General features: G+C 47.2%; 1 protein-coding gene across 2 annotated transcripts; it reads left to right on the top strand.

Moving 5' to 3' along the window:
* The first annotated feature begins 24,320 nt into the window (after positions 1-24,320).
* Positions 24,321-56,883, top strand: LOC146045182 (cadherin-1-like). Of its 2 annotated transcripts, XM_083163890.1 has the most exons (5): positions 24,321-24,456; positions 25,143-25,188; positions 35,746-35,860; positions 45,421-45,626; positions 56,752-56,883. In XM_083163890.1, the coding sequence occupies exons 2-5, from the start codon at positions 25,162-25,164 to the stop codon at positions 56,761-56,763; spliced, it is 360 nt and encodes a 119-aa protein (XP_083020016.1). In that variant the 5' UTR covers positions 24,321-24,456; positions 25,143-25,161; the 3' UTR covers positions 56,764-56,883. The 2 variants fall into 2 exon arrangements, with proteins under 2 accessions (XP_083020016.1, XP_083020015.1); XM_083163889.1 differs by lacking the exons at positions 24,321-24,456; positions 25,143-25,188 and adding an exon at positions 35,085-35,451.
* The last annotated feature ends 11,386 nt before the right edge of the window (positions 56,884-68,269 follow it).

Here is a 68,269-nt window from a genome sequence, read left to right as displayed (position 1 = left end):
ATAAAAACAGGCACATTTATCTCACTCCATAGAATGTCACCCTTTGTGTTGGTAACAAACATCGGTGGGACACAATGGGACAATAAACATTCTCTCTCTCTCTCCATTTGGGGATTAGTTGCCACAATTAAACTAGCCCAATATCTGTGCTATGTAAAAGAGGGACACTGGGTTCTCATTATCATTAATTAGATATACAATGCGATATGTAAGTGATAGTAGCACCCCAAATCACCAAGCAGTATGCAAATATACCGGCACCAAGTATTACTGAGCAATCGCAGAGATTCCGGCAATGTGCTCTGAGTGGAAGCACTACTCCCAATGACCATACTTGTGTGATGTCCTGCGAAATCACAGCTGTGCGATCAGGTCTGAATACCCCCATGTTTTATTTAGCAGCATAGCACTTAATCCGGAACCTCTGTTATGGGTTTTCAGCCTCAAACTTACCCGACCTAACAGGTCATGTTTTCAGGATTTCTGTCAGGCGCAGGTGCGATCAGGTCTGAATAACCCCCTTTATCGAAGAGGGTTCTTAGGGGAGCCCTCTCTGGGCTAAGTTTGCAAGTGTTGCCCATAGGCTACAACATACTTTATCTCCCAATTCTCTCCCCAAGCTTTGATAATTACCCCTGTAACACGGTTTTCTCGTCTCCTATATGCGCCCATTCCCTTTATATATGCGGCTTCTCCCCTAACACTGTATCCCATATGTATGCACCCCAGGAATGTATTATTGTGTATGTATGTAATATGAAATCCTCAGACTGGTCAACGTACAAGATGCAGAATACGCTCCATGTGCCCGTAGTAACGTAACTATAGCGTTGGTGGGGGGTAGCTGGCACAGGCTGGGTGGGGGGCAGTGGGTGCACAGGATCTGGTCATCTGCATGGAATCTGCTGAATACAGCCCTCCAAAAATGGCCACTGCCTTCTAGGAGACAGATGTTAGAGGTTGTACTGGATTTCTAGCATCTGTCAGCGGAGTGCATTGCATACAGTGCTACCTGGAAGTTCCAGATTCCAGGAGCGCTGGCACTTTGTGAGCACTAATCCCCTCACAACGAGCATGTTACTCCTGGCAAAGAGCATGTAACCCCTGGCAAGAGCATGAAACCCTTGGCAATGAGCATGTAACCCTTGGCAATGAGCAAGTAACCCATGGCAAGGAGCATGTAACTCCGGCAAGGAGCATGTAAGCCCTGGCAATGAGCATGTAACCCCTGGCAATGAGCGTGTAACCCCTGACAATGAGCAAGTAACTCCTGGAAATGAGCTATTAAACCATAGTACAGCAAATAACCCCTGGCAATGAGCATATTGGTAAACAAATATATAATTAATGTATGTGGGGAGGTGCTGGGAACATTTTTGGTAGGGTGCAATCTTGTTCTATTATTGTTTTGTTCCCATTGATAAGGTGCAGGGAAATCTGCTGGCGCAGTAATATGAATAAGTAATGATAATATACCCAGCTCTTGGCAGCGAGTACACTTCCAGTAATGTGAATAAGTGATGATAATATACCCAGCTCCTTGGCAGTGAGTACACTACCAGTAATGTGAATAAGGGATGATAATATACCTAGCTCCTGGCAGTGAGTACACTTCCAGTAATGTAACATAGTAGGTAAGGCTGAAAAAAGACTTGCGTCCATCTAGTTCAACCTGGTATAGATATCCATTGCTGATTTGGTAGGTTCTGGTATTTTACAGACAAATTATATTTCTTATTTGTACCCAGGGGTTAAAGTGAGGGGGAACGGGGTGGAACTGAGTTCCACCACCTCTAATGGTGAGGTGGAACATTTTAACCTCGACATTGGCCCTGCACAGTAATTCTCACAGAAAAGCATTCTAGTTTGCAGGGGTGATGCCAAAAACCATACCACTGGCCCTGTCTCTGCCTAATGGGGGGAGGGGAGGGGTGTAATTAGGTGGCATAGAGAAATGAGTTCCCCCACCTCTGCTTGACCACTTTATGCCCTGTTTGTACCCATGGATGTTTTTCTCCAGTAAATGTTTGTCCAACTTTGCCTTGAACGCATTTAATGAGCGAGCCGTTACCACCTCTCTGGGAAGAGAGTTCCAGAGTTTGACTGTTCTGACCGTAAAGAAATTCTTTCTACTAGCTGAATGAAATCTTTTTTCTTCTAATCTATACTCATGCCCTCGCGTCCTAGATTCCTTTCTAGTAGAAAAGAGGGTGTGTGACAGTTCCTTATATTGGCCCTTGATATACTTGTACATGTTGAGCATGTCCCCCCTTAAACGTCTCTTTTCTAATGTAAATAGTCCCAAATTGCTTAATCTCTCCCCGTAGCTTAAATTCTCCATTCCCCTAATAAGCTTTGTTGCTCGCCTTTGGACTTTTTCTAATTCTATGATGTCCTTTTTATAGTGTGGGGCCCAGAACTGCACTCCGTACTCTAGGTGAGGTCTCACCAATGCTTTATATAGTAGCATAATTACCCTTGAGTCCCTAGTTTCCATTCCCCTCTTAATACATGCCAGAATTTTGTTGGCCTTTTTTGTAGCTACATTGTGAATAAGTGATGATAATATACCCAGCTCCTGGCAGCGAGTACACTACCAGTAATGTGAATAAGTGATGATAATACAGTATACCCAACTCCTGGCAGCGAGTACACTACCAGTAATGTGAATAAGTGATGATAATATACCCAGCTCCTGGCAGCGAGTACACTACCAATAATGTGAATAAGTGATGATAATATACCCAGCTCCTGGCAGCGAGTACACTACCAGTAATGTGTATAAGTGATGATAATATACCCAGCTCCTGGCATCGAGTACACTACCAGTAATGTGAATAAGTAATGGTAATATACCCAGCTCCTGGCAGCGAGTACACTACCATTGCTAATATACATTATATACATTTATATAGTGTGCAGTGTACCATATGGGATGTGGGAAAGCAGATCAATAAGCCACCAATGATGTCACTGTATAACACTGACCCATCTCCTGCTGCAATAGTAGAACAGCTGAGTGAAATGTTTGTAGCTCACTTGTAGCAGGACAATGCTTTCACTCTGGTCTAGTCCCTGCATTTTCTGGTGTGAGGGGGGCAGCGGGTGACGGGGTGCGGGGTCCAGACTCCAGGGATCGCCAGGCTGGGCGCTTGTATGGCTATTTGCCGGGCAGCAGGGCGGGAGAATTTGAAAACATTTTAAATAGACTGGCCGGACGCTGATTGGCTGAGAACATCTGGTCAGTATTTTCAAATCCAACAGCGCTTCCCACACGGTACCTGGCAAATAGCTCTACAAGCGCCCAGCCATCGCTGCCCGGATCCCTGCAGTCTGGACACCGGACCTTGCCACACGCTGCCTGGATTGGACTCCGCTGCCCAGATCGGACGCCGCCACCAACCGCTGGATGCCGGATAAGTACCTTTCACACCTGCCTGTATCCCAGGGTGGTCCAGGAAGCAACTCTTGAATTGCCGGTAAATTTTCCCAGAAACAATGGCCCGGGAAACTTTCACACCAGCGCTAGTTACGGGTTGTTCCTGGGGCCAACCCGGGAATTCAGGCTGGGGGTATGAGAGAGTCACAGGAGGCTGGGAACACAGACCCCAACCACTGGAGACCAGGGATCCAAGGACATGGCTGGAGAGGCAACATTGTTCTGGCTGGGAGTGACTGCACGAGTTGTTCCTTATTTCCCCATAGCTGTTCTGGGACACTTGGTGGGAACACCACTGGGTAACCTAAATCCCTAAATCAGGAAGACACTGGGAACATGATGCAAAATCCAGGAGGCCAAATCACCTTGAAGACAATGCAGCAGAGCATGATGGGAAGTGGCGCAGACCTGCAGTGGCAAACGCAGGATTTTTAGAGAGGGGTTTCCAAATGTAGTCCAAAATCTCCCACTCTGCAAGGCATCAGAGTAAGTACAGGAGTCTGGGGGAGCGGTAACAGCCCTGAAAATTGGTCTTTCATACACTGGATACTGTATTGATATTTAACAGTACAGATGGTCTATAGCAGTGGTGGCCAACCTGTGGCTCTTGAGCCTCATGCGGCTCTCCCCCTTGTAAAGTGCGGCTCCTGCTCCCACTGCTGCCCGCCGCCCACCGTCCGTCCCAGTCCCCCCTGCTGCCGGTTCCCTGAATCCCTTCTCCTTCTGAGGGGAGGAGAGCGTGCATCGCGCATCTCTCCTACCCCTTACTGTGCATCCTTGTGACTGGGCCGTCCGCCAAGCAGAGCTCGTGGGCCAGCAGCCAATCAGGAGCCGGCCAGCGAGCTTTGATTGGTGGGCGGCCCAAGCACAGGGCAATGAGGGGGAAGGAGACGCGCTGTGTGCTGTGCTCTCCTCCCATCGGTGACATGACAGGAGGACTGCAGGGGGACACCAGACTGTCCTCTCCCCACCTGGCAGCAGCAGCAACAACGGAGAGTGCTGCTGCTGGGAAATTTGCACTGTGGGGGCATAGCAGTTTGTGGCACTGTGGGGGCATAGCAGCTTTTTGGCACTGTGGGGGCATACCCGGCACCGTGTGGTGCATACCTGGCACCGTGGGGGGCATATGTGTATCTGGCACTATTGGGGGCATATGTATATATGGCACTGCACTATTGGAGGCATATTTGTATCACACCCACCCAAGGGGTCAAAATAGACTACGCCTCTGTTTTTGGCGCATGCGCCTTCGGCGCACGCATGATGTCGGCTCTTTAGCTTGACTACCGATATTTTTCGGCTCTTTACCTCTGACCGGTTGGCCACCCTTGGTCTATAGTATAGGCTCTTTCAAACAGAGTAGTCAGGAAAAGGTTAAACATATAATAATAAATAAATACACAAACATAATAGAACCAGTACTGCACTTTCTAAGTTCACAATCTCACACTTCATGGTACGGCTCCTGTCTCTTCCTCCTGGCAGCTACTCTCTGGTCCATTGTGATGTTTGAGGGCTCAGGTCCACACATACAGTAAATGTGGTAGAAGAAGCTGGTACACTAGGCATATGCAGCAGCTCTGCTCTGTCCCTTACACTGCACGATGTGGTGGCAGCTATACTGATCATATTATATACCAACTATTGTTGTCACAGGTTAAGGCAGTGATGGGGGAACATTCAGCCCTCCAGCTGTTGTTGAACTACACATCCCAGAATGCTTTTGCTACAGTTTTAACATGGCCAAATTGCAAAACTGTAGCAGTGCATGCTGGGATGTGTAGTTCAGCAACAGGTGGAGGGACAAAGTTCCCCATCCCTGATTTAATGCACTTGCCAAGAGGAGGGGGGTTTCCGGGCAACCAAACACCCCCCTCCTGCATTTGCATAATCATTCATCAACACCTCCTTCATTAAAAAATGTAATAAGCTTTGAAAAGTGTCTGTAACATGGCATTTAAAAACTGATTGGCTGTTACATTATCACTCTTCACGTTATCAAGCTTAGTACATCTGGCAAGGTGAAAATGTCGGCTACTGTATATGACAAAAGAAATAAGCAAATGATTCATGTATCAGGAAATGTCTTCTGCAGTTGCTTGATACATTTTTCTCGCAGCATTTGTTGCTAATAGAGATCTCAGTGCATTTGTGCATTCACTGTAGAAATATCAGTCAATATCCCCATTAACATTCCAATGATGGCACCTATACAAATGTGTCAGTAACAAAATAAAATAAAAGCTAAGGTTGCATTGCTAATATATTTCACCTCAGAATACCTATTGCACCTATATATTATACACAGACATCATTGTCTATCATACATGGCACACAGACATAAACCTCATTGACAGCCATATATTGAACAGAAATCAGAGCCCCCTCCCCCCCCCCACACTATTGTCGCCAAACATTGTCATTCACCACATTCTCCAGAGACAGAAGATTCTTAAGGACAGAAATGTTGGTACTTCCTCATCTTTGCAGCCACAGCTAACGCCAGTTACATGAGCCGCTTTCAGACTAGCATCATCGTTCGCTCGCCACGCTTCAGGCTCAGTGTCTCGCTCTGCTCCGCTTCGCTCACCACAACTTTACTAAAGGTAATAGATGGTGGCATGGACACAGGAGGGTGGCGTCGACCCAGGGTGGTGCAGAATGTTTTTTTTTTTTAAACCCTTAGGAAGAGAGAGTGGAGAAATTCCCCATAGCAATTCTTTATTGAATGAAACGATGATACCTGAATCTTGCTTTTTAATTTGTCACGAGTTCCACGCAATGCTTGCGCTGCTGTGTGTATATAGTGTATGTGTGTAAATATATATACTCTCTCTATATATATATATATATAGATAAATAGATATCTATCTATCTATCTATATATATAGATATATATATATATCTATCTATACATATAGATAGATATATATATATATATATATCTATATAGATTCCAACAAAGAGCAGCACTCCGACCATACAATTACTGAAAGTGAGTTTTTAATAGAAACGACAGTAACGTTTCGATGCTACCGCATCATCATATATATGTGTGTAAGCATATATATATATAAATATTAATTTTATTTATATACATATATATATATCAATACATTCATATACAGATATATATATATATATATATATATATATATATATGTGTGTGTGTGTGTGTGTGTGTGTGTAGAAATATAGATAGATATTTTTGCTCCTCAGGAATGGTAGCTGTCACAACAGTGAAGAGATGGCAGAGGCAATGACAGATTAAAAAAACTGGGTCCACATGCCCAAAAACCACCCTGCCCTTGGTGTGGTGATCCCTGAGCACTAATCTGTAATTTTTCACTGATTTCCCAAATGTGTTTCTGTGTAATATCGGTGGAAAGATGATGTAGGGCATGGGACAGAGAGACTGTCACAAATGTAGTTGGTCTACCTGCCTACCAGCTCGGGAATTGGCTTGACGTAACACAGAGGCGTGGAGTCTAACCGTGCCGAGGGTCTTCTGCCAGTGACCCCTCCAATTGGGATTTGGGCTTCTGCGGCACTCGACACGTCAGTTGCGGTCCTCTGGTTAGGTTTCCCTTTTTGAGCTGGGGACAGGGGTAAGGAATATGGAGGAGCGGTCGTCTAGCCGGGTCGGTATCTGTGCGGTCAGTTAGGTACCCAGGGGAGAGGCAAAGAGAATTCAAAATCAGACCGGGTCATACACGGGAGACACAGTTGCGGTACACTGGTATGAGACGGAGGGATGGTCGGGAACAAGCTGAGGTCATACACGGAGAGATCAATGAAGTACCAAAGGGTCAAGCGGGAGAGTCGTCAGGAACTAGCCGGTCAAACAATAACAGAGAGTGATTCAGTACTGGGAGCACAAGAACGCAGGAGTAGGTGTGAGCCTATACTCTGGCAGGGATTGCCTGCCAGAGACTTCCTTTTAAGCTGCAGGCTGACTACGTCAGATCCTGCCTTTCTCTTTAAATCTCTGAGCATGCGGCGCGCGCGCCCCTAGTGAGCGCGCGCCCGCTCATTGGGGGGCTTTAAATTGGGGGGCTTCTCTCCTTTTATAATTGGCGAAGCCTCTATAACGATCAGAGGATTTACTAAGGTTTCTTCGCACCTCAGACCAAATGCTCAAAAATTTCTTAACTGTATGCTGGACGGCTGGCAATGTACTAGAAGATGTGGCAAAAAATTCAGGAAGATTGGGATGGAATCCATTTTGAATGAAGAATAGAGAATGCCCGGTGGACTCATGGTACAAATTGTTGTGGGCAAACTCTGCCCAGGGGAGCAGGGATACCCAATCATCCTGATTGGCTGACACGTAAACCCTTAAGATCTTCTCGAGGTCCTGGTTAACCCTTTCGGTCTGTCCATTGCTCTGGGGGTGGTAAGCCGAAGAGAAGTTGAGTTTGATGTTAAAAGAAGAGCATAAAGCTCGCCAGAACTTGGAAGGGAATTGGACTCCTCTATCTAACACAATACTTTGGGGAAAACCTAAAGATATTTTTGATAAAGCTCTCGGCTAGCTTAGAAGCAGATGGAAGACCCTTGAGGGGAATGAAGTGAGCCGCCTTGGAAAAACGATCCACCACCACCCAGATAGTATTAAAACCCTGGCTCACAGGAAGCTCGGTGATGAAATCCATCGAAATGTCAACCCAAGGGTGACTTGGAACTGGAAGAGGCTGAAGTAACCCAACTGGAGCTTGTGGCACCGACTCAAGCAGCTACAAAGTTCTTGACGTCTGTTTTAACTGAGGGCCACCAGTAGTTACGACAGATGATCTCTGTAGTTTTCTTAGTACCAACGTATCCGGTGAAATTAGAGAAGTGGAACCAACGTAAGAGTTTAGTTCGAGACTTTAACGGCACAAACGTCTTCCCTACAGGAACCTTAATCTTCTTGGAAGATGCAATAAAACAAGATGACTTTAAGATGGGCTTCTGGTCATTTAACTCCTCTGAGGCCGCTGGCCCAAAGACTCGAGAAAGTGCATCTGCTTTAATATTTTTATCTCCTGGACGATAAGTTAAAACTAGATTGAATCGCTTAAAAGAATAAAGACCATCTAGCCTGCCTGTAATTTAAGCAATGGGCAGTTTTAAGGTACATCAGGTTAATGTGGTCAGTATAAACCGTTACTGGGAATCTTGCGCCCTCTAATATATGACGCCATTCTTGTAAGGCCAATTTGATGGCTAACAACTCCTTTTCTCCCACTGCGTAATTTCTCTCTGCAGGTTGAAATTTTTTGGAGAAGAAACCACAGGCATACCATTTGTTAGCATCATCTTTTTGGGAAAGAACTGCTCCCACCCCTACTGAAGATGCGTCAACTTCCACAAAGAAAGGTTTGTCAGGATCAGGCCGCCTTAGAATGGGTGCAGACACAAAGAGTTGCTTGAGTAACGAAAAGGCTTGCTTAGCCTCCGAAGACCACTCTTTAGTATTCTCTCCTTTGCGAGTAAGCTTGGTTATAGGAGCTACCACAGAAGAGTAATTTTTTATAAACTGTCTGTAGAAGTTGCAAAAACCTAAAAAACGTTGAATGGATTTCAACCCTACTGGTTGCGGCCAGTCAGAGATTGCAGATAATTTTTTTGGGTCCATCCGTAACTCTGAACCTGTAACAATGAACCCCAAGAAAGGCATCTCTTGCTGTTCGAATGAGCATTTCTCCAGTTTACAATATAACCGGTGCTTACAAAGGCGAGCTAGGACTTCTTGAACATGCTGCTGATGTGCATGAAGGTTTCCCGAAAAAAATTAAAATGTGGTCTAGGTAGACAATTACAAATTTGTTCAACAGATCTTGGAAGATATGGTTCATGTATCTCTGGAAAACTGCCGGAGCGTTGCTCAGGCCGAACGGCATCACTAGGTACTCAAAATATCCATCTCGCATGTTGAAGGCCGTCTTCCACCTTCCACTCATCTCCTGACCTAATTCGGATCAAATTATATGCCCCGCGGAGATCCAGCTTCGTGAAGAAACGTGCCCCTTTGATTTTGTCAAAGAGTTCAGAAATTAGAGGAAGAGGGAAACGATCCTTTATAGTGATGGCGTTGAGACCCCTATAGTCAATGCAGGGCCTGAGACCCCCGTTTTTCTTTTTGACGAAAAACAGACCTGCTCCTGCCGGTGACTTAGATTCTCTGATAAAACCTCGCTCCAAATTATCCTTGATATAATCTGAAACTGCTTGAGATTCCGCCATAGACAACGGAAACACCCGGCCACGAGGAGGACATTTCCCAGGAATTTATCGATGGCACAGTCCCAAATCCTATGGGCTGGCAGCTTCTCTGCTTCTTTCTTGCTGAAAATGTCCGCAAAGGCTTGATAAGGAGTCGGAAGCTTGCCCCCAGAACCCAGCTTGGTGGAAGATACAGTACAGTAACATCGTTTGACTTGTACAAGACAGCGCCCCTGACACTCCTGCCCCCATGCCAGTACTTGAGGACGCCTCCACTCTAACACAGGCGAATGTAACTGTAGCCATGGCAATCCCAAAATGACTGGATTCTCTGCTGAAAGAAGCACAAAGAAGGAGATGGACTCTTGATGAAGAATCCCCACTTTCATCCGTACCGCTGAAGAATTAGAACGAATGCTTGAGAATGGCAACCTATTGCCACCCACCCCTATAATGTGTAGAGGGTTAGTCAGTCCTTGACAAGGGACTCCCAAGCGCTTAGCTGTGTCCAAGGAAGTCGGTGGTTCACGGGCTGCCAATTCATCTTTAATTTTCTCAGATAGCCCCTGTGTGAATGTGGCCATCAGAGCCTCTTCGTTCCACCCTAGCTCGGAAGCGAGGGTCCTGAACTGGACTGTGTATTGTCCTACAGTCTGGGCTCCTTGTTTCAACTGGAGAATGGCTGAGGCGGCGGATGTCACTCTGCCCGGTTCGTCAAAGACTTTACGGAATTCGGTGATAAATTCAGTGATACTATTAATCACCGCGTGATCCTTCTCCCAGAGTGGAGAGGCCCAGGACAGAGCTTGACCCGTGAGTAGGGAAATCATGTAGGCCACCTTCGCCCTATCTGACGGGAAGGATGCAGCCTGTATTTCTAAATTGGATGAGACACTGATTTAGGAATCCTCTGCACTCCCTTGGGTTTCCATCGAACTTAGTGGGGTTCGGGATACGAAGAGGAGCAGCACTCGCCGCTGCCACTGGGGGTAGTGGTGCCGAAGGCGGTGGAGCCGGAGGTGCCTCTATACGTTGCATCAAGGTTTGCAGGCATTGCATAATCTGGGCCTGATCCTGTTCCTGTTTATTCACCCTGGTCAGTAAATGTTCCAGGAGCTCTTTCGGAGACGGACCAGCCGCTGGATCCATATTTATGGGCCAGAGTATTCTGTCACAAATGTAGTTGGTCTACCTGCCTACCAGCTCGGGAATTGGCTTGACCTAACACAGAGCCGCGGAGTCTAACCGTGCCGAGTGTCTTCTGCCAGTGACCCCTCCAATTGGGATTTGGGCTTCTGCGGCACTCAACACGTCGGTCGCGGTCCTCTGGTTAGGTTTCCCTTTTTGAGCTGGGGACAGGGGTAAGGAATATGGAGGAGCGGTCGTCTAGCCGGGTCGGTATCTGTGCGGTCAGTTAGGTACCCAGGGGAGAGGCAAAGAGAATCCAAAATCAGACCGGGTCATACACGGGAGACACAGTTGCGGTACACTGGGATGGTCAGGAACAAGCTGAGGTCATACCGGGAGAGATCAATGAAGTACCAAAGGGTCAAGCGGGAGAGTCGTCAGGAACTAGCCGGGTCAAACAATAACAGAGAGTGATTCAGTACTGGGAGCACAAGAACGCAGGAGTAGGTGTGAGCCTATACTCTGGCAGGGATTGCCTGCCAGAGACTTCCTTTTAAGCTGCAGGCTGACTACGTTAGATCCTGCCTTTGTCTTTAAATTTCTGAGCGCGCGGCACGTGCGCCCCTAGTGAGCGCGCACCCGCGTACCCGGAAGCCGCGCACCACGCTGTCGGAGCTCCGACAGGAGAACCCGCCGCCAGCCTGCCGTTGCCCAAGCTGCCGCCCGCACCAGCCTGCCGTCGCCCAGCCGGTGGCCCGCACCAGCCATGCCGTCGCCCAGCCTGCCGCCCGCACCAGCCATGTCCCCGGACCCGGTAAGAGACTCCCGTGGTCCGGGAGACTGTGACAGAGACCAACTGCCATCTCCAACTGCCGCCCGCATGCCACATGGGCCAGGTGTAAAACCTCAGTGTGCTGGCCTCTCACTGGCATTTCTTGAGCAGGAGCAGAGGTGAGCGCAAGAAAAAAATACCCCCCTAGAGAGAACCAGCTTTTACAGCGAGTTTACTCCAGGTATTATCAGTGATCAGCGGACATTAACATCTGTGTTTTCTTTTTTTTTGTGCACCTTTGGTGCAATTTACCATCAACAATGAGCCGGAGGGAACTGGCCCAGTTATTTGGAACTGGGCCATATCCGAACACCTCCTGGCTACGATCTGGACGCCGCAGACCATCTTCAGGCGTACCATCTGCAGCAGACCAACCAGCAGCGGCACCTTCCTCAGGAGCACCAGCAGCTGCAGTACCATCCTTGGGAGCAAGGAGACCAGCAGTCATCCTTGCCTGCCTTCCATCCTACAGGAGATGCACCTTTACAGAAGGAGGCGCTGTAGAGTCCTGCACCATCTCAGATGTGGAAGGTTATGGGCACCATACATTTCCTAATTGATTTAGTTCTAATAAATAAACAAATAAATAACCAATGAATGGCAATCACTGTGTCTGAGTCTTTCTGTTATATAATTTTATTAATGGTATGTTACGGTTATATTATTATTTTGTGGCTGCGTGGGGGCAGGGGCGGATTTAGGGGTGAGCGTGCCCGTAGGCACAACAATAATGGCTGCCCCCCTGCCTAATTGTATTGTTTTTATTGATTATTTATAAGCCCTCATTTGATAGAATAGAATAATAAAAAGCCACCAACTAACATTTTTTATTTGTTACTAGCTGACCCGCCCGGTGTTGCCCGGGAAAGCCTTGGGGTTTCTTTATTTTCAAAATTGCTGAAAAATGTCATCTTACAATATGCTGTGCCAAAGACCTAAGATTGTAATTTGTTATAGATTCCACTATAATGTTAGAATATGTTTGCATTGATACTCAATGATGGCAATGAAATCAGGTGTGTTGTTGTTGTTTGAAACACAACGCTCCTGAGTTGATAACTTGTATGTGTTGATGAATTCCACATCCACTCCTGAGATTTAGCACCTACTGTATGACATATCCTCCAACATCTGAGGGTCAGAAATCAGTACAAAATCAGAAAGGGACGTGGCCACACCTCCATTTCTATACTTTCTAATTGTACAGTTTCTAGGGTGTGTAATTACAGGCGCTGAGTGTGAAGGGACCGGGGTGGGCATTACTTACCCCGCCATAATTAATAAAAAATTCACTGCTCCCTGCCACTCCCCTCACCGAACCTGCAGCAGTCTCTGAGGTCTGGGGATCTGTAAAGCACATGCACCGGGCATCTCTACCAAACAGTGGGGCAGCCCCTGAGTGTGGGAGCAGGTCCACGGGCCTGGCCACATGATGTCATGACATGGGTGCATTGATAAGGTTTGAGTGTAAGAAGTTGAAGAATAAGACAGAAAAAGAATTGCCATGTTACAAAGTGTACAATTTACTCAATAAATCGTGAAAAAAATGTAAGTGTACATAGAAGTACAATCAAGAAATGAAAGTAGGATTAAAAAATAAGTTCTGATTCAAACTGATAATTGTTTGGATGGGGTGGGTTGTGAAACAAATCTATAGGTGGGGGTATGGATATTGTGGGCATAATTGGTGATTGTCTCACGTGCCTAATGGGAAATTCTGTACTGCGTGGGGGTCAGTTAGAAGATGTTAATCCTATGTCGCATAATGCATGTGCAAGGGTGATTAGCGTCAGAAAATGCACATGGATCATAAACCCAAACTGTCCAGACTCTCTAAGATGCACTAAGCTTCAAAAGTGATAAAATGGAGAGTGATAAACAACCAACCAATAGGCACTTGCCTGACATTTTTCAAACACAGTCTGTGACATGTCAGGTAGGAGCTGATTGGCTGGCTGTTTATGACTCTCCCTTTTATCACTTTTGAAGCTTAGTGCATCTGGTCCTGTGACTGACAGGAAGCCGGCGTTTGGGGGGTGAAATTCTGCCATATTCCAGGTGTTTCTGAAAAATGCAGCCGTGCCCAGGTATTTAAGGAGGGTCTGTGATGTCAGCAATGACCGTTTCCACCCTGTCAAAGTGCAAGATTAATGGACGGGTCACAGTTACTCACATTTGCACAGACAGCAAAAACCTCTTGAGGGTTGGGGAATTGCATATAGATTTGCGATAGAATAGCAAAGAATAGCAATTTGCGATAGAATAGCAATTAGCGATTCATACACAATTCTCTTACAATTTAGCAAAGGGTGCATTCTCTTTCTGCCTGGACGGTCAGGTAAGGGCCTGCGTCCTTTGTAAATATACCATGAAAATGGGTGTGGCAAAGGCCGATTTACCACAAGTAACCACTGGACCTGCCTAGGGCCCAGCACATCCAAAGGGGCCCCATAAAGATATCATGGCCATCCAAAACATTCCCAGAGGAGCATTGCATGACTCCCAAAGTCCCTTTGATTAAGCGAGGGCTGCATAGGCATGAGGGCATACAGTATAAGAGCCTTGCAATTTTGTGATTGGTATAATAAAGTTAGTTGAAATGTTTCTTACCCCATAGAATCCAGTGTTGTAGGTGTAGCCAATCAGGTGTAGAATAGGTGGTAGCTTATGCAGGGGTATTTTGGGGGTAGTCAGGTGATCCTTCTTCCTCTGTGGCAGGTATTCAATGCCGGTGCGAGCGGCTGGCGAGGGGGTTAAACTGCGAGGATCGCAGAAAACCAGTGATCCTCGCAGTTTAACCCCCGCGCCGGCCGCTCGCACTATGCAACGTTCCAGGGGAATCCTCGCCGTCACAGAACGGCGAGGATTCCCCTAAACTGCGAGAGCCGCGGCTAGTGCAGCAAACTCGCTGTAATTAGCCTCGATTCTCGCAGCTTTTGGAGGTACATACACCAATTCTCCCTCGCTTAAAAAACGGAGCGAGGGGGAATTTGCGTATGAGGGGGGTCAGTTGAATACTGACAGGGTGAGCGGTGACTGCGAGCAAAAAGTCCTGCTCGCAGTCACCGCTCGCCCACGGCATTGAATATATGCCTTTGAGTCTGGATTTGTGTCAGCAAAAGCAGAGATAAGTGCTAATTTCTTTTTACATCCCTCTCACATTCTCTCTCTTTTTTTCTTATCTGTCTGTGCACCCCCTGCTTTTGCAACATGTCCAGGCAGCCAAAGATATCCTTATTTATATGGTGACATGCTGCTGCTGTATAATGTATGTATATGGTGACATGCTGCTGCTGTATAATGTATGTATATGGTGACATGCTGCTGCTGTATAATGTATGTGGATGGTGATATGCTGCTGCTGTATAGTGTATGTGTATGGTGACATGCTGCTTCTGCTGTATAATGAATGTGGATGGTGACATGCTGCTGTATAATGTATGTATATGGTGACATGCTGCTGCTGTATAATGTATGTGTATGGTGGCATGCTGCTGCTGTATAATGTATGTGGATGGTGACATGCTGCTGCTGTATAATGTATGTATATGGTGACATGCTGCTGCTGTATAATGTATGTGGATGGTGACATGCTGCTGTATAATGTATGTATATGGTGACATGCTGCTGCTGTATAATGCATGTGGATGGTGGTCAGGGTGCCACTTTCCCTTATTTCCCGCTGTCATCCGGGCCGGGGCCTTGCCTTACGGTCAGGCCTGGCCTGGGTATCCTCCACGGCAGTACAGCCCTTGGACTCCCGCACAACCTTAAGTCTAGTGGGCCACTTCCTGTAGGGGACGGGGGTGTTTCCTTATGATGTCCGCTCAGTGGGTCATAATCTGCCTTTTTTCCTCAGAGCCTGCTACACGGGCATGATCAGAAGCGGGTTCCAGGCGATTATCTCAGCGGAGTCCAGGAGGACACGGGCACCTCCTACAACCACATCCACGAGGGATGAAGTATCGTCGCCAGTGGTTCAGAGTGATGTGGTTGCCCAGACGCCATCTGCGGTTGAGCAGGGAGCTGCGTCCACGGATGCTCTCTTCGGGTGCTGATTCGGGCACGGTGGCCGGAAGATCGTCCAGGGGTGCTGAACGAGGGGCCTCTTGTGGGACATCGGTGTCGGATATGCCGCAGATGTCACGGGGAACCGGGACTCAGGAGGCGGTTGACCCGTCCGGTACTGGTCTCATCGAACGCTTAGCGGGATGGCACGAGGGTGACCCAGCACCAAGGGAGATCACCTCGACTGGGGCACAGGACGCTGATGCAACACCTCAACCCTCCACTACTCGGCCGTGTCTCCACTATTGCAGATCCAGCCGCAGCAGTAACATCACGGGGAACTGGGACTCAGGAGGCAGTTGACCCGTCCGGTACTGGTGAGTATGATGACGATACCTCTACTGATTCTGCCTCATGCCATTTTCTCTGCTAGCAGCAACGAATCAGGAGCGACTAGGCGCCCCCGCAAGTTTGTTAAGCTAGTGGCGCGAGCTGTAGTGAGGCAGGTGGGGGGCACTCACTCTAGGCAGGAGAAGTCTAGCGCAGGGCCCCCAGCATTGTCAGACATGGTTCACTGCATTAATACCGCGATCGCCAGGGGTCTACGCAAGGGTATTAAGGGCAGTATAGCGAAGGGGGAGTTTGTTGACTGGTTTACGTTGACCAGCGATATGAAAAGCGAGTTCTATTAGGCCAATAAGGCTGCCTGAAATGGGGAGAACTCTTACAGGAGCTTCCTCAACTGGCTAAAAGGTTTCCTCATATTCGCTTTGTCCTATGGGACACCAGGCCCCGGGAACACGCCAATGTGCTTTGTTACGTTTTCCTTGTGGACGTGACTCCTCGCTTACAAGGGCATGGCGCGCGGGACTATGGCAAAAAATTTAATGTTGGAATTGCGGAGTCGGACGCACTGCCAAAACCTGCAAGTCTGTGTCCCCCGTCCCCTCCGGCACTGGCTCCACGTAAAGCGTAGTGGGTTTCCGAGTTAGGGTGTCGTTGCGCTTTTACACTAATAGGGAGCCAGTTTTTTGTTACAAGGTTTTAGTTGGGGTTTTTAGTTTACCCATTTCCCCAAGCAGTCGGGGTGGTTTTCTATCAGGAATTGGAAATCAGTGGTGGGTTCCACCTAGGTGGTGAGACAGAAGGTGCAGCCCGAAGTGGCTCTGGGCAGGATGGTTGGCCCCGGTTCTTTGGAGTCATTGCCCAATATGTGTTTTTCACCCTTGGGGGTAGTGCCCAAGAAGGCCCCAGGTAAATACTGGTTTATCCAGCACCTGTCTTACCCTCACGGGGCATTCCATCGATGATGGTATTCCTGACAAAGTTTGTAGCATACGTTTTTGGCTGTTTGAGGAAGTACTCTGTTCAGTCCGCAGTTTTGGGCAAGGCGCGCTCATGCTAAGCTGTGGCCGCAATTTGAGCTGGATACGGCCGGAGTCAGGGACCCCCATCACATAGTTAGGCTGTCCCGGGGGGTACGCGACGACCTGGTCGTCTGGTCCACCTTTCTGGTGCACTTTAACCAGGAGGTCCTGTGGCCATCTGAGCCATCCCCTAAGGTTCGGCTTCAGTTGTTTATGGAGCTGCGGTGCCCATGGGTTTTGGGTCAGGCTTCCAAGGCAAATGGTGGGTGGCCTCATGGCCTCGACCTTGAGTGGAGAGAGGTTTCACTGTCAGTTTGCTGTTATTGGAGCTTGTCCCCTTCATCGTGGCGGTTGAGTCGAGGTTAGCGAGCCAGACGTTGGTGTTCTGGTGCGATAACCTGGGAGTGTGCACACCATTAATAATCAGCGCACCTCTTCACCCCCGGCCTTGCGTAGCTTAGGCACTTGGTCTTGCATTCCTTTCAGCACAGCATGCATTCCAGGGCATGGCATGTTCCGGGGATAGACAACAGCATAGCTGATGCCCTGTCCCGGGTCAATGGTGCAAAATTTTGTGAGTTGGTACCGGGTACATACCACCTGGTGTTTAATTGTCCATGTTCTGTAGGGCAGATCGTGGAACAGGCATGATGGAGTTAGCCTGGCGATCCTTGGCCACTTTCCTCCCGTAGGGCATATGCAGCCACGCAGGGGGACTGGGCGGCCTTTCCGGAGTCCCCGGAGAGCAGCGTTAAGTCGGTCGAGGACCGTTTGCTGGCTTTCATGTGGGGTCACTATAGCGATGGCTGGTTTAAACCGGCCATGGCGGCTGCCTTGGCGGGATTCCCTTTCATGCTAAGTTGCACGGTGAACAGGACCCTGCCAAATCCTTTGTGCTATCAAAGGCTTTGTGTGGATGGGTGAGAGAACGGTGTAGTTGGATGGGTGAGATCACGATGTAGTTGAGAACGCGGGCGAGGCGTCACTCTTTCGGGTGGCGACCTCTGTTGTGTCCTTTGGGGCTTTGAGGGTCAGCGAGCTGGTAGCCGCCAGCGAGAGTGCCACTGATTCAGGTGCGGTTCGAAGACATGGTCTTCCAGGACGTGCTCATCCTTTGTAGGCTCCGCCGGTCTAAGACCGATCAGTTGGGCAGAGTCCGCTGGGTAACCTCAAAGTCCCAGCCGGAAGGGGATATATGCCGCGTGCGATGGGCCGGGGCGTATCTGCCTCAGAGGCCTGCAGCGCCGGCATAGTTCCTGGCGTATGCTGATGCATCGCCATTGACGCTTTTCAGTTACTGATGTATTCAAACGTTGTGTGGCTGCGTTGGTTTTGGAGGTCGCCGATTGCAGGACGCATTCGTCCTGTATTGGTGCGACCACCAGCGCAGCTGCGGCGGGACTTCCAGTGAATGCCATACAAGAGCTCGGCCGCTGGAAGTCCTCCGCGTATAAATCTTACATATGTTTAGATAAGGTTTAGCATGCGCCTTCGGCGCAGATCCAAAAACGTTGTTTACACTCAGTTTTGGAACGGCAGCGTTCCGAAATCGAGGGTGTGAAGGGAATTTTTTACTTTTTCCTCCGATAGTGGGCCAATTACAACTGGCTTCCCCCTCAGGTCCACCGGAGGTTTTTTAAGGTTTTCACCTTCACTTGGGTCCTAGCTGTACTAATTCATGTTGTGCATCATACATTTCCTAACCTTAAGTTGTGTCATTTTACAGTTTAAGTTTTTGATACTAACTGGTTAGGTTTTCTCTTTTCAGCCCCTTCCCCTCCCTCAATGACTCATGCCACTGTCTGGTTCGTCGGGCATTCTTTAATTTTCTGGCATCCAAACACGGGTTAGCTGCCAGGGCTCGCTTAGCACTATGGGCAAGGGCAGTTCATTGGTTTGTGTCAGGGGCCTCCGGTGGGACAGTTTGTTAGCATTGCTGTTCTAAGAGGAACGCAGGTGGTGCCGCCCTGAGGTGTTAGTGATCCACCTAGATGGTAACAACTTAAGCCAGAGCACCAGCATTGTCCTTATATTGAGGATAAAGGTGGATCTCAGGTCGCTAGTCGGCCGTTGGCCGGAGTTGCGGATTGTTTGGTCCAACATAGTGCCTCGTGTTAACTGGAGAGACTACTGGGACCCTAAGTCGTTGGAAAACATCTGGCGCAAGGTTAATTTTGCGGTCCCTAAAGTGGTCTCGTCTTTGGGGCGGCATAGCAGTCAGGCACCCCTCTTTAGTCCGGGAGTCCCCATCTTTCTACAGAAATGATGGCGTTCATTGGTCAGACCGGGCATGACGGTCCTTCTCCAGGACCTGTTTAGTTGTTTTGGTTAGGGGTTTATCCCTTTTATGGTTTAGCTCAGGGCTATTGTTAGGGTTGGCGGGCAGCGGTTCTGCAGTAATTACCTTTAGTGGTAATTTTTGAACCTTGCTGTGGCGGGAGGGCGCTATCGATCAGCGGTCAAGTTTGAGGTACAGGAGGTCACTGTGTGGTATTGCCACCCTCTGCCAGGACGGCTGGTGAGTCCCGCCCCCGAGGGGGGACGATGGCCACTTCCTTGAACTGTCCTCACCATGCAATAGGAGGGGCATTGTTAACGTTTGTGACTTAGCTGGTCTCCAAGTGCTCTCCTGGCCATCCCTTTCAATAGGGTCATACCAACAATAAATACTGTTGACCTTTTAAACTTATGCAGTGGTTGTCCGTGTGGTTATTTCAGGTCATGTGTCCGAGTGAGTTATTTCTAGGGGTAACAAATGTTAATGTTAAGGCAAAGGTCAATCACAATAATTCAATAGGCGCCTTAAATGTTCTTTGATAGGATATAAAAAATATTTAGACACAGAAAATGGTGTCATCCACTGTATGTGGGAAATCAGTTTACTTTACATGTGACACAGGTAGTCAGCTACTTCCATAAGACCTAGAGCCTGATTAAGATTTGCACTCAATGCCGATGTTCATGCAGCTGAGCATTTATAGGTAAACTTGGTATGGGGAAAAGGAAAAGTGGGGTTTTGTCCACGCACAAGTGTCACTGTTATTACTCTGAGAAATGTATATAGATTAATATAGATTTATAGGTAAACCCTGCATGCGCCAAGGTACTTTATCTATGGCGCCTGCAATCAGCAGCAAAATTATAGTGCTATGGATTGTTTGAGGATTGCCTCAAACTGGTATAATGGATTCAGTATGAAATCCCGTTTGTCGGGATCCTGGCGTTCAAAATCCCGACCGCCGAAATCCCGACAAGGGGGGGGCGTGGATCGCCCCCCCCTTGCGGGCTCGCTGCGCTCGCCACGCAGAGGGCCCGGTGCCTCGCTACGTTCGGCACGCTAATTTATTCTCCCTCCAGGGGTGTCGTGGACACCCACGGAGGGAGAAAGTGTTGGGATTTCGGCGGTCGGGATTCCAGCGTCGGGATTCTGAACACCGGGATCCCGACCGCCGGGATTTAAACTGCATCCCGGTATCTTGCCTTGGGCACCGTGAGGTTTGTGTGACCACACATCTTGACAAAGGGGCGTAGCCCTGAAACGTTGGATGTTTTTCCTGTGAATACACTGCTTTTTTACAAAGACCCTCGAGTGCCAGTCTCTTCTTTCCTGTATCCCATTGTTTGTATGGGCACCGGGGCAGCTGACCATTCGGAGCGAGTGCCGGACCGCATTGCCCTATATATATAGGTAGACTGTAATCGGCTGAAATAATGAATAACACCATTGTGAGTATTGGTATGCATTTATACACATTTGAAGAAATATATTGATGTGAAGGCATCACAGACAGCACCTGTATATTGAAAAGATACCTAGATGCGATAGGCTTTAATCGTTCTTACGTAAGTAAGGTACGAATCCACGGGGACTCACGATTCGTTGAGTATAAAGAAACCCAGATAGGCTTACCCTCACTACATTGATGTGTAAGTGAGGTAGGAATACCTACAAACTGGGACAAAATCTTTCTTGATAAAAAATGTTTTTTTGAGACAAGCATCTAACAATATTCTTATGCTAAAAATACGTCCTCTTATCTTTTACCCCCTCTATATCAATCCGTGAGACCGGAAAATAAAAGAGGAGAGAAGAGAGACAACCCCACATCACCAAAAAAGATAAGTATTAAGAAATCTATGATTAACCTGAAGTAGCGCCACGCAATTACCAAAATCCCCCCTTTTTTATCTATATTACTTAATCTATATCTATAAACATATTTCGTCCAGCCGACAAAGGAGCCCTGGTTATTATGAATCTAACTGACTATAAAGAGTAAATTTCTACCCATCTAGCAGACTCTTCAGTCTACAGCCTACTGAGGAATGATCCAACATCTGAGTACAAGCAACAACTTACACAGATTCTTAATGAGGCGGCTACTTCTTCAATCATATCTGCACAGCTCAAGGATGCCTTGATCCCTCACTATCCAGTGGTACCCATCTTATATACAACTCCTAAAATACACAAATCCATGGACAAACCACCAGGGCGCCCAGTAATTTCAGCCAAGAATTCATTATTTCAGCCGATTACAGTCTACCTGGACACTCTGTTACAGCCCTGTATACAGGCACATCCAAGATATCTCCTGGACACTAACACATTGTTAACCAAACTGCTTACATTAACAGAACTTCCAGATAACTTGCTGCTTTGTAGTGTAGATGTGCAGAGCCTCTACACAGTAATCCCACACTCATTGGGTGAGACCATGCGCAAGTTCCTAACTGACAATCCCTTGTATAAGGGTCCTGATGTGCAGTTTTTCCTGAAATTGTTACAGTTGACGCTAACCAAAAATTACTTCTTATATGATGGTAACTTTTACTTGCAGGAACAGGGGGGTGCGATGGGGTCCTGTGTGGCCCCATCGTACTCTAATGTGTTCATGTTTGAAATTGAAAACCAGATATTTTTTTAAACTGATGAGATTGCACAGAATATATATTTTTATTGTAGATATATTGATGATCTGCTGATTATGTGGTGCGGTAGCCATGAAGCCCTTGTTAATGTCATTGAACGCCACAACCAGCTTGATCACCCCATCAAGCTAACGTATAACATCAGTAGGGAAGCGCTACCATACTTAGATGTCAACATCAGTATTGTGGAAGGGCAGATTGCCACTTCTATTTTCAACAAGCCCACTGATCGAAACAATCTCCTGCACTTTAAGAGTTTCCACCCCAAGCCTCTCAAAAGAGGATTGCCCTACTCGCAATTTTTGCGGGTAGTACGTATCTCCTCCAATCGCCAGAACGCCATATTAGAAGTTGATAAAATGGCCAACAAATTTTTGCATAGAGGCTACTGTCCAAAATTGCTTGAGCAAGCTAAGCGTAAAGCCCTTAGCTTAGACAGAGCACAACTGTTAACTCCCAAAAACAATACTAAAAATAATGTTCCCATGATCCCATGGGTTACACAATTCAACCACACTAGCCAGGGTACAAATGTAATTTCCAAAAAAACTTTGGCCAATTGTTCAAAGTGACCCTGAGCTACCTTTGGTCAACACTAAACTCCTATCGTGTTACACCAGAGGCAAAAGCCTGAGAGACATCCTGGTTAAGCCTGACATTACCCAGAAACCCTCGACTTCAACTTTCCTCTGCCAGCCTGGGTTGTATCCAATGCGGGTGTACCACCTGCCAATATCTAATTGCAGGAGACAAGTTCAACCACCCCCACACAGGCAAAGCCATACAAATTAGACACAGACTTACGTGTAAGTCTAAATTTATTACCAACTTATCTGTTCATGTGGACGCTCATATATCGGTAAAACTGAACGGATGTTCAGGGAACGCATTGCGGCCCACAGGTCTGCCATCAAAAAAGCCATTGAGAAATTTTTTTTAATTTAAACACTCCCTTACCACCCTCCGATATCGAATGATAGATCAAGTGCCAGCATCGCTGAGGGGAGGCAATAGGGGCGCTAAACTACTCAAGCTTGAAACCCAATGGATTTACCGTCTGGGCACATTAGCCTCAAACGTCCTTAACGAACAGTTAGGACTCATCCACTGTATCTGAGGTCCTTGTCATCCTGGTAGCTAGCCCCTTCTGCCTCATGGGGTTGGCAAGTCACACTGTTAGATTCAACAGATGTGTATAGTACCACTAATAATGTATTCTTTATGATGCTTATCGTATTGTTACTGATGCTAATGTACATGTTTTCCTGCTGCTTTTATCTTTATTTTTCCGATGTGGCAAGTGTCTGTACATATGTAACGAAGTTATGTTACTTTCTACGTTGCCTAGGTGATGGCTTCTATGCACAGTAGACGCACGGCGCAGTGACGTCATCCTATCTGCGTCCTCTGGCCGGGCGTGTGATCCCGATACCGGACATGGACGTTGTTTGTGCACTGGGTGTTTTTACTATTTAAGGTAAGCGTGTCTTTATACTTCTTTATGCCTTGACGAAAGTGGCACTACATTAAACTGGGCACTGAAAGGTTGCCGTTTATCAACTAAGCCGCTTGTTGATAAGGCTGATCAATGTCAGGGTGATCGATCCGAAGAGAAGCCCCAAAATTGGGGTCCACATGGCTGCGACAGAGAGTGGATCCATCAGAAGAAGAACGAGCAGAACCAGCTTTGCCACCACCTGAACCCAAGGCCGAGAAAGTAATGCCGAAGGAAGATGAGAAGGCCGAGACCTGTTCCACCGAGGTGAGGGACAGACAGCGAATATACGACCATATCAGGAGAGGAATTCACCTTCAGGATTCAGCAGGCGATACTGAGATCTAAGAAGCGAGACCAAGAGGCGAGACGTGCCTAGAGCCGATCGCACGCCGTGAGAGTGGGCGCCAGCCATGTACAGCAGTGAAGCACTTGGACCGCAGAAGGATGGGAGTCCTGTGGCGGACAGATGGTTGACCCAGGGAGCCCACTTTAGGTAGTCGGGTGGCAGAAAAGTATTAATGCATATTTGTGATTGAATGTATAATTGTTTGCACCTGTTTTTTTTCCCACCGTTTGAATGTTTGTCATGGACATTGAAAGGACTTTGTGCAGGAGTTAATGTACCTGTTTTGTTGCCTGCGGACAGTCATATTTCCAGCATGGTGGTATGTGGCACCCCACTCCAGGTGCCCCTGTACAGGGGCCCCTGTGCCCCTGTAAGGACCTAGGAATGGAAGCAAGAGCTGCCCACTAAAACCCCTTCCCTGTTGTCAGGGCTGCAAGGGGGTTAAACTAACCTGGCCAGCACTAGGACCCTGCTGGCTGCTCTAATCTATGTCCTGCAGAGAGAAGCCTGCTGGGATGCAGGAAGGAGAGGTGAGAGGTCAGCCAGGCAGCATGACATGAGGAGAAAGCCCTGTGAAGGAAATCTGCAGTGTGGAGTTCCAGAACCCAGTGTCACAGAGAAATGGAGTGTGAGAGAAAGGTGAAGAGTGTGAGGAGAAAACAGGAAGAGAGAGAGAGTGAGCACACTGCAGCAACCAAGGTACTGATTCAGTCCCCCTGTAGCAGTACTGCACCCCTTGTAAGGGGATATCAGGAAATAGAGACACCTCATAGACTCCCACTACAAAGGCTAGTACCCTACTGAGCCCTACAGAAAGGACAAGGTCTGCCTAACCCCAGTAAAAGGATACAGAAGCAGGGCAGTGAAGTGCCTGCTAGATTCACCCTGTCCAGGACAGCTCTATATTGAGGCTACCCCTGCAGCCTGTTTTACAGTTACAAACAGGAGGTTATCCCTGAGCCGGGAATCTGCCTGCCCCTCAGTGAGGATCGTTTTTGTCATTCACCATTCTCTGTGAATCATAAATAAGTGTGCACACTATCATAGGGACATACCCTTATATGCTTGAGGACCTGTCGACGAGGGACCATTGGTTTGAGCCAGAGACTGGTATTCCATGACAGTGTATGTTAATTGATTTGTTGTTAGAGTATATTGAGATTTTTGAATCATTTAAATTGATTGCTGAGGTAGAGAGTGATTATTGTTTGATTTTATGCTTTACTATAAATGTCTGTTTATTGAGTATTTGTTACATCATTTGCGACTTATTGAAATATTGCAGCGGCCAGTCCATGTAGTGGTTAATAAAATTACTGTCGCTGCTAATTGTGGTATTTTTGCTTTTTTGGGTTCTCCTTGGGTTGTGCCATTCCCTGCCACAGGTTCATCCAAGAAGAGGCCATGAAGATCGGAAGCCGGCAAGTCCAGGTACACCATTTGCACCACACTGTTCCAGGGGCAATGTCACATGTGCAATGGGCATTACGGTGTGTGGTAGAGCCGTGCAAGAGCCACGCCTACTTCAAATGGGGGTGGGGGGTGGTGGTGCACGTTTTCCAGGTCACCTGGCAGGTGCACTTATTATTCCGGCACATTTGAAAAGATCCACAGGTGGAGCTAATTATAGCACTTGTGATTGTGTGTGGAGACCTGCAAAATATGCACTGTTGGGGGTACTTGAGGACCAGGGTTGGGAACCACTGGACTAGAGGATCAGAGTTGAGGAGGCAGAGCAATCTGCCAACGAGTATATAAAACTACATACCAGGTGTGTGGAGCTGGAGCAGTAACCAGCTGCTGGAAGGCTGATACCTCTGGTACTGGGAACAGAAGAGTCAAGCTACTAGTGTCCATCAAAGGGGGAGAGTCCCAGCTTTTGGAATATACCCTCAGAAAAGCTCTAAGTCAGACAGAACCTGAAATATCTGACTGGTAAGAGCAATTAACAGGTTTGGATGGGGGCCACTGCTTTGAAGTCAGATATCTCCAGTTCACAAGGGCCGATTTTTAAAATTCTTGTGCCCATGGAAAGAGGGGGCCCTCAGCTTTCAGCTTAGGGCCCTTAGACTCCTGGGGGATTCTGGGTACACAGAAACCCCCTGTGTGCGCCACTGGGACCTGCCATTGGGCATTCACCCCCCCCCCCAGGACATCTCTCCTCCTTCTCCTCATATATAACAATTATCTGGCCACAGCTTATGTATCTACTTGCCTGTTCTGTGGTGTGGGATTGTCCAGTGCCCGCTCTGTCCCTGATGGTTATAAGTCGCAGATGAGGAGCCATCGATGGTTTAGCTTCATGAATGCGCAGAGCACGGCTACCATTGGCCATCAGAACTCCACAACCATCAGAGACCTCCTATCGATGGTGAAACTACAGATGGAGCGCTTCTCAGCCAGAGCTTGGCATCACCAGATTCCCTTAGCTGGCGATCACCAACGGAGAGGCGATCCATCTGACGGGGACACGCAAGCACCTCACACGCACACACATCCCAGTCACTCGACGGCGGGGAGCAGAGTCCCTGCCTGTCTCCTCTTCAGGGAGACGGGCATGGTTAGGGGGAAGTTGGGGGCAGCTGCTGGGGGCATTGGGGGAGCTGCAGCGGGAGTCAGAGGACTCCTTCGGAACAGAGGATTGCTGCGGCTGGTGGTTGGCGATTCGATCGCCAGGAGCAGCTACACCTTCTGACCAAACATGGTTAACCCTAATGTGGAGAGAATAAGGTGTCTTGCCGGACAGGTGCGGAATATTAGGTCAACAGTAAATAGGTTGACACATAAAAAGGTTGATATTGACAAAAGGTCATCACATGCAAAAGGTCAACATGGAAATGGTTGACACAAGAGGGACAACGGGAATCGCAGCAGGTATCATAAATTGGTCCAGAGTGTTTGCTCTCTAGTGGCCAGCGTTATCTTCCCAGATATCACTGGGAAGATGGTGATGGCTGGGAAGGTGGGAGCGCTTCCTGATCAAGTAATGTAGGGTGACATGACCGCCAACAAGCTGGCGGGGACCCAGGTGAAGCCGTCGGAAAGGACGCGTGTGCATCTCGTGCGCGCGTACCCTTTCGCAGATACAGATGGTGGGTGGCGGGGGATGGCGGCTGGCGTCGCCATCGCCTGCAAAGAAGAGACCCGCTCCATTTGTATATTGGAGTGATACATCTACTGGAAAATTTCTGAGAGTTAATGTGAATACTAAGAAGGACACATACCCATATTTATGGAAGTATAATTTAATGTTTCTTCTTATTACCACGTTTTTACAAGGTTGCTAAGCACAATCTCCATTCCACCTGGGGCGCCGTTTGAAGTTACTATCTTTTCTATTGCTTGTCATTGTTGTATTGAAGGGTTTGGGAATACCCCTCACTTGTAACTATCTTTGGCAGCCTAAGGAAGCGCAGAACCAGGAGTAATATCCATTCATCTTTTTGAATACTCAGCTGTGCAAATACTATTGTAAAGTACAGCGGAATTTGCTGCGCTATATAAGACACAAAAAAAATAAAAAAAATAATGGGCGGAGGGAGCGCGATCAGCGTTTACCTGGGGTGGAGAGGGTGCAGATATCTCTCCACTGATCGGAGCTGGCAGCTCATAAAACTTAATATTGCCAGGTCCTTCTGCTTTCGCACCAGACCCGGTGGTCAGTGTGCTCAGGCCTGGGGGTATCTTGGCAGAGGGGGGATTGGGGGGATTGGGGAGCGCACGCATCATACATACTGAGATACATGGGACACACACATGAAGCAGTCCCCACAGCAGCTGGAGCCACACATGCACCCTAACCATGAAACACAACTGTGTAAGCGCCCCATTCACTGAATACAAATTGAGCGTCCTTCATTCTTGCAGGGGCTGGCGGTCAAATCGCGAGTCGACAGCCCCCGCCAGCTGCCGGACTGGGACGCGCGTGCACGAGACACACGCGCATGCCCCTTACTATGGAGCTCCAGTGGGGGCAATTGGCGAGCCCTGGTGCTGGCTGAGAGACGCTCCATATGTACCTCCAGTACAGCTTCTCCCTACTGGTGGGAATTTATAGCATCATGTTGTCACATCTTCTCAGACAGCTTCTATTCCCCCTGGCTTATCGGGAGCGTTGGTTTAATAATTAATGACAGAGACATTCCCCAGGTGTTAGGTCACCCCAGGTCATATGAGGGGATAGTGAGCACTATTACAGACGGGGCATAAAATGATCCTTTTGCCACCTAATTACCCCTTCCTATCCTTCCCCCATTAGGCAGAGCCAGAGCTAGTGTTAAGGCCCTCATACACTGGGCCGATTTCATCCAATTCCAATGAATCGGGCCATCAAATCGGGTCAGTTTGATGTCCCCTCGGGTCTGATGCGCGGCCCTGTGTGCATTGGTATAGAAACACAATCGGGCGCAATTATTAGACTAATAATATTAACAATACTGTTCCACCAATTCAGTGATTAGGTCAAAGGACCTTTTTAATTGATACTCTTATCACAACATTATTAGGCTGCTCCCATCTGCAATATGGAGATTGCCAGATAGCTAGAAACACAATATATACTTAACTATACACTTTAATTTATTATATTTAGAGGTATAATAAGAGAGTGCCACACATTGGAACTACCAATTACACTTTTTTAATAATAAAAAATAATAAATAATAATTTTATATTCTTTGTATTCTGTGTGCATTGGACCTGAGTCGGTGGTTGGACCTGCTGGCCATGCTTCCCGGCAGTGCTGCCGCCCACGAAGATCTCAGGTGGCTCGCGGGGTATTGGCTGGCACTGCTGCGAGACATCACAGCAGTCACCTTAAGGGTTTCGGCACCCCCTGCAATCTATAATGCTTCTCTGTTAGAATTACTGTGCAGGACCAAGGAGGAGGTTAATCCAGTTCCACCTCACCAAAAATAAATAATGTAATAAAATAGCGTGGGGGTCCCCCCCCATGAGCATGACCAGCCCTGCTCTCTCGGGCCAGTCCTGGTTTCTCAAATACCAGGTGAAAAAATTAAATAAGGTCCCCCTATATTCACGAAACCAGCACCGAGCTCTTGGGCCGGTCCTGGTTCCCAAAATACGGGGGGAAAAAATAAGTCGGGGTCCTCCATATTTTGGAAACGAGCATCGGGCTCAAACAGCCATCAGGGTAATGCTAAAGCCAGGGGACACTTATTAGATAAGGTCCCGCGGCCAAAGCATTACATCTGTGGCTGGTCAGCTCAAGCCTGGTCCTGGGGGGATTGGGGACCAACCTTAATAAATGGGTCCCCCACCTCCAGGGCGCCACTGGCCCGGGCTGAAGCCAGAGGCTGTCCCTGGCACCCCAGGGCAGTGGGCGCCAGGCTGGTAATGAACAAAATCATTGGTGGCCAGTGGCCTTATAAATAAACGTTGGTGGCATAGTGTTTCCCCCCTCCCCCAAGCAAATAAAAAAACGTTAGTGGAATAGTGTTTTTTCCCCTCCTGAGTCCCTCCAAACAATAAACGTTGTTGGCTAGTGTCCCCCCCAAATAAGTTTAATCATAGGTGGGTAGTGCCCCCCCCCCCCCAAAACAAAACCTGTTAAATAATTGGTGGCTAGTGGCCCCCACCCCAAAAAAAACCCAGTTAAATCTTTGGTGGCTAATGGGGCCCCCTGCACTGCAAGCTTTTAATCATCGGTGGCACTGGGGACAAAAAAAATACTTAGCAAGTCCAAAGTCCAGCGTCACATCCTCTCACTCCTGCAGCTTCCACTGAGTGCAGAGGGCGGGCGTGGTGCAGCGGGTCCAGGAGGCGCCTGCCTTCGGGGCTTCTGGGCGTCGTCAGCGGGGCTTCATGGCGGCTTTCTCTGGAGTCTACAGTCGCTCAGAAGGCCCTGCTCACAGGGACATGCAGTCAGGGGAGGCAGTGCCTCACCTGTCATAAATGATTAAAAAAAATATATAGATATTTTAAACACATATACTGTGCAATAAGTATCTTATTTGTATTTTTTTTTTATAATTCATGTGGTAGGACACTGTGGGAAAGCTGGGAGGCATCGGGACCTGTGCCTCCTGCTGACAATTGAAAATTGTCAGCAGCGGGGGGCAGAGCTTAGGGACATGCACAAAAAGAGGCTGAAAAGCCCATAAGAAAACAACAGGGAAGCGGCACCTATACATCTGCCTCAGTGACAGTGCTGTCATTGAGACAGATGTGATAGGACAGAATATACAGGCTCTCATACACTGACAGCCTGTATCCGCTCTCAGAGCCAGCCCTATCTGCCGCGTTTAAAGCCTGCAGCAGCGGGACCAGCCGGGGCACCAGACACCCCCTCCCCAGAAGGTATGACCTGTATTGTCGGGCACCGGAGGAGGTGGTAGCGGGCATCTGCGATGTCAGGAATCAGCAGCAGCGATAGAAGTGGGCAGCGGCGGCGGGAGCAGGCATCTGCGGTGGCGGGAGCGGGCTCAGCAACACATCCCTGTCTCCATAAAGAGCAGGGGCTGGGATGGTCGCGTTCCCCCTCCTGTATGCTAGCAGCTCGGGGGAGCACAGCATGTGCAGTAACTGGCTGCTGCTCCTGAAAGGTTATTGCAGGAGGCTGAGGAACGATGCACCAGGGGGAGATCTGGTTTCTGTGAGCTCAGGTACAGTACGTGCTCCTATAGGACTCTGCAGTCTTCCTCCATGGTGTCGGACTAGTTTAGGTGCATGGCCTTCAGAACACCCCACACATTATGTCCTTCTGGGATAGTGGCACAGAGGATCTTTCAGCAGACCAGTCCTGCAGCACTGAACCTAATGAAGGAATAATGATGGATATATATATATATATATATATACAGTGGCGGATTCAGGGGGGGGGGGGCACCCGGGCACGTGCCCCCCCTGTCATTTATTTTGTAGCTGAGGACCAGGGCTTTCCAACGAGCCCAGCTCCGTGTCTCTAGCCCCCCGGGAACCGGAGATATTACCTGGCAAACCTGTAACATTTTTTCCCCCATAGGATAATATGGGACCCGTCAATTCCGACCCCCACCCAGTTCCGACGGCTGCCAGTTCCCGCCCTGGCATCACAGAAGCTTGTGGTTGATTTCATTCAATTCCAAATCGCTGGGCCTTCAATATGATATCAGGCTGGTCCAAATCGGTCAATCGGTTCCAGAGATATTGCGTGTAAACTGATTTTTTTATTTTTGAAATGTAATTTCATGACTGTTCATGTTCTTTGAGGGCAGATTACTCTGGAACCAAACGTTCCAGTTTCACTGGATCAAAATCATTCAAAGCCCACTCAAAAGTTCTTCAATATGATACTTGTCTCATGTAAATGGGTCAGTTGGTTCCGAAGATATAGCCGGTTAAATGAGATAACTGGTTAAAGGGGGGAGGGGTGGTTTTCTCTCCCCCTCACACCAGAAAATGCAGGGACTAGACTGGTGTAAAAGGGGCCAACCTGGGAATGCATTTTCTGGTGTGAAAGGGGTATTATTTCAAATAGCCGGGACCTGCAGTGCTCTGAATACAGCCAAGTTCTGCCACTGTCAGTGGCTATCACTTCTGCCTGGCGGCGGCTGTCCCCCATTTACCACGAGCATGTATTCCCCCTTGGCAACGAGCATGTAATCCCACATGGCAACGAGCATGGAACCTCTGGCAATGAGCATGGAACCCTTGGCAATGAGCATGTAGAGAAGCAGCACTTATGTAGCATAATTTTTAATAGGCATTATGGTGTTTGGCATAACACATAATGGACATAATGGCGTGTAACTTAACGTGTAATGGACATTATGGTGTAAATGTTTAATGCGAGCCTTTGGTGGACAATGTCCCTGTTTATGAAGTGTATTGTGAATTTTGGCTTAATCTGTGTGGCATTATGTGAATTTTGGCTCAATCCATGTGGCATTATGGGAATTTTGGCTCAATCCGTGTGGCATTATGTGAATTTTTTCCCAATCCGTGTGGCATTATGTGAATTTTGGCTCAATCCATGTTGCATTATGTGAATTTTGGCTCAATCCGTATGGCATTTTATGCATTTGGCTCAATCCGTGTGGCATTATGTGAATTTTTACACAATCCATTTGGAATTATGTGAAATTTGGCTCAATCCGTGTGTTATTATGTAAATTTTGGCTCAATCCATGTGGCATTATGTACATTTTGACACAATCCATGTGGCATTATGTGAATTTTGGCTCAATCCGTGTGTGTTATTATGTAAATTTTGACTCAATCCATGTGGCATTATGTGAAATTTGGCTCAATCCGTGTGTGTTACTATGTAAATTTTGACTCAATCCATGTGGCATTATTTGAATTTTGGCTCAATCCATGTGGCATCATGTGTAGGGGGCAAGTATAATGGGGTCTAGTATTTTGTTGCATAATGTGTAGAAGTTGTATATGGTGTTGACACGCCCCCTGTTGAGTGGCCATACACCCTTTTCCGGAGCGCGCCTTTGGCGCACGCACAACTACATCCTTCACTTGTCGCCATGGTGGGCCTGCGTACTTTAAATGCCAGGGCCTATTTTTAATTCCATTCCCACCCTCTCCTGCCGCTCTCTTATCATGTACACTGGCACCACTAACACTGCACCTCCCCCACCCAAACCCTTTTTTATCATGGTGCCCCCCCTGTCATTTTATCCTGGATCCGCCCCTGTATATATATATCCATCATTATTCCTTCAAAGACTGAAACAATGTCTCCTAATATGAAGTCTAGATAATATCAGGGTATCAATCACCAGTGCGGGAGATATGTAGAGCTTCTGAGCGACTTCACTGAATTATCCGGCGTTGCCGTTCTGAATCTTGGGCGGATTCAGAACGGCAGGGCTGCACATTTAAATCGCAGTGTGGGGTACACACACAGCAATTTACATGCGTTTTCAGACTTTTTCTGAGTGATTTATTAAAATCACTTAAAAAAATGCCTGAATGTCGCCCAATGTGTGGGGCCCTTCACTTTTCGATCCACGTGGACAACAACTGAGAATGGTAGTAAAAATAATGTTGATAAATCAGCTACTTGTAGTTATGGTGTGTTATCTCTTTTGTTGGAGCGCCATCTTGTGTACACCTCCAGTATGGCACCTGAACATTTATGTTTTCTGGGATTATAATGGGGATTTTATTTTTATTTATTTTTTTCTCATTAAAGTTCTTAATAAATAACAATAATACTTTTGTTGTATTCATGGTCCTTACTGCAGCTAATAGACATTACTGGGCAGACCTGTGACCAAGGGGAGTTATTAGAAATGTATGAACCCCACCTTGAAAGATCCTCCTGCACTGTTGTCACTTCAATTCCCCTTAGGGCACACTTCATACTTGCCTACTTTTGAAAACTAGTTTCAGGGAGATTATAGTTGGTGGTAGAATTTTGCACAGCGCCCCATTGAGGGGGCGTGTCATATTCCACCCAGAGGGCATGTCTAGTTCCATATATGGAGAGATTGTGAAAAGAGATTGTGAACGTGGCACCTAGAAGCGTGGCTATGTATTGCTACATCTGAGAGGATTCTTTTAAATTGACATATCCAAATGTAGATGAGCCCCAAAGCAGTTAGTAAGAGATATTATACTTGGTAAAGTGCTGGGAAATGGTGCAGATGATTCAATGTAAATCAGGGTTGCCGACCCTCCCGGAATTACCGGGAGGATCCCGAAAATCGGGTCCTCCTCCCGGCCCCCCGGAAAGGTGGGCAACCCTCCCGGATTCCGGGGGACCCCCACGCCACCCCCCGATTGTGGCGTCTTCCCCCATACCTTTGGATTGAAACCCGTCAATCCGCGGGTCTCAGAGGAGGGGTCGGAGCTAAAATCGCGTCATTTTAGCCCCGCCCCCTCCACGGAGATCCGTGAATTGAGGTTTTTAACATCATGGGGGCGGGGCTTAATGATGTATGGCTCAAGCCCCGCCCCCCGAACTGCAGTTGGAAGTCTCCTCTCCGGGCTTCTCCCGGAGAGGAGACAGAAAAAGTCGGCAACCCTGATGTAAATATATCTGTCTCTCATTCCTTTTTTCCCCAAAAAATGTAACAGTGTAATCTGGGCTAGGTGACATGAGAGAGATTGCTAGACTAATGAGGGAGAGAGAGAGATTGCTGCTATTTCAGGGAGTCTCCTGTAGAATGCAGGAGGGTAGGCAACTATATCACACTTAACTACGTGCTCATAAATCAAATGGCCGTCCCGGGTTCCCCGGAAAGGTGGGCAAGTCTCCTGTATCCCCACAAAACTTTTAATTTGCTTGGGATGTGACTCCTGCGCTTTATTACCTTCTACTTTATCTCTTCACCAGGTTTAATACATCTGCCCCACTATCTGCAGCAGACAACGTTCCGACTACTCACAATCTCTTCACAACAAGCAGTTGCCCAGAGGCAGACACATCTCCTGGCGGTCCTGGTATCGCTTATGGCATAGGGGGTTGACAATGTTTAGGTCAACAGTCTCAGTATGGCGTTTCCACGAAATTGCTGGGCATTCCCATGGAAATTCCCTGATGACGTGGGTGCGCTTCCCACACAGGGCGCTCTTCCCGCACAGCTGCCTGCTAGCTTCCTGCACAGGGTGCTCTTCCCGCACAGGGCGCTCTTCCCGCACAGCTGCCTGCCAGCTTCCCGCACAGGGCGCTCTTCCCGCACAGCTGCCTGCCAGCTTCCCGCACAAGGTGCTCTTCCCACACAGGGTGCTCTTCCCGCACAGCTGCCTGCCAGCTTCCCGCACAGGGTGCGCTTCCCACACAGGGTGCTCTTCCCGCACAGGGTGCTCTTCCCGCACAGGGTGCTCTTCCCGCACAGCTGCCTGCCAGCATCCCGCACAGGGCGCTCTTCCCGCACAGCTGCCTGCCAGCTTCCCGCAGAAGGTGCGCTTCCCGCACAGGGCGCTCTTCCCGCACAGCTGCCTGCCAGCTTCCCGCACAGGGCGCTCTTCCCGCACAGCTGCCTGCCAGCTTCCCGCACAAGGTGCTCTTCCCACACAGGGTGCTCTTCCCGCACAGCTGCCTGCCAGCTTCCCGCACAGGGTGCGCTTCCCACACAGGGTGCTTTTCCCGCACAGCTGCCTGCCAGCGTCCCGCACAGGGCGCTCTTCCCGCACAGCTGCCTGCCAGCGTCCCGCACAGGGTGCTTGGAGATCTGAGATACAATAGAGGTTTCTCAGATCTGCGAGAAATCAACCAACTAGCAAATTATTCCCCCGCACCCAAGGCTGCGAATGGATGGCTATGCAAATCATCCATTTGCAGCTGTGCGGTATGCGAGGGGGGGGGGGGGGGGGGGGCGGTGGCCATGTGGGCGGCATCTGGGTAACTTGCAAGGCTGTGAAATTCGCAGACTTGCGAGTTAACCAGAATAAGGACCAATATCCACAATACATAGAGAATCATACACAGAGATCTTAGTTGCATATATAATCGGCAGGATACAAGCCGCCATCTTGCCATACAGTGACGTGCTGCAGATTGGATGTATCAGGATTTCTCTATCTGGATTATGTTAGAATTGCAGCCTCAGCGTCCTGTACATCTGCAGCTGGATATATGGCTCAGGGGCTTGGCTGCCACGTCCTGTGTGAATTACAGGGAGGGATCAGCCGCATTCTCCTCACTCCTTCCAGAGAGCTGTGGGTGACACTCAGACGCCTCTGCAGACATGGACTGGTGGCATCTGGCTGTTCTCATGATGCTGGTACAGGTAAGCGTGGATGGGCACAGAGCAGCCCTAGGTTGGACGGCTGTGGAGGTAATGGGGCCTGATGGCCCCCCAGGGCTGCAGGCATTAGGAGATCTAAGAACTGTGTGAATATTACTGAGGTGCCGCTGTCACTGTAATTAATGTAGTCTATGGCCAGCCAGTGGTGGAACTACAAGTCCCAAATTGCCCTGCCAGGCAAAATCCAAAGCATGCTGGGCTTTGTAGTCCCACCAGCTGGGAATATGTACAGAAGCTTGCAATCCGTTTTCAGCTTTGGGTCTTTTGTGTTTGCAGGTTTCACAGGGGCTCTCGGAGGAGCAGCCACAATGTGCGCCAGCCTTCAGTGAGCAGCGTTACGCCTTCTCTGTGAGCCGTAAAGTCCTAGAGCGGGGCAGAGTCCTGGGCAGAGGTGAGACGTGCCCGGCACATCCAATTGTCACTGCAACAGATAGGGCGGTATTCAATGAGGCTGATTCGCCATGTTTTTATGGCGATTTTGTGCTGTAAGGCGAATTTTTGACTAAAACGGTGAATCATCCTATTCAATGACCAGATGGCGAATACATTTCAAGGTTTTTTTCACCGAGTAGCAATCGCTATCTTTTTATGGTGAAGTGGAATGTGAACTTTTAAAATAAAGTGTTTTTTTTTTTACATTTGGTGTCAAAAAATCAGGAATTTTATTCTGAGGAGGGGCATGCTATTTTTATTCATGTGCTGTAAGCACATGAATATATACTTAATTAAAAAAATATATATATATATATATTTTTTTTTTACACAGACCAGCCAGCTGGGGGCCGGGAGCCGAGCCGCTCATTAGATATTCATATATTCACTGCACCCGATCATTACATATGCATGATCGGGTGTAGTGAATATACCCGGTCCCCTGCTGGCACCCCCGGGGGGCAGCCTGTGCTGCCTGGATCCCGGGGAGCCCACCTCCCCCCCACAAACGTTCTGGGGCAGGCAGGGAGACTTCCATCTCCCTGCCTGCCGCCATCCTCAGGCTCCCTGCGGCATCGCCGCAGGAGTTAAAATTTGCCGGTCAGGGGCAGCGAGCCCCTGACTCGTTGAATACTGGAGCCGGCGAGGCTCCGGAACGCGGCGAGCAGTGGCGAATGTGCAGCAAATCCTAAACAGGATTCGCTGCACATCGACAAAATGCTCATTGAATACCGCCCATAGTGTCAATCCCATAGCACCACTGACAGATCATGTTTTCAGGACCCCTTTTATCATGCACACCAATAAACTGCATAGTTCCAGCCGTCCATCAATCAGCATCAGCCATTCACTGTCTGGCTGCAGGCTGGTAGAGAATGCTGTTCTCTAATTGGTGAATAGCTCCAGCCATCCACCAATCAGCATCAGGCATTCCCTGTCTGGCTACAGGCTGGGAGAGGATGCTGCTCTGATTGGTGAATAGCTCCAGCCATCCACCAATCAGCATGGTGATAGTCACTCACTGTCTGGCTGCAGGGTGGGAGGCAGGTAGAGAATGCTGATTGTGTGACCAATACCCACCCCTGCTCATAGACCCCTCGAATTGTGGGGCCCTGGGCAGCTGTCCAGTGTGTCTATATGTTACATTTCCTGGTGCTGTGTAAGAGGCAGATGATAATGGGGAGGGTATGAGGAATGAGCTATACTGTCTAGCCTTATTCAGACCCAATCGCTGGGCTGCGATTTTCGAACGTCTGCGCATGTGCAGGGACTCCCTGCGAAGAAAGCCAGGGTCTTACTTTCTGTGCTGGCCGTACGCAAGGTTACTGACAGGCGGCACCCCGGCTGTGAACAGCCATTTGAAGGGAGGACCTCTGACGTCAGCTCCAGCCCTGATTTCATGGCAGCCACAGAGTCCTGAGCGAATCAGCCAGTGCATGCATCATTATATGGTGAGAGTACTGCGTGGGGGGGGGGGGGGAGAGGGGGTGTCATTATATGGTGAGCGTGCTGCATGGGGGGATCATTATATGGTGAGAGTACTGCGTGGGGGGGGGGTGTCATTATATGGTGAGCGTGCTGCATGGGTGGGGGGGGTCATTATATGGTGAGCGTGCTGCATGGGGGGATCATTATATGGTGAGCGTGCTGCGTTATTATCACAGCCCATTCGCAGGCTTTCCCTTTGGTGGGAATTAAGCTAAGCCGGGATCTGACGGATCTCTTAATGGAAAGATACAGATCTTTTAGACTGATCCTCGGCTCACTTTAAAAAATGGCTGGGTGCAGAATCGCCATCGATGGAAACCATCGATGGCGTCTGCACCGATGGCCATCCCTGGCAGCAGCAGCTAATCTTTCTATCACTTGTAGTCAAAGCACTGGACTCAGTCTCCAGAGGTAGTACATCTCAGCTGCCACAGGTGGCAGCACTGAGATCAAGAAAATGCACTGCAATGGTAAACGAAACAGAACCGGATCACCTTTTTGGGATCGGCGGCTCACTCGTCCCTGGTAGGGATCCGTTCAAAAGATCCGGTTCGTTTTGTGAACGACCCATCTCTAATTTTAATAGCTATCCCCGTATCATCCTACTAATCTGCCTCCATTTGCCTTTTCCTGGCTTCCAACGAAGTGACACTACCCATTACCGTGTGGAGGACACCTTCAGGATTCACCTAATTATATTGGTGCGAGGGAGAATCGACTAGCCGGAGTCTAGCCACCAACAGAGGTGGCGTTCATGACCGCCAAACTTTTGGCATGAACCTTGGATGAGGTGCTTAGGATCCTCTCTGAAGCTGCACCCCTGCTGCAGATGCCGCATTCCCACCGTCGACCCCTACGGTGACTGGGAGCTCCACAGCGAGCCTCATCTAACCAGTTTGACTGGGTTCGGGCGGGAGGCAGACGGAAGACGTCGCTGACCAGTCAAATCTACCCAACCCAGCAAGCCCCGTAGTCACCCTACCCTGGCCGGTGGTGCCCTGACCCTGGAGAGTCTGCTCTTTGGGTGACCGGCCATCGCTGCCTAGGCGCCGCTGCACTGAGGGGTCGGGGGTGTGACCCGGAGCACCCATGATTGATGCCTGCTCACTGCTGTTGAGAGGGCATCCACCACATATGAGCTGAACAGAGGCAAAAGAGCAAATGGTGTGTGATGCGCAATTAATGGCAGCTGGCACAGGGTTTTGTCAGGAACCCAAGATTATTAATAGCAAAGAAAAAGATGGGTGTGTGCCAGCGCCTGCTGTCTCAATAATTCATTACACGGTTCTCTAAAATAATTTTTTTATAAAAATAAATATAAAATACATACAATTACACATATTTGAAAAATAAAAAAATATAAAATGTTTATCTCGTATTGTGTGAATCAATATAGCTATAACTCTCGCTTAGAGGTATATGTGGCAACCGTCCAGTAATAGGGGTGATAAATTAGGCTGACGAATATATTACCATCCAATGGCTCTGGTTGTTTGGTAGCCAGAAATGCTGTGACGGTTGTGGCTCTAATTGCCTTATGATTTCAAAGGCTCAAGGGTCCCAAATCGGCAGTCCTCCTCTCTCTCTCCTTGGATAATTAGGGAGGTTGTTAAACCCAAAGATGATGTGTCCAAGTGGTTTTCAAGGGGACATCTTGGGATGATAATGATCCAGGTCACTTTTTGATAAGTGGATGTAGTCAGCAATATTGGAATGCTCAACGCGTGACGCGTGTCACTTGCTCCTGAGGAAGCCGGAGGTTACAGGGAAACGCGTTGAGCATTCCAATATTGCTGACTACATCCACTTATCAAAAAGTGACCTGGTTCATTATCATCCCGAGACGTCCCCTTGAAAACCACTTGGACACATCATCTTTGGGTTTAACAACATCCCTAATTATCCAAGGAGAGAAAGAGGAGGACTGCCGATTTGGGACCCTTGAGGATTTGATATCATAAGGCAATTAGAACCACAACCATCACAGCATTCCTGGCTACCAAACAACCAGAGCCATTGGATGGTAATATATTCGTCAGCCTAATTTATCACCCCTATTACTGGACTCTTGCCACATATACCTCTAAGCGAGAGTTATAGCTATATTGATTCACACAATACGAGATAAACATTTTATATTTTTTTATTTTTCATATATGTGTAATTGTATGTATTTTATATTTATTTTTATAAAAAAATAATTTTAGAGAACCGTGTAATGAATTATTGAGACAGCAGGCGCTGGCACACACCCATCTTTTACTGAACAGAGGCAGCCTGCTACTAACGAGGGGATCCCTGGATACCCTGCTGTTTGCTGGACGGAGGGCAATTCAGCCCGAGGACAGATCGCACGGCCGGAGAGGAGTGGATTGCAAGATCGCATCACTCTGTGGGATTTAGCTGGGAGAATCACACCACTGACAGCCTTCAATCCTTCTTGTTGAGCGCCTATTATATGAAGTGGTACCTTAACAACAGGTAATAGGGACACATTAAACACTGCTTGACAGAGAAACACTTGGTTGAGGTACACTTTTGGGGCACAGCCCTCCGCAGGACTATGTCCTGAACTTTATTTGCTGGAAAGCTACCCCTTCCACAGCACCAGTGTCTGGACAAAACAGGCAATTTTCTCACTAACTAAACCAGCATATACTGTACATTCAGTGTTTTGTGTTAATCATCCTACACTGGGACATCTAAGGAAAAAGGATTCTCAGCTTCCAAACTTGGACTGTTCATATTAATCAGTTTAATTTACTGTCATTATATCTGGACTTCACGGTTATCATTTTCATTTGTTTATTACTGATATTTCGCTGAAGCTTCACGAGTCACTTAACTGATAAACTGTTCGGTTTATTACACTGTTATTTCTGCTATCTTATCTATTACTATTGAATTGGATATGCCAGGAGAGATGGCCATGTATGTAAAGTTGGAGGGTACTGCTTTAACTACCCAGCTGGCAGTTGAGTTATCACAGATTATGTTACCTTATTTTGAGAGAAAATGTAAGGATATAATGCTTACCATATATACTCGAGTATAAGCCTACTTTTTCAGAACATTTTTTATGCTGAAAATGACCCCCTTAAACTCGAGTGAGGGTCCCACTTGAGTCAATAAGTTTTATCAGTTTTTTTGTTGTAAAATTAGGTGCCTCGGCTTATATTCGGGTCGACTTATACTCAAATATATATGGTATCTTTGACAGAGAACAGGCTCCCTTGGCTAACCACTCTCCTTGTTTGGAGGCAGGGCCGCCACTAGTGATGTCGGGGCCCGGGATTGACCTTCAGCCCGAGCCCCCAGCGAACCCCCCCTGTGCGTCGCCCCTCCCCCCCTTGCGCTGGCACCCCGCCTCCCCCTCCAATTACTATTACTTACAAGCAGCGGCGGCGCAACATCTCCCTCCAGCAGTGGCGGCACGGCATCTTCTCCCTCCTTCACGGTCGGGACTCGGAGCACTCACTACACAGTTTAGCCTGCAGAGCGCCGAGCTCCTCTGTATCCTAGACTCGGCGCTCTGCAGGCTGCACTGTGTATTGTGCGTGCCTTGCTGGGGGGCGCCGAGTTGGGGGATGCATTGTGTGGGTGTGTGTGTGTGTGTGGGGGGTGCGCAGTGCCACTGTTGGTAGCTGCCCAGGCCCCTCCAGAGGCCGGGGCCCGGGACAGCTGTACCCACGGCACCCCCTGTCGGTGGCCCTGTTTGGAGGTACCTACTTTGCTGAAGAATGATTCTGAGATTGAGGATTTTCTTGACACTGAGTCCACATTTATTTCTGCTTCTTCCACCTCTCATCTCCACAGTGGTTATTTTTATGATTTAGCTGTGGACACTTTGGTACCTGATTCTTCCACGGCACAGGGCATAAATTGTAAGGTAGAGGAGCATTTGGTAAACTGGTCGCCCCGGAAGAAGTTACTGACCAATGTATATAGACATAGCTTTGCTTTCCATAGCGCTCAGCCAGTACTTTTGTTGTGCTCCCGTCAGCCCGCCTTACTACAGTTTGGCTTGTCCCCTTTACTATCCTTGTTCTGCCTATATTGAGGGGTCCACTAGCCTTTGACTGTGACATATCTGCTATTATATGGCTGCGCGTGTGGTACCCGAGCTCCAATGGGTACTCTTCCCCTTACCTTGTATCTCCCTTGGACCAGGTTCTTCTGAGATTCAGATATCCAGTGGGTTGGAAGGCAAGTGTTGCAATGAAAGGGACACTGGTTAGTGAAGTAATTCAGGTCTATTGAATGTTCGGCAGGAACGGGGTCGGTATGCCAACTCACCACTGACCCTCTCGACTGACCAGTGAACACAAAATAATGCACTTTGTTCAAACAGAGATTTATACTGGAACTTAAGGCGCAATAATGAATAACCAATAGCACTTTCGGTGTTCAACGTATTTGCACTTATAAGTATACAATGACTATCAGTGACAATAACGCATTCAAATGTAAACGTTCCTCAAGAATCCACTAGGATGTCGGTCGCTTCTAGCGCGGCCCACTCTGGGTCAAACACCCCCGCTTTTACTTTTACTACTGGATTCACTTGAGTAGCAACGGTACCACTAACACTGAAGGTCACACATAAACATGAATAAATCAACTTTTAAATAATTCACATATCATTAAACTCCGACAATATTAGATGTCAGCCTAAACCTCTGGTAACGTTACCACATATATACTCAGTTCTGAAATAACCTGTGCACAGGGGTATCTATCCTTTGTCTGTCTTTAAGATTCTCCAGTAGGGTTAAGAGTCCCGATTAAGTATTTGTAGCTCCTTTAAAGAGGGACACTGTTGACATGAATAATGTAATTGGTCAGCAAGAATGGTGCAAGGAGGATATTTATTCTGGCAAAAGGGCAGGAGGGAATCGGTACATCTGTCAGAATGAACTTAGGTCTACAGTCATTAGGTAGACCCCACTAGGTCGACTGGCAGGAAGGTCGACCTGACTTAAGGTCGACATGTGCCAAAGTCGACATGACTTAAGGTCGAATTTGCATAAAGGTTGACATGAGGAAGGTCGACTGGTCATAAGGTCGACATGGTTTTTTTTCACTGTTTTTTTATCCGAATGTCGACACAGTCGACATAGACACAGTTGGCAATGAGAATCGGACCCTCGCATCGCTCGCTTCGCTCGCAATGCTCTGGGCACGGTGGCTCGCTTCGCTCGCCACAGCTTTAATAACCTCCTCCACGCCCTAGTGGATGGTAGGGCATGAAATACCGCCTGTCGGCACATGTCGGCTCAAAAAACAGTGAAAAACCCCATGTCGACCTTATGACCAGTCGACCTTCCTCATGTCGACCTTTATGCAAATTCGACCTTAAGTCATGTCGACCTTGGCCCATGTCGACCTTAAGTCAAATCGACCTTCCTGCCAGTCGACCTAGTGGGGTCGACCTAATGACTGTAGACCTAAGTTAATTCTAATAGATGACCGCATCCCATTCCAAGGCAGGGGATATGGTATTGGTGCAAATCTACAACAAGCATCCAGAGGTCCCGCTGAGTTCCCACTCCTCTCTGTTGCACAATAATGGAAGTCTCTTAATGAGCACATGTCCCAATCCCAGCAAGGTAATTGCCAGGGTGCATCACTCTGACTGTAAGGGTGAAGTCTGTAATGTCTCTCAAGCAGGGGAATCAGCTACTCGGAGGGCAGATACTGAAGCTTCCCAACACCTGGGCTAAACATGACCCGGGCAAGTATATAAGAGATGTCCCTGGGGCACCTATGTGGCCTGTAGGGCAGCATCTGGCTTTACCTGTGGGGAGGTCCTGCCCCTTAGGGTTACCACCTAGTCCCTTTAATTCCGGACACATGTTAATTACACAGGTTCTGTGTCAGTTTAAAATCAGGTGAAGTGGAGTCTTGAAGTCAGCCAGCCACAGAACCTGTGTAATTAATATGTGTCCGGAATTAAAGGGACTAGGTGGTAACCCTACTGCCCCTGCTTGCTGTGGCTGCTGGACCCCACGTGTACTTAGGTTGTAACTGGTGCTACTGCTCCCTGCTGCTGTCACTCACTGCCAGGGCTGCTTCCACTTCCAGGCTCGGCTGCACGGCATCCCTCTTCTCCTCACATGCAGCACACCACACACTAGAGATGGCTAGTGAATCGCTGCCTCCACTCAGTGACTCGAATCATTAAGCTGAATACATGATTCGAGTCAGTCACTGTGGCAAGAGCCGAGACAGCAGCAGCATTATAGCATAGTAAGCTCAGCCCCTCCTCTCTGAATCGTCAGGCTCAGCAGGAGAAAGGAGAGTGCAGTAACAGCTGAGTCCAAGTTAAGTCTATGCTGGGAGCTGTGCACTGTCTCTCTGCCTGCAATTCCACACCACAGTCATGAGCCCAGGCACTGTCTTACTTCCTGTCTGCTGGCACACAGCACACACTGAGGGACGGAGACTCTGCAACTCCCTGAGTGTACAAACTAATTAAGGACTCAATTTACAAGCTCATTCTGTTATTTTGTTTTGTTTTGATCTTAAGAATGTCCATCTATCACATCTTGTTCCTACTCTGCTGTGTATATATATGTGTTTCTTCACACACCTTGTTATACCATGCCTGAGGAAGAGACCTAAGTAGTCTCGAAAGCTTGCATTTTAACAACATTTATTTTTGTTAGCCATTAAAAGGTATCATATTTGCTAGATTGCTATTTTGTTTTTCTCACTGAGGAACAATAAAACTTTGCTGTAAGCCCTGCACTGTCTTCCTGTGCAGGGGTGTAACTATAGCACTGCGGTCGCGGGGGGGGCGCTGTGCATGTGGGGGCGCCGGGGGGCTGCGGTGCTATAGTAATGCCACCGCCCCCCATCCCCCGCAGGCTTACCTGTCTGCGCGTCCTGGGTCCCTCTTGGCTTCAATCAATTCTATGGAGACGGACCACGATAAAATGGGCGCCCCATAAAGCAGACTGTTCTCTGAAACTGTCTGCGGTATGGGGGCGGCCATTTTATCGTGGTCCGTCTGCATAGAATTATTAATTGAAGCCAGGAGGGGAGCCGGTACGTGCAAGTATAAATCAGTTATTTAAAGGTCAACAAATTGCTTCTGTGACTGAGTTCTGGGTAATATATGTGTTATCTATCTATATTTCTTAACAGAAATATATATTTTATATAAGGTTTTATTGGGTTCTGTTGTGTATATGTATGTGTGTGTGTGTGTGTGTGTGGGGGGGGGGGGGGGGCACCAATATATATCTTGCCTCCGGGCATCTGGAATGAACTTACGCCACTGCAATGAATCGTCTTGCCCATGACTACCACACACTTCTCTCCTCTCCTCCTGTTCCCTTATCCCCCTGCCTCTTTCTGCTTCTTCCAGCCAATCCGACTGTCCTCTCTTGCCTGTCATTCAGGCTGCTGCAGCTCTATACAGCCATTAACCCCTGTGGTGCTGGCTGGGGATACCCGGGCACCACATGTACATGTTGTTCTGGTTTGGATTCCCTCTGGATATTGTTAGTTTATTAAATGATCTCATATGTATGACATATATTGTATATATCACACAATGCTTCATATTACTTATGTTTAAGTAGTTCAAATAGTTTATTCCTTGGACATGGACTGCAACCGCAGTTCAAGTCCCTTTCCCCTGGCTTGGAAAATTAGAAAATAAGACAAATTAGAAGCGTAGCATCTATTTGTGCTGTAAATTTAATTGTTATTTGTTCCATTTTGTTCCAATTATTTGTTCCAATTTGTATTTTTTTATTTTTAATTAAACAAATTGTCATTCAATATAGCCTGCTCTATATTGCTTTTACTTGTCAAAGCTACAATTTTATTGCTACAATGTTATTGCTTACAGCTCATCTGCATTATGAAAGCTATCAACTCTGCCTAGATATATTGACTCTGTAATGCATTTGCCAATTGTATAACTTAATATGAGGCATATGCTTCAATAAAAAAAAGAGTTAAAAAAGAAGAGAAGATGATATAACACTAACTCTGTATTATCTCCCTCATCTGCCTTAGTGAGCTTTAACACCTGCTTCAGTAAGAGCCGGGTCCTCTACTCGCCGGATGACACCCGCTTCCGGGTGTTACCTGATGGGAAAGTGACGGTGAAGAGACAGCTCACCCTCCATGATGGATCCGTCAACTTCATGTTGAATGCGTGGGACGCCTCCGCAACGAGATACTCTGTCCCCATTCTTGTGTGGAATGAGAGAGAACAGCAGGTACTGAGATCTGCAGGCTACAGGAAGCCGTTCCAAAGTTACATTATACAAGAGAGCGAAACTCCCAGGATGCTCTACTGCAGGGGGTGGTCATGTCCGGCTTTCCAGCTGCTGTCAGGCCAGACCTGTGGCAGGGCATACTGGGACATGTAGTTATCCAGCAGCTGGAGTGACACACACCCCATTAATGTCACTGTGGGGGAATGCCCTGCACTCCAGGAGTTACTGGCCATGTTCCCAGTCCCTCTCCCCAGAGCAGAAACTTAAGGCATACCTCCCAACCAGGGGCGTAACTAGAACTTCATGGGCCCCATAGCAAATACGGAAAGCCCTCCCCCCTCCCCAGGGACACGGTCGGGGTTAGAAAGAAGGAGGGATAGTGATTGGGAGAAAGAGAGGGAGGGCCAGCAATAGGGAAAGAAGGTGACAGCAATGGGGGGGGGGGGGGGAGTGAGAGAGTGATGGGGAGAGAAAGACAGTGATAGGGAGAGAAGGTGACAGCGATGGGGGGGGGGGGGGGAGAGAGAGAGACTGTGATGGAGAGAAGGTGACAGTGATGGTGAGAGAGGAGGGCCAGCAACAGGGAGAGAAAGTGACAGCGATGGGGAGAGGTAGAGAGTGATAGAGAGAGAAAGAGACAGTGATGGGGAGAGAAGGTGACAGCGATGGGGAAGAGAGAGAGAGACAGTGATGGGGAAAGAAGGTGACAGCGATGGGGAAGAGAGACAGTGATGGGGAGAGAAGGTGACAGTGATGGGGAGAGAAAGGAGGGCCAGCAACAGGGAGAGAAGGTGACAGCGATGGGGAGAGAGCGAGAGTGATAGAGAGAGACAGTGATGGGGAGAGAAGGTGACAGCGATGGGGAGAAAGAGGAGGGCCAGTAACAAAAAAAGAAGGTGACAGTGATGGGGAGAGAGAGAGAGACAGTGACAGAGAGAGAGAGAGAGAGACACACAGTGATGAGGAGAGAAGGTGACAGTGATGGGAGAGAGAGACAGTGATAGAGACAGATATTGATGGGGAGAAAATTAACATAGTAACATAGTAATTAAGGGTGAAAAAATACGTTAGTCCATCGCGTTCAACCTAGCTAACTTTTAACTACTGACTTGAGTAAGTCATATCTATAGGATTTCCTTAGTGGCCAAAAATGCATCCAGTAATCATTCTGCAATGAGTTCCAGAATGTTACTGCTTTAATGGTGAAGAATCCTCTTCTTAATTCAGTACGGAATTTATTTTCCTCAAGCCTCAGTACATGCCCGCGTGTCCTAAGTATAGGCCTGTTAGTGAACAAATCATCTCCCAGTTCCATATGATTCCCAATACTGTATTTGAACATACTAATCATATCACCTCTCAATCTCCGTTTCTCCAGTGAAAACATATTCAGCCTGGTTAACCTATATTTGTATTCTAGTGATTTGAGACCTTTTACTAGCTTAGTCACCCTTCTCTGTACCTGTCCAATTCATTTATGTCCTTTTTAAGGTGCGGTCCCCAGAACTGAACACAGTATTCCAAGTGTGTTCTCACCAATGCCTTGTGAATAGGCACTATCACATTGGCATCCCTTGAATCCTTTACCCTTTTAATGCATGCCAGTGTCCTGTTTGTTTTTACTGCTACACTTGAGCAGTGTGCACTATAACCCAATTTTCATCTATGATGACCCCCAGTCCTTCTCTACAGCAGAATTCCCTATAATAACGCCATTTAGCCTATAAGTAGCTTGTTAATTTTTGTTCCCATATTTATTTATTATTTATTTATTTGCAGTTTCTTATATAGCGCAACAGATTCCGTTGCGCTTTACAATAGTAAACAGTGATAAAACAAACTGGGTAACAACAGACAGACATGGAGGTAGGAGGGCCCTGCTGCAAGCTTACAATCTATAGGGATATAGGAGGGAAACACAAGGACAGGCATCAGTAATAGCATAGCAGTCCCAACAAGTTACAAGTCCAGAAGGGAAGCTATATAATACATAAGTGCCTCGGAGGGTTATGCATGTAGAACTTAAATATGATAGGCTTGCCTGAAGAGGTGAGTTTTCAGGGAACGCTTGAAAGTTTGGAGGCTAGCGGAGAGTCTAATTGTGCATGGAAGGGCATTCCATAGGATGGGAGCAGCCCGATGAAAGTCCTGTAATAGTGAATGGGAGCTAGTGATCCGCTCAGATGAGAGACGCAAATCTTGTGCAGAGCGGAGTGGTCGAGATGGGAGATATTGTGTGACAAGTGCAGAGATATATGCTGGTGCAGTATGGTTAATAGCTTTATATGCAAGTAGAAGTGTTTTATATTGAATACGGTAATATACAGGCAACCAATGGAGGGACTGGCAGAGCGGATCAGCAGACGATGAGCATCTTGCAAGGAAGATCAGCCTAGCAGCAGCATTTAAAATGGATTGCAGTGGTGAGAGTCTGTTCTTGGGAAGTCCAGTTAGGAGACTATTGCAATAATCAATGCGGGATATAATGAGTGCATGGATAAGAGATTTAGTAGTGTCTTGTGTGAGATACGGTCGTATTTTGGATATGTTTTTTAGATGCATGTAACATGATTTGGAGACAGATTGAATGTGGGGAACAAAGGACAGGTCAGAGTCGAGGGTGACCCCTAAGCAACGAGCTTGTTGGGTAGGGTAGATTGTCGAGTTGTCAACAGTGATGGAGATATCAGGATGGTAACTGTTCTTAGTTGGCGGGAATATAAGTAATTCAGTTTTGGAAATATTGAGTTTGAGTTGGCGAGAAGACATCCAAAGTGAGATGGCAGAGAGACATTCAGAGACTCGGCCCAAAACCACTGGTGACAACTCTGGGGTTGATAGATAGATTTGAGTATCATCCGCATATAAGTGATACTGAAATCCGAAGGAGCTGATTAGTTTGCCAAGCGAGGAGGTATAGATTGAGAAAAGCAGAGGACCTAAGACTGAGCCTTGCGGAACTCCGACTGACAGAGGTAGTGAAGAGGAAGTAGAGTCAGAGAAGCGAACAGTGAAAGAGCGATCAGATAGGTAAGATGTGAACCAGGAAAGGGCTGTATCATTAAGACCTAGGGAGTGTAGTGTTTGTAAAAGGAGAGTGTGATCCACAGTGTCAAACGCAGCAGAAAGATCTAGAAGAATAAGCAGTGAGTAATGGCCTTTAGACTTAGCTGTTACCAGATCATTAACCACTTTAGTCAGTGCTGTCTCAGTGGAGTGTTGAGAACGAAAGCCTGACTGAAGCGGGTCTAAAAGGGTGTTGGAGTTAAGAAAGTTTGTTAGGCGAGAGTAGACAAGTCTCTCAAGTAGCTTGGAGAGGCATGGGAGCTGAGAGATAGGACGATAGTTAGAGAGAGAGTTAGGGTCAGAATTGTGTTTTTTCAGAATGGGAGTAATCGCTGCATGTTTGAGCAGAGACGGAAAAGTACCAGTAGCAAGAGAGAGATTGCAGATTTTAGTTAAGGTTGGAATAAGCACAGGAGATAGATTTTTAGTGACTTGTGCAGGTAAAGGATCAAGAGGAGAGGTAGTAGAGTAGGAGGATAAGAAGAGTGCGGATACTTCCTTTTCATTTGTGGGCTCAATTGAAGAGAAAGTGCCAGAGGGTTCAGGTGTGGCAGAAAGAGGGTTAGAGATTGTGGAGCATACCATTTCATCTCGGATGTTATCAATCTTGTCCTTAAAGTAGGAGGCAAGTTCTTGTGCACTGATGGTAGCCGGTGGGGGAGGAGGGGGAGGGTACAGAAGAGACTTAAATGTGTTAAAAAGTCGCCTAGGGTTGGTGGCATGAGAAGAGATGAGAGATTGGTAGTATGTTTGTTTGGCCGTGTCCAAAGCATTGCAGTAGGAGTGGTAGCTAGTCTTATATGTGAGGAAATCAGTAATATTACGAGATTTACGCCATTGGCGTTCAACTTTACGTGACTGATTTCGTAGTTGTCTTGTTGTGTTGGAGTGCCACGGTTGGCATCTAAGCCTACGTGGGGTATAATGGGTAGCTGGAGCCACTCCATCAAGGGCTGTTTCAAGAGTCTGGTAGAGGTGGGAAACAGCAGAGTCAGGAGAGGTAAATGTAGAAATTAGTGAAAGCTGTTGTTGCAGGGAGGTGGAAAGTTGTGGAAAATTAATAGCATTAGTATTTCTGCGGGTTAGAGTAGGCTTGCATGATTTCTGTGTCAGTGAGCTTGAGGTAATGGAGGAGAGTGAGAGAGTAATGAGATTGTGATCAGAGAGAGGGAAGGGAGTGTTAGTAAAATCAGAGACTGAGCACAGCCTGGTGAAAACGAGGTCAAGGCAGTGGCCTTCCTCATGAGTAGCGGCGTCGGACCACTGGGAGAGGCCAAGAGAGGAGGTTAGAGAGAGGAGTTTGGAGGCATGCAGAGATGGTGGACTGTCAATAGCAATGTTGAAGTCACCCAGGATGATAGTGGAGATGTCAGAGGATAAGAAATGGGGGAGCCAGGCAGAGAAATCTTCCAGAAATTTAGATTTGGGAAGCCCAGGTGGGCGATAGATAGCAGCAACACGCAGAGAGAAAGGGGAAAAAACCCTTATGGAGTGTACTTCAAATGATGTAAATGTGAGTGAAGGAACTGGTGGGAGAACTGAGTATGTGAAGTCTTGTGACAGTAATATACCAACTCCACCTCCTTTACAGTTACCAGGCCTAGAGGTGTGAGTGAAGTGGAAACCACCATGTGACAGTGCTGCAGGCGAGACCGTGTCTGATTGTGTGAGCCAGGTTTCTGTAATTGCCATCAGATTGAAGTTGTGGGAGATGAAGAGGTCATGGATGGATGTTAATTTATTGCAAACAGAGCGTGCATTCAATAGGGCACATGTAAGTTGTTTGGTGTGTGGTGGGAGGCATGTGATATTTATGAGGTTAGCTGAATTTCTAGGCTTAGAAGCCATTAAATCTGGGTGGGTCAGGTGGTTGGGGCCTGGGTTTGGTGATATGTCACCAGCTAATAAGATTAGAAAGGAGAGATAGAGATAGGTGGATGTTTGCAGTTTTTTGTATTGGTGATGGGAAGTGGATGTGAAAGTACAAGTAGAGAAGTAATTAAAGAGCTCATGAGTGTTTAGAAGAGGGGAGTGAATAATGGAAGAGGCAATGTGCACAGAGTGGTGAGTGTCAGGGAGATTAAAGGATGGTTGAAGTTTGGTAAGTATGCCATGTAATGAAATGAGAAGTAGCATTGTGGTGAGCATGATGTGATAGTTTGTCTGTTGGTGACCAGGAAAAGGGGAGATTGTTTGAGAAAGTGTGGATTAAGTATTGTATTTACCTTGGTTGATGTTGTTCAATGTTTTATAACTGTTCTTTATAAGTAAATCCACTTTGTATATTTCCCACTTAGTAGATTTCTCAGTTCAAGAACTAAGTTCAAGAACTGCCCAGGCAGAGGACTGCCTTCTATATGACCAGATATAGCAGGACTAATTAAGAGAGACTACAGCTGAGGTCACATGACCAGCTAATCAAGGCCTGTGTAACATAAACACTAGCCAAGACATATACTACAATAAAGTATGCCTCACTGAACACAGCTTCAAACAGGTACAATAAAGACTAGAAACACATTAATAATACAGCATTTGTTATGCAAAGGGCAACAATACAGATTATCAGTTATAGTGTTTTATATACCAGTTTAAATCACATACATGTAATACTGCTGCAATGGGCTCATAGGGATTCATGCAGAGCAGAATGCTGGGACTTGTAGTGAAACGGACCAGTTTAAATCACATACATGTAATACTGCTGCAATGGGCTCATAGGGATTCATGCAGAGCAGAATGCTGGGACTTGTAGTGAAACGGACCAGTTTAAATCACATACATGTAATACTGCTGCAATGGGCTCATAGGGATTCATGCAGAGCAGAATGCTGGGACTTGTAGTGAAACGGACCAGTTTAAATCACATACCTGTGAGAAGAGAAATAAACAGAAGATCAGTCCATATTCAGGGAAATTCATGCAGGATAACTGTTCTTTATAAGTAAATCCACTTTGTATATTTCCCACTTAGTAGATTTCTCAGTTCAAGAACTGCCCAGGCAATGACTTTCCATTTTTCAATGTTAAACAGCATTTTCCACCTTTCCGCCCACCTTTCCAGTTTATTTAGGTCACTTTGTAGTGTTTCCACATGCTCTCCTGAATTAATTTCCTTACTCAATTTCGTGTTGTCTGCAAATATTGCAATTTTACTCACTCTAGGGCAGATTGATTAAGCTCTGTGAAGTCATAAAGTGTCGGTTTTTATTTTTTATCACCGGCCAATCAGCACCTAACTGTGAAGTTACAGGCTTGGTTTGAAAAATGACAGGTAGGAGCTGATTGACTGGTGATAAAAAACAGACACTTTATCACTTCACCGAGCTTAATAAATCTGCCCCATGTCACTTCCAATATCATTAATGAATATATTAAACAAGGTGGGTCCCAATATTGAACTACGGGACTCCACTTTGGACCTTCTCCCAGCTGGAATGTATGCCATTTACCACCACTCTCTGGGGGTTATTTTGGTTCACTCCTTCTGGCAAATTCCTTCTTAGATGGACATAACCATGTGCACTGCAGGTGGGGTAGATGTTACTTGTGCAGAGAAAGTTAGATTTGGTTGTGGTTTTACTTCAAAGTGAGATCTATATTGCAGTGTAGAAATAAAGCAGTCAGTATTTTCCCTGCACAGAAACAAAATAACTCACCCAAATCTAATTCTCTCTGCACATTTACATCTGCCCCCTGCAGTGCACATGGTTTTGTTCATCTAAGAAGGAATTTGCCAGAAGGAGTGAACCAGAATAAGGACTTCTGTCCCCGATTGTGCAACCAGTTTTTAATCTAATTGCAAATTGTATCCCCTAACCAAATATTACCCAGTTTCATTAATAACCTTTTATGAGGCACTGTGTCAAACGCTTTAGTGAAATTAAGCAGTATTACATCAACATTTTTCGCTAAGCCCAGCCCCCTACTGACTTCCTCATAGAAGTTAATTAAATTAGTCTGACATGATCTATTTTTGAGCCCATGCTGAGCCTTACTTAAGGTGACAGTGATAAGGAGGGGGGCAGCAACAGGGAGAGAATTTGACAGCGATGGGGGAGAGAGAAAGAGACAGAGAGAGAGACAGTGATGGGGAGAGAAGGTGACAGTGATGGGGAGAGAGAGAGGAGGGCCAGCAACAGGGAGAGAAGTTGACAGCGATGGGGGAGAGAGAGAGAGACAGAGAGAGAGAGACAGTGATGGGGAGAGAATGTGACAGTGATGGGGGGAGAGAGAGAGAGAGAGAGAGAGAGGAGGGCCAGCAACAGGGATCGAAGTTGACAGCGATGTGGGGAGAGAGAGAGAGACCGTGATAGAGAGAAAGACAGAGGGAGGACCAGCAACAGGGAGAGAAGGGGACAGCAATGGGAGAGAGAGAGATAGAGACACAGAGAGACAGTGATAGAGAGAGACAGTGATGGGGAGAGAGAGAGAGGAGGGCCAGCAATAGGGATCGAAGTTGACAGCAATGTGGGGAGAGAGAGAGACCGTGATAGAGAGAAAGATAGAGGGAGGACCAGCAACAGGGAGAGAAGGGGACAGCGATGGGGGGGAGAGAGATAGAGACACAGAAGAGACAGTGATAGAGAGAGAGACAGTGATGGGGAGAGAAGGTGACAGTGATGAGGAGAGAGAGGAGGGCCAGCAATGGGGAGAGAAGGTGACAGTGATAGGGGGACAATGAGAGGGAGAGAAGGTGACAGTGATGGGGAGAGAGACAGACAGTGATGAGGAGAGAGGGGGAGAGAGAGGAGGGACAGCGACAGGGGAGAGAGAGACAGCGACAGGGGAGAGAGACAGAAGGATGGAAAGAGATGGGGAGAGAAACAGACCGCAAGGGATAAAGACAGATAAACTTAAAATACATAACTGCAATACTGCAATAATTACTAAAATAAATAAGATATCCTGCAAGTCTCTAACCTCTGTGCCCCCTGCCTGGGCTGAAACTGCGGGGAAAAATTGTGTATGAATATAAAGTGGATGAAAACGGACTGGAGTATAAAAAAGGGTTTGCCACAATAGCAATGCAGCAGCAGCATGGATGGGACTACATCGCTCAGGTTTTGCGGTCAGTGCGGCCTCTAATGCTGAGTCCTGGAGTCCCGCCTGCGCTGCTGCACTAACAATTCAAATTACCAGCACTTTCACCTACTGCTCACCCGCTCCAGGCTTCCTGTCCTCACGCCCCACTCCTCTCAGTCATCCATCTATTAAAGGTGCCCATACACAGTGCAATTGCTGGGTGTGATGAGATGCGCGCTCCCGTCACACATCTCATCGCACAGCTCAAAAAGTATGTGCTGCACTTACTTTTTATACTGGATCTCATCTCATCTCATTGCATTTCAAAACCTATGCAATGCGATGCAATCTAGTCCAAATTGTATAATCTAGTCCAAATTGTATACAATAATTGTACTGTATATGGGCACCTTAAGAGCTGGCTCCTCTTGGCGGCCCCACTGCTGCTTTGCAACCGAATCATCCTCCTCCAATGCCCCACCCTCTTCCTCCTCCAGTGCTCTCTTTGCCATCGAGGGCATTCTGTGCGCTGCACCAGAAAAGCGAACTTGTCCCTCCATGTCCTAGATGGACCCCTCGACGGCACACTCCTGAGCTCTGGTCTGCAGGCCTCTGTTCTGGTGTGACAGGGTGCAGGTGATGCAGCGGGCCCGTGGAACAGTCCGGGCCCCATAGCGCCTGTCCCGCCCGGGGCTGGCAGTGTCCTGCAGTGGCGGGGGAAGCAGTTGGTAGTCCGTCCATGTCACCCACTGCTCTGCTTAGCAGAACAGCATTGAATAGATGCTGTGCACATGTGCACAGTATCTATTCCCGCAAACTGGGACTGAGGGCATGGCCAGCAGCTCACAGAGCCACTGGCCATGCCTCCACAGAGGAAAAATGGGGCATGGCCTCACGGGAGTGATGCAATTTGTATGCCACGCCCCCTTGTCTGGAACAAAAGGGGGATGCGCTTTGAGTAGGTGGTTTTGAGGTAGGTTGCTGCTGGATGTCTAGGGTAAACTACACAATTATCCGATAGAGTATACAATAGTGAAACAGATGGACACTCCTGCGCACACCTTCACCACACAATAATACAATGAAATAGACTTTCTAGGTATATAATAAAGATAATTATTTTATTGTGAATAAAAAAGACAAATAGTAGTCAAGTATATTTAATAGATCAATAAATTTAAGTTAATAAATTTAAGCAGAAAAAAGGGGAGTGCAGCCTAATACCGGTATACGTTATACAATACAATTACAAACAAACATAAAACATTTATGGGAAACCCTTGATTGGGTATGGATGGTAAAGTCTTATTCTGTAGGTATTGAAGCCTCAATAAGCAAAAGAGAGTGGATGGGGGAGGTGGATGTATACCACACTATTGCCGACAATCTGTTATCCTTATAGAATTGAGGAAAAAATAGGGTACCGTGTATGTCTCTTTAAGAGATGGCGTGGTGTCTGCCAGAAGACTTGTCTTCCTCACAAGGCTGCAGTAGAATAAGGCAGCGGTCAAGGAGGTCTCTGGAACACCACGCGTTTCACCCGCCACGCGGGCTTCATCAGGATGTGCAGAGTCTGTATTGTATTAGGCTGCACTCCCCTTTTTTCTTCTTAATTAATTAAAATTTAATTAAATTTTAAACTTAAATTTATTGATCTGTTAAAATATACTTGACTACTATTTGTCTTTTTTATTCACAATAAAAGAATTATCTTTATTATATATCTAAAAAGTCTAGCATATTTCATTGTATTATTGTGTGGTGAAGGTGTGCGCAGGAGTATCCATCTGTTTCACTATTGTACACGCCCCCTTGTCATTAGGCCATGCACACAAATCTCTCCTCCTCTTCTATTCTCTCTCCCACTTTCTCCTCTATCTCTCATTTCTCCCTCCTTTATCTACCCTTCCTCTCACTTCTCTGTCTACCACACTTTCTCCTTTCTCTCTCTCCCGTCTTCTATCTCCTTCTTTCCGTCTTTCATTCTCCCTCCCCTTCTCTCCCTCCTTCCTTTCTCCCAGGGGGATGCAGTCAATTTACCTACAATCAAAATTCCGATGGTCAAAATACCGACAACCATTGACCGACGGTCAAAATACCGACATACTTTACCATCCCAGTGGACATCCCTCCCCCACCTTCCTTCCTTTCTCCCCCTCTCCTTCCTCCCTCCTTCCTTCCTTCCTCCCCCCTCTCTCCTTCCTTCCCCCCTCTCTCCTTCCTTCCTTCCTTCCTTTCTCCCTCCTCTCAACTTCCTTCCTCCCCCCTGCTTTTCTTTCTTCCTACCTCCTAGTTCTTCATCCCCCATCTCCATCTTCCCTCTCTCCTAGTCCGTCCTCCCTTTCTCACTCCCTCTCTCCTTCATCCCTCCCTCCTCTCTCCTTTCTCCCCCTCTCTCCCCCTCTCTCCTTCATTCCTTTCTCCCCCCTCTCTCCTTCCTTTCTCCACCCCCTCTCTCCTTCCTCCTTCCCACACCTTACTTCCTTCCTCCCTCCCCCTCTCTCCTTCCTTCTTTTCTCCCTCCCCCACCTTCCTTCCTCACCCTCTCTCCTTCCTCCCTACCCCCTCTCTCCTTCTTCCCACACTCTCCTAGTCCTTTCTCCCTCTCTCCTAGTCCATCCTCCCTCTCTCCTTCCTCGATTTCTCACTCCCCTTCTCTCCTTCCTCCCTCCCCCTCTCCTTCCTCCCCCTCTCTCCTTCCTTCCTCCTCCCACCTTCCATCCTTTCTCCATTCCTCCCCCTCTCCTTCCTTCCTCCCCCTCTCTCCTTCCTTCCTCCCCCTACCTTCCTTCTTCCCTCCCCCTCTCTCCTTCCTTTCTCCCTACCCCCACCTTCCATCCTTTCTCCCTCCCCCTCACTCCTTCCTCTCTTACTCGCCCTCTCCTATATGCATGGTACTGATGCCCACTAGTCTAGCACATGTGGCGCTGGGGTCTGAGGAGGAGATTGCTGATATGGCAGATAGGAGACACCTTCCTATAGTGATCGCCATCACTTGTATCATTCCTGATGTGTTTTTCCTCTGATTTACCAGGCGATTGTGTGAAGGTTCCGAGAGAAGGTGATGGTGATAAATTGCTCAGGACCGGACCAGCTGGCTTTTTTTTTACTTTTATATCCCGCTATATGTACTGTCATTTGTCTGTGTGAATAAACAGTTTGTTACAGCAGAGATCCCCTGTTATGATATACTGTAAAAAAAAATCCCATTCAGAGGTATAAGCGTACGCAGTGGTGGCAGCAGTCCTCTGTATACCACACAATCCCTTTATCGTATACAAGAGGTGGATTATTATATATATGCACTAAGAACACAGATATGGGTATCTACCAAATATATATATATATATATATATATATGTATAGATGTGCAGACAGCCACTCACCACAGCAAGGGTAATTGGCTACATGCCTCTGCAAATGATGAATAGAGGTATATGGTGACCACAATCCCCTCAGGAACACAGAAACCAGCACGGCACTGCAGTTCTTTTGAATATGTTTATTGCCCTCTACGTTTCAGGGCTTCATGCCCCATCTTCAGGAGGAATAAAAAGGGCTGTATGCAGTGGCATAACTAAAAATATTTCTCCCCCCTGCCAAAACAATTCCCTCCGTTTTTGGTAAAGCAGCACAATGAAACTTGTAAAAATAAAAACAGAACCTGCTTTATTCTGTCAATGGGGCCTGGGAGGAGTGCATCCCTGAAATACAGCAGGCAACAGAAATCAGCAGCAAGCATCACACTACGGATACAGGTTTTTTCCCTGTATGCTGGGTGTGGACTCTACAGCAGGGTGGAAGGGCAGTGGGCAGGCACATGCAGGGCTCCTGCCTCTGCTGTAACCCTGCTGTCACGCTAGCAGTAGCACCAGCTGGAGTGTAACGGAGGCTAGGTGCCTTGATGTAAGGTTTTTGCATAGATGACAGAAGGGAGGGATGCAATTGGATAAAAGATAAAGATAAAGATACTGCGATACAGAAGATGAACTGTGGCACAAAGGTAATACTGAAGATATGAAATAACCAGAATCAATTATATATAAAACTTATTGTAAAGTTCGTAGTGGATGGATAACGAGGTTGAAAACTGAAGATGACTTGAAGTGTAGATTTGAAGAATAAACATAAACTTGAATAGTTGATTTGAAGGATTTACTTAAAGAGATGATTGAATTGAAGATTGAATGATTGAATGAAAGATTGGATGATTGGACGATTGGGTGATTGGATGGTTGATAGGATGAATCCGGGAAGTATTGCAGCAGGCCTGAGTAGCTGTGACCAGGGAGAGTTGCAGTGGAAGTAACCGTCAGGTGAGGAAAGGGTGATCCCCTTTGGGGGGCTAACCTTGTCCGGACCATAGAGGCGGCAGTAGGGTTCTGCAGGTGGATGGTCTTCACAGCAGGCGAGCAGGAGTGGATTCAGTCTGGAGATAGCTGATAGGCAGCAGCGCTTTCAGCAGGAGTGGGAGTCAGATGACCTTGATAAAGCTGGTGTAAGGCCAGCGAAACGCGTAGGTGCTGTGCTACTGTTGGGTTCCAGATCTAAGGACTTACATCGGAGGATCTACCTGCTCAATCGACTGCCCAATCTATCTCCCCTTTATTGGATGTCTACGGCTCAATTTCCAAGAAAAGCAAATATCACAGCCACAAGGTTGTAGGTGAGCTTTCAACAACTAGCTCCTCCCTCGTTGTGGCACACTCGGATTACAAATCGCCGTTCTTGGGACTCCAGCTCAAATCGGGACCAATTGGAAGGACAGTGCAGGTCAAATCCCACCGTCCCTTGCCTTGGGACTGCTCTTATAACGTGAGATCTGGCAACCTTATTTTTAAATCTACATTTTTTATCTACATATTTTTTGTCCATTTTTTATTATTATTATATGTTTGAAATGTTATACCATAATAGGTATTAATAAATAAGTGTATTTTTTACCTTTATAATTGATTCACTCATTTAATTTCCAGCGCTGCTATTCCTTGTAATTTTTTCTTGTTTCTCTTTGTGGGGACTGACCCTCCCCTTATATAGCAGCAGCTTATTGAACAAGCAGTTCATAACAAGCGCTCCCAGGAGCAACACCTAGTGTTGACCTCCTTTTTCTCTAGTGGGAGTCAGATGCCTAGGGAAAGGACATAATTGTACTGACTGACTGTTTGGCCCAGCTGGTCAGTATTTAAAAGGAGAGCTGCACTGTAATTGGCTGAAGGTAATTGGTAGTGCAGCCTGGTTGGAGAAACAAGAGAGAAAGAAACTATGAATGGGGGAGGGTTCTAACAGAAGTCCCCCCCTGTTCACAGATCCTGGCGCTAGTAATGGGAAGCAATAGATGTAGCTTCACAGGTGGCTTGTGCGATACAAGTATTTAAATTTTAGATTTCCAGCTGCAGCAGATGCAAATGAGACTGCTACGTCTCACAAATGTTAACGGGATGGGGTTTTTGCACTTGCGCTGCTGGGTCTAATAAAATGACCTGTGAACCATGCTGAACAAAAGGACACCTAGACACATTTGAGATATTTATAGCAAAATTTTATACATAAAAAAACACAATAAAAAATGTTTACATATAGATAAACAACAGATTAGTCTAAAAGCAGATGTATTGCAACATACAATAAATTTAAGTATATATTGAGTGACCCACTCCAGTGAGGTCGCAAGCTGAAAAGGATTATTGGGATAGGTATATCCGAGAGCAGGGTAAGCTCAATAATAAAGCAGCCAGTTTGTTAGTAGCAGAAGCCAAGTGGTTAGCTGGTGGGAAGTCTGGGGGAGGATGGGAAGCGTAGGTCAAAGCAGGTGAATATGAGCAGTGGACAAGCTGCGTGAAGCCTGTTAGCGCATAAAACGCCAAATGATGACAGTCAGGGAACACACTCAGTCCGTTTATAATATGCTCACCCTCCTTGTAGGTAGTGGTTGGAGGGCACGGGGAGCCCGATGGTAGGAGGGGCTCAACCCAATGCACGTGGTGGTGCCACGTCCGCAGACGGGTATCCTGCTGTGATGACCTTAGCAGGGAGCCTGGATGTGCTGCGGCTCGACCCAAATTAATAGAGGATGAAGTAACCCCAAATGGGGAATCCTGCTTGTGGCTGCAAGTCCGGGTCAGCGTTTTGTATTGGGAACGCTGAAGGTGACTAGAGGTAACTGCTGCAACAAGATGGCCGCCGCCAGGGAAGGTGACAGGTTTCAGAACCAGGAAGTGTTTGCAGTACACTCCAGGCAGCGTGTACAGCAAGGCCCAGGCAGAGTTCACAGCATCATGGCGCCTCAGTGTGGGAGGCATGGGTGGCAGACATGGTGGTCGTGACAGCACCCCCTCCTTTACAAGTGGCCCCAGGACACTCCTTAGGCTTAGCTGGACATTTCCTGTGAAAATCTTTGATTAGTTTGGGTGCGTGTAGCTCTGTGGCATTGGTCCAAGATCTCTCTTCTGGGTCATATCCTTTAGAGTCGATCAGGTACTGGAGTCTCTTGTACCTTATACGAGAGTCCAGGATGCGAGCCACTTCATATTCCACACCCCTGTGAGTAAAGACTTTAGGAGATTTGGGGAGACTTGCATGATATTTGTTTAGAATCAATGGTTTGAGTAAGGAGACATGAAAAGAGTTGGGAACCCTTAAATAATGAGGTAATTTTAATTTGTAGGCAACCGGGTTGATGATCTGCATGATTGGAAAAGGACCGATGAACCGCGGTGCAAACTTCATTGAGGGGACCCAAAGGCGAAGATTCCGTGTGGACAGCCATACCTTATCACCTACTTTTAAATTTGGAACTGCTCTTCTTCTATGGGCAAATTTTTTGTACCTTTGAGAGGCGCTGACCAAGGATTTCCTGACCTTTCTCCAATGGTGACGCAGTTGCTGGAGATTTGCTGGAGAAGGAAGCCGCTGGAAATCAGGAACCTTGGGATGGAAGCCCTAGTTAATAAAAAAAGGAGTAGAAGAAGCAGACGAGTGATAGTGATTGTTATGGCCAAACTCGGCCCATGGCAATACCTCAACCCAATCATCTTGAGAAGAGGACACATGTAAACGTAAGAATGTTTCTACATCCTGATTGACTCTTTCCGTTTAGCCATTAGATTGTGGATGACAGGCTGTACTAAAGTTGAGTTGAATCTTGAGGACTTTACACAATGCTCTCCAGAATTTCGCCACAAACTGAACCCCTCGATCGGACACAATCTCTTTGGGTAGTCCATGGACTCTGAAGATCAATTTAATAAACAAATCAGCAAGCTTGGGAGCTGAAGGTAACCCCTTCAGAGGTGTGAAATGCGCCATTTTCGAGAATCGAATGATAACCAACCATATGGTACTATAACCATCTGAGGATGGTAGATCTGTGATGAAGTCCATCAAAAAATGAGTCCACGGTCCCCGTGGGATCGAGAGTGGCCTCAATGGACCTATTGGCGCTAGATTAGATTACTTATTTTGGGCACAATGAGGACAGGATTCAATATACTCTTGCACATCCTTTTTTTAAGCAGGCCACCAATATTTTCTGGACAATAATTCATAGGTCTTTTGAACCCCTGGGTGCTCGGAGAATTTTGAATCATGGGCCCACCGCAAGACTTGACTCCTTGAATTAGGTCTGACAAACGTTTTACCTGGAGGCACCGATACTTGCACTGTGGTAGCAGCAAAGGCACTTGGATCCAGAATTGGACTTCCTTCAAAGGATCTGGACTCCTCCTCTGTTTCCCATGACCTAGAAAGAGCATCTGCTTTGCGGTTCTTTACTCCTGGAGAGAAAGACAACTTATAATTAAATCTGGCAAAGAATAATGCCCATCTGGCCTGCCGAGGATTAAGACATTGTGCATTTTTTAGATAAAGCTAATTTTTATGATCAGTAACAACATTAATAATATGAACTGCCCCCTCCAATAAATAACGCCATTCTTCTAGTGCCATCTTGATGGCCAATAATTCCTGATCCCCTATGGCATAATTTTGTTCAGCCGATGAGAATCTTTTTGAGGAACCCACAGGGGTGTAACTGTCCATCACTCTTTGCCTGGGAAAGTACAGCTCCTACACCAATAGAAGAGGCGTCAACCTCCAATGTAAAAGGCAAAGTGACGTCTGGTTGGGCCAGCACTGGTGCTGTGATGAATTTTCTCTTGTGATAAAAGCCTTGGAAGCTTCAGGATTCCATTTAGAGGGTTTGGCACCTTTACGAGTGAGCGCAGTGATGGGGGCAACAATTGTAGAAAATCCTTTGATAAATTTTCTGTAATAGTTCGCAAATCCGTGGAACCTTGGGACCCCTCGGAGAGTATGAGGCTGAGGCCATGACTGAATTGCCTCTACTTTGGCTGGATCCATTTCTAGACCAGAGCCTGACACGATATATCCCAGGAAGGGTATAGGAGGCACCTCGAAAATGCATTTCTCCAACTTACAGAAGAGAAGATTTTTTCTAAGGCAAGACAGTTCCTCTCTGACGAGTTCTTGATGCTCCTGACGACTGTTGGAAAATATAAGAATATCGTCGAGATAAACCACAACATGTTTATACAGAAGGTCTCTAAATAGCTCATTCATATAGGACTGGAAAACTGCGGGAGCATTACTCAACCCAAAAGGCATAACGAGATACTCATAATGTCCATCTCTAGTATTGAAGGCAGTTTTCCATTCATCTCCTTCCCGGATGCGGATAAGATTGTAGGCTCCGCGTAGATCTAGCTTAGTAAAGATGGTGGCTCCCTTAATACGATCGAACAATTCTATAATAAGTGGCAGTGGGTAACGATTCTTAATGGTGATTTCATTCAGGCCACGGTAATCGATACAAGGCCATAACCCTCCATCCTTTTTCTTAACGAAGAAAAACCCAGCCCCAGCAGGAGAGGATGAAGGACGAATGAACCCTTTGGCGAGGTTTTCTTTTATGTACTCTGACATTGCTTGTGTCTCTGGCACGGACAATGGGTACGTACGGCCTCGTGGAGGATTTTTGCCTGGTAGCAATTCGATGGGACAGTCCCATGGACGATGAGGAGGTAATTGGTCAGTGAAGTCTCTATATGAGGTAGGTAACCCTTCTGGGATTTGTAGGGTGACTTGACGGGATGGTGTCACCGTTTTAAGGCAGGACTTGGTACAGGATGCACCCTACGCCAAGACCTGGGACGACACCCAATCGATACTAGGGTTATGGGCACGTAACCAGGGGAGGCCCAAAACAATTGGATATGTTGACTTGGGTATGACAAGAAACTGTATTTTTTAGACATGCAACAGACCGATTTGTAGGGTTAACAGGGCCGGCGCTACCACTAGGCAGCTTTAGGCAGCTGCCTAGGGCGCCAGCCGCTGGAGGGCGACCCATTTCAGCCAAACATTTAAATAAATTATATTTCTGTGTGGCAGCAGGATCCCTTGAGCCACCGCTACGGTTTCCAGGGTTTACAAGCGCCTCATCAGTTAGAAAGCAGCTGCCCAGCCCTTACCAACAATAGCGCTGCCTGCACTATGGAGCCGCCAGTAGCAGCAAGATCCAGCACTTCAGTTTAAGCGTGAGCAGCGGTCACTAGCGGAGCTGGCGTTGGCGCAGGTCAGTGGTGGCCGCAACCCCCCCTCGTGGGGCAGGTGAGCGGCACCCACCCCCGAAGGACCAGATGCTGGCTGGAGCAGGAGAATGGCGGCTCGACCACATAACCCCCCTGCTGCCTCTGAGGAGGAAGCCGCTGATACTCCAAGAGGCGGAGAAACGCGTCATACAGGAACTCCATCTGTCAATCGACACTCTGCAAACACCGCTGGGAGACCCGGAAGCCGGAGCAGCGCGTTCGAGACAAGGCTGACAAGCTCTAACAGCCGTGAACCCTCTCCAGGCGTGGGCAACAGAATCAACTCCCCAACAGTGGATTACAAACGGAGCATAAGTATATCTTTTTGCATCCATTCACTAACAAAGCTTTCTAACATCTTCAAGCTTATCTGTAGCTCTAATGACTGAGTTATAATGTTTGGCTGGAAATTAACCCTTGGCTGTGCATAAAAGAAGTATGTCTGTCTGAAACGCTATCTGAGCCTCTATTACCAGACTAACACTGCTTTGCACTAAAGACTGCCAGTAATTAACCCTGTGTATGCCTTGATTGCCTATAAAGCTTTGCAAAAATACATGTGCTTTATATAGGATAGCAAAAATACCGCACAATCTCCTCTTTTCTGTGCAAACCGCATCCAGTATATCTGGAGATGCTTTGAAATTGATATCTATGCACCATTAGGTTTTTTAACCATATAAATCACCGGCCGGTGTTTTCAGTTTTATAACTGATTGATTACTGTGATCATTGTTTAAATAAATTTGTACTTTTTTATTATAATATTATGTGTCTCTAGTGTCCTTTAGCGCCGCCTACTTTATTTCTATTGGTAACCTTTTTTCAAGAGGGGTTGAGTATTCCCCCCTAGACGGCAGCAAGGACAAAGCACTTTTTCCAGCGCTCTGCTATTTATCCCTTTTTTGCTTTTTAAATACGAGGATTGGAGTTCAAAATGAATTTCACATTGATTTATGAAACCCCTACAGTTTTTGGGATTGCCGTCGAATTTGGTTCGAGTAGATAACTGGAGATGAGCTTTGACTCCTGTCGCTGAAACTATGGGTCTGGGTGATGGCGCTGGAGTAGGAGTTGACCCTTGATTCAAAGTGATCTGTATATTGTCCAGTCTTTTATACAGGTCCTGGAGGGCATGAAAGACCTGCTCCTGGGCAGCTTCCTGGTGATCCAGGCGGGCCGCAAGTTGTTGAACAGGGGCAGTTCCTCGCTCCTGACCTGATGCTGGATCCATGGAGTCAGTACAAACTGTCACGCTAGCAGTAGCACCATCTGAAGTGTAATGGAGGCTAGGTGCCTTGATGTAAGGTTTTTACATAGATGACAGAAGGGAGGGATGCAATCGGATAAAAGAAAACCAGTTTTAATAAAAATACTGCGATACAGAAGATGAACTGTGGCACAAAGGTAATACTGAAGATATGAAATAACCAGAGTCAATGATATATAAAACTTATTGTAAAGTTCGTAGTGGATGGATAACGAGGTTGAAAACTGAAGATGACTTGAAGTGTAGATTTGAAGAATAAACGTAAACTTGAATAGTTGATTTGAAGGATTTACTTGAAGAGATGATTGAATTGAATGATTGAATGAAAGATTGGATGATTGAATGGTTGAACAATTGGACGATTGGGTGATTGGATGGTTTGATGATTGGACGATAGGGTGATTGGATGGTTGGATGATTGGAAGATTGGATGGTTGATAGGATGAATCCGGGAAGTATTGCAGCAGGCCTGAGTAGCTGTGACCAGGGAGAGTTGCAGTGGAAGTAACCGTCAGGTGAGGAAAGGGTGATCCACTTTGGGGGGCTAACCTTGTCCGGACCGTAGAGGGGGCAGCAGGGTTCTGCAGGTGGATGGTCTTCACAGCAGGCGAGCAAGAGTGGATTCAGTCTGGAGATAGCTGAGACAGGCAGCAGCGCTTTAAGCAGGAGTGGGAGTCAGATGCCTAGGGAAAGGACATCATTGTACTGACTGACTGTTTGGCCCAGCTTGTCAGTATTTAAAAGGAGAGCTGCACTGTAATTGGCTGAAGGTAGTTGGTAGTGCAGCCTGGTTGGAGAAACCAACAAGATGGCCGCCGCCAGGAAAGGCGACAGGTTTCAGAACCAGGAAGTGTGTGCAGTACACTCCAGGGTGCGTGTCCAGCAAGGCCCAGGCAGAGTTTACAGCATCATGGCGCCTCAGTGTGGGAGGCATGGGTGGCAGACATGGTCGTGACAGCTGCACCCCGGCGTGCACAGTGAAAGAGGGGGCGGTGGCCACGGTGGAAGGGCAGCAAGCAGACTTCTGGAGCACACACAGGGCTCCTGCCGCCTGCTCCGTGAGAGCGCTGTGAGCAGGGGCGGTTCCAAAAAAATGGGGGGCACCGTGAATAGGGATGATATGGTTGCAAAGGTGGGGGGGGGATTAGGTTGTGGCACTGTTCTCCGGGCACCATGGAGCGTGTGAAAACATGTGTGGTTACCAGAGACCCCTCATCTTATATAAATTGGGGTCCAACAAATATTATTTTGAGCTTATTTTTCATGAAAAAAAAGAGGGAATTAGAGAAAGAGGTAGAGGTGTGAGAGAGACATGTCATATAGAGAATTGGGAAGAAACAAGAGATGGAGGAGTGCAAAGGGAGGAAAGAGGGTAAGCATGGGGAAAGAGGCGCAGAGAAGAGAGAGGAAAAGAGACTAGGGCAGAGCGAGATAAAGAGAGGTGAGATGGAGGGACAGTGAGAGAAGGGGTAAGGGGAGGAGAGTAGGGGAGAGAGATAGAAAAAGAGGAGAGATTGTCAGACAGAGCGCACTCTGGACAACCCCCTTCTTTGTATTCTGTTCCATAGTCTCTCACCAACAGGAGAGTCGTCCCAAAGTTGCAGCTGGTTGGAAGACCAAATCTAGCGCAATTCCTAGACCATACTGTGTGATATATATATATATATATATATATATATGGGGATATATATATATATATATATATATATATATATATATATATATGGTACTTGTTTCCTGGCAGGGCGCCCAGTACACATTTAGCATTACGTGACCATTCGTGCAGTTTTGCGCCACCGGAAGGAGATCGTGTCCTTGAAAAAAGGCGATAGCCTCCTCCTCCGTCTGAGGCAAAGTAAATATATTCAGAGATGCAGCCATCTCATAAACTTTCTATAAATCACCAGCAGCTCTGAGGGATGCTTCTGCTCCTGTCACAATATCACCTCAGAATGATTTCTGAGAGGATCTGACAGGGTGCAGGAATGGCAGGGAGCGGTAACGGGAAAATCGCATTGCATGCTACTATAACGTAATGCGATGTGATGCTATTTCACTACGTTCGCGTACATAAGGAAACTGGGCACCCTGCTAGGAAACAAGTAACATATATATATATATATATATATATATATATACACATATATATATATATATATATATATATATATACATATATACATATATATATATATATATACACACAGGACAAGGAGGCCGGCACCTGTGCGTCCCGTTCGTGTTCTCCATCGGCAGCTTCCGGGTTGGCGCCGTCTCCGTGACGTCACTGGCGCAGGTTCGATGGTTGCGATGGTCGCGATGTTGACCTGCGCATCGTCACTGATGCGCGCTCCCGGCGGCCGGCTGTGAAGTCACGTGGGGCGGCTGTGCACTAGAAGAAAATAGAAGAGTGATATCACCATATTGTCTTGGAGCATCATAACATAACACTGACCAACCAATGCTGTACAAAAACTAGTTTCCAAGTAAAAAGTAAAGCTTAGGGGAAACTTTGAAAACGTGCAAACAAAAAAGAACACACATTAAGCTGGGATGTGATAAACGAATATAAAGGTGAGATGCTGCCATCTACTGGGCAGAAAATATATGACAAAAATACAAGACATTACTAAACGGACATGGTTAAAATAATGCAGACCGCATTAGGGAACTGTTCCTGTCACCAAGCAGAGGGCTATCCTATCGCCTATATGGGTCTGCTGGACAAACAAGGGGAATATATTGAAGGGTATAAGAAATTCCCCAATGTAAAAAGGGCACCATGTATGGGTACATGATGCGCTGATACTGGAGTGTCAAAAAAAGGGTAAAAAAAGGGTAAAAAAAGAAGGAGGATGTATAAAAACCAACAAGAAACAAACTACACAGAGCCCGCCGTAAAGGTGGGATCCCCTGAAAAGGAAAAAGGTGACCATAAAACGGGTTCAGGATGGCCACCTGCTGAATGCGGAAGAGAACGGCTAAGTCTGTCCTGAAAGGTGCCTACTGTATGTATAAAGGCTCCCCACCAGGCCTGGGCCGGATCAATATAGCTGGGATGGAGAGTGAAACGGGTCTTTATAAAAAGTTATGGAGGCCGAGGTTCTCATTAAGCCCTCTGGGTTGTAGGGAGTCTAACTTGAAAATCCATTGGGATTCAAGCTGTAACAGCTTTCTAGATCTATTGCCCCCTCTAACAGAGAATGGTACATGGTCCACTATCTTGTATCGCAGGGTCGCCATGCCGTGTTTGAATGTGGCAAAGTGGCGAGCCACTGGCTGCTCACTTTTGCCTGAACTTAGGGCTGCGCGTATGGCACAACGGTGTTGAGCCATTCTGACCTTGAAAGTACAGTCAGTTTTCCCCACATAATACAAGCCGCAGGGGCAGATGATTACATATACAATAAATTTAGAAGTACATGCAGGGGCGGATCCAGGATAAAATGACAGGGGGGGCACCATGATAAAAAAGGGTTTGGGTGGGGGAGGGGCGGTGTCAGTGGTGCCAGTGTACATGCTAAGAGAGCGGCAGAGAGAGGGTGGGAATATAATTAAAAATAGGCCCTGGCATTTAAAGTACGCAGGCCCACCATGGCGACAAAAGTGAAGGATGTAGTTGTGCGCGCGCCAAAGGCGCGCTCCGGAAAAGGTGTGTGGCCACTCAACAG

Source organism: Crinia signifera, chromosome 11 (assembly GCF_055691185.1).
Source record: "Crinia signifera chromosome 11, ASM5569118v1, whole genome shotgun sequence".
Taxonomy (NCBI): Eukaryota; Metazoa; Chordata; class Amphibia; order Anura; family Myobatrachidae; genus Crinia; species Crinia signifera.
Note: the sequence above shows the minus strand (reverse complement) of the source record. Positions and strands in the feature narration are given on the sequence as shown.

Excerpts from the sequence above, each read along its gene's own strand:
- LOC146045182 (XM_083163889.1), top strand. The coding sequence starts at position 35,410 with ATGGACTGGTGGCATCTGGCTGTTCTCATGATGCTGGTACAG. Across the intron at positions 35,452-35,745 it reads TTCTCATGATGCTGGTACAG|GTTTCACAGGGGCTCTCGGA; the intron begins GTAAGCGTGGAT and ends TTGTGTTTGCAG. Across the intron at positions 35,861-45,420 it reads GGGCAGAGTCCTGGGCAGAG|TGAGCTTTAACACCTGCTTC; the intron begins GTGAGACGTGCC and ends CATCTGCCTTAG.